Below are 63,997 nucleotides of genomic sequence, written 5' to 3' on the forward strand. Positions count from 1 at the left end.
AAAAGCAATGTTCCTGTGCTCATAGAGAGTATAACACATTCATGGTCATCACTGCATATTTTTCTGCATATGTCGCCTCAATTGGAAATTACCTTTAAATGTCAAGCGAGCTATAACACAGATCTACCGCTGATTGGATCGAATCCCGGCCTTGTATCTGCAGACAAACGGCTGCCTAAGATAAATGCATTGTTTAGACACCTTCTGTGTTGAAGTTATGAGTCACAAAGTCAATATTCCTTATTTCCACCCAGGGGATTGAGACTTTTGTCGGCTTCTTAAAATACAATGATACTTTTTTCAGATTGTTTCAGTTTCTCTGTATCACGGAGGCGCTCCGCACTGCTAAAGCTAACTCTCTCTCCTCTGCTCTCATCCTTCTAGACCTATCGGCTGCCTTCGATACTGTGAACCATCAGATCCTCCTCTCCACCCTCTCCGAGTTGGGCATCTCCGGCGCGGCCCACGCTTGGATTGCATCCTACCTGACAGGTCGCTCCTACCAGGTGGCGTGGCGAGAATCTGTCTCCTCACCACGCGCTCTCACCACTGGTGTCCCCCAGGGCTCTGTTCTAGGCCCTCTCCTATTCTCGCTATACACCAAGTCACTTGGCTCTGTCATAACCTCACATGGTCTCTCCTATCATTGCTATGCAGACGACACACAATTAATCTTCTCCTTTCCCCTTCTGATGACCAGGTGGTGAATCGCATCTCTGCATGTCTGGCAGACATATCAGTGTGGATGACGGATCACCACCTCAAGCTGAACCTCGGCAAGACGGAGCTGCTCTTCCTCCCGGGGAAGGACTGCCCGTTCCATGATCTCGCCATCACGGTTGACAACTCCATTGTGTCCTCCTCCCAGAGCGCTAAGAACCTTGGCGTGATCCTGGACAACACCCTGTCGTTCTCAACTAACATCAAGGCGGTGGCCCGTTCCTGTAGGTTCATGCTCTACAACATCCGCAGAGTACGACCCTGCCTCACACAGGAAGCGGCGCAGGTCCTAATCCAGGCACTTGTCATCTCCCGTCTTGATTACTGCAACTCGCTGTTGGCTGGGCTCCCTGCCTGTGCCATTAAACCCCTACAACTCATCCAGAACGCCGCTGCCCGTCTGGTGTTCAACCTTCCCAAGTTCTCTCACGTCACCCCGCTCCTCCGCTCTCTCCACTGGCTTCCAGTTGAAGCTCGCATCCGCTACAAGACCATGGTGCTTGCCTACGGAGCTGTGAGGGGAACGGCACCTCAGTACCTCCAGGCTCTGATCAGGCCCTACACCCAAACAAGGGCACTGCGTTCATCCACCTCTGGCCTGCTCGCCTCCCTACCACTGAGGAAGTACAGTTCCCGCTCAGCCCAGTAAAAACTGTTCGCTGCTCTGGCCCCCCAATGGTGGAACAAACTCCCTCACGACGCCAGGACAGCGGAGTCAATCACCACCTTCCAGGAGAAACTTGAAACCCAACCTCTTTAAGGAATACCTAGGATAGGATAAAGTAATCCTTCTCACCCCCCTTAAAAGATTTAGATGCACTATTGTAAAGTGGCTGTTCCACTGGATGTCATAAGGTGAATGCACCAATTTGTAAGTCGCTCTGGATAAGAGCGTCTGCTAAATGACTTAAATGTAAATGTTTATGGCATAATCTATAGGTTTATATGTACATACTGCAGGTAGGCATGAGCTATACATCTGAAGAGAAACTTTTGAAAAGTTAGAAAGCAAACAAAGCAAGACATTCTAATAATGTAGCTCTGTAGCTCAGTTGGTAGAGCATGGCGCTTGAAACGCCAGGGTAGTGGGTTCAATTCCCGGGACCACCCATACGTAGAATGTATGCACACATGACTGTAAGTCGCTTTGGATAAAAGCGTCTGCTAAATGGCATATATTATTATTATTATTATTAAAGCCTTGATCAATTTTCAGTACGTCTGTGTTTTTGTTGTTTATCTACAATGTAACACTTATAAAAAAAATATATATATATATATATACACACACACACACACACACACGCACACGCACGCACACACACACACACACAGTGTGGCAAAAAAGTATTTATTCAGCCACCAATTGTGCAAGTTCTCCCACTTAAAAATATGAGAGAGGCCTGTAATTTTCATCATAGGTACACTTTAACCATGACAGACAAAATGAGAAAAAATATCCAGAAAATCACATTGTAGGATTTTTAATGAATTGATTTATTATTCATTATTCAGTCATTATTTATTTATATATATATATTTTTAATTTAAAACATTATTTTGCAAAGTGTTAGTATGACTTCCATAAACATTTCTGTAATGACAATTATTGTTGCATATGGGATGCAAAGCTTGAAAAACGGGTAACACTTTACTTGATACCTAGTACCTTTGGGTTGGACCAACATGCATTAACTCTTAAACTGGGTTAAATCAAGGTTTATCTATTAATTTTGTTGCACCAAATTTTAAACCTAGTTTAAAATTAAATCTAGTTAAATGAAATCCTTCCTCTAATATAAGTAGTTTTCACTTTAAACCTAGATAACTGTTAAGCCTGTAGCTCAATGAATTAAAAAATATAAACTTAGATTAAAGATTAATTCTAAACTGACACTTTAGGTGGTTTAACTGATAAAATGGTAGCATATCTACTGTGGAGAGACCAGAACGAGTTCCTCAGAGAATAATTAGAGACCGGTTGAATCCTGTTGAGTTTTAACTCATTATTAGTAGGCTATTTACGTGCCCATTTTGTACAACAATTGAATTGGGGTTTATGATATGCTCAGCCTTGGTACGAATGATAATGTTATGCAACATGCTGTAAGGGGCCTGATAACGGTAACATTGTAGTGAAGTAGCACTAACGTTCGTTTTAACTTGCATTATAGGCATTGATATTTACCTGTTATTTATGCTTACTAAATATCGGTGAGTCAAGTTGTCCTTTGTCAACATAGGGGTTATGGAGAGGGGCAAACTGCTGAGGAATCATCTCGCATATCTTCTGGGTCATACTGTAGGATCAATTCCCTTGGACGGAGGCTCCGGTCTGAAATAGCACCCGCCTCTCATCTGCAGCATCCTTTTTGGCTTTTATTTTTTTTCCAGCACACTTTCATTCGATGTGGGTCCCTCTTCTCTTTAATCCGTGTTGATCCATTGCACTTGTCGCATAAAATGGCCCAGGTGTCTTTTTGACAGTGGTGTTGTCTGTCTTTTTATCCTTCAGTACGTTACTAAATTCCTCCATCAGCTCCGACAATTGTTTTTTTTTTCATAAACGGAGAAATTTGAACTTCTTTGGCGTGCCATGATCAGGTGGCTAGCGGACAAATAATACATGGCTAAATAACATTAAGTAATGCCAATAATACATAATATTCTATGTGAGCTATCTTACTTTATAAACTAGCTAGCTACAGTAGCTAACATTAGCTAACGAATTCGTTTTCTGTCGAGTATAGTACTGGCAAATAACAGATTTGATTTCAAATCAGCCAACCCATGAGAACCTTTCACGATGGAGTTGCAGTAGTTCTAACATTACATTGTTAATATTTTATCAAGGAACAGCAACTTTGTGGCCTCATTTGTCAAGTAGGCTAGCTACTTCGTTTCAACTCACGAAATACCTCATATATTGGTAACATGTCACTAATAGTTTTAAATCGTTAATCATAGATTCACTGATCCAGATTTTAAATTAAGTGGGGCAACACATCAGAATTATAAACCTTGAATTACAAAACCGAGATTAGCTCTAATCCTGATCAATTTAAACCACGTTGGTGCAACCCACCCATGGTTATAACCATGTCATAATATGTCGCAACAGTTAACAATTTGGCATAACATTGTCATGACACAAACTCAGGGAAAAAAAGAAACGTTCTCTCACTGTCAAATGCGTTTATTTTGAGCAAATTTAACGTGTAAATATTTGTATGAACATAAACAAGATTCAACAACTGAGACATAAACTGAACAAGTTCCACAGACGAGACTAAAATCAATGGAATAATGTGTCCCTGAACAAAGGGGGGGTCAAAATCAAAAGTAACAGTCAGTATCTGGTGTGGCCACCAGCTGCATTAAGTACTGCAGTGCATCTCCTCCTCATGGACTGCACCAGATTTGTCAGTTATTTCTGTGAGATGTTACCCTACTCTTCCACCAAGGCACCTGCAAGTTCCCAGACATTTCTGGGGGGAATGGCCCTAGCCCTCACCCTCCGATCCAACAGGTCCCAGACATGCTCAATGGGATTGAGATCCGGGCTCTTTGCTGGCCATGGCAGAACACTGACATTCCTGTCTTGCAGGAAATCACACACAGAACGAGCAGTATGGCTGGTGGCATTGTCATGCTGAAGGGTCATGTCAGGATGAGCCTGCAGGAAGGGTACCACATGAGGGAGGAGGATGTCTTCCCTGTAACGCACAGCGTTGAAATTGCCTGCAATGACAACAAGCTCAGTCCGATGATGCTTTGACACACTGCCCCAGACCATGATGGACCCTCCACCTCCAAATCGATCCCACTCCAGAGTACAGGCCTCTGTGTAACGCTCATTCCTTCGACGATAAACAGGAATCCGACTATCACCCCTGGTGAGACAAAACCGCGACTCGTCAGTGAAGAGCACTTTTTGCCAGTCCGGTCTGGTCCAGCGGCGCTGGGTTTGTGCCCATAGGGAACGTTGTTTCTGGTGAGGACCTGCCTTACAACAGGCCTACAAGCCCTCAGTCCAGCCTCTCTCAGCCTATTGCGGACAGTCTGAGCGCTGATGGAGGGATTGTGCATTCCAGTTGTTGTTGCCATCCTGTACCTGTCCCGCAGGTGTGACGTTTTGGATGTACCAATTCTGTGCAGGTGTTACACGTGGTCTGCCACTGCAAGGACGATCAGCTGTCCGTCCTGTCTCCCTGTAGCACTGTCTTAGGCGTCTCACAGTATGGACATTGCAATTTATTGCCCTGGCCACATCTGCAGTCCTCATGCCTCTTTGCACCATGCCTAAGGCATGTTCACGCAAATGATCAGGGACCCTGGGCATCGTTCTTTTGGTGTTTCTACCCTTTACAATGAAGATCTGTGAAGTTATTTGGATTTTTACGAATTATCTTTGAAAGACAGGGTCCTGACAAAGGGACGTTTCTTTTTTTGCTGAGTTTATATTGTCAACTCAGCAACAACAAAAAAAGAAACGTCCCTTTGTTCTAGGACACATTCAATTTCTGTTAGTCACATGTCTGTGGAACTTGTTCAGTTTGTCTCAGTTGTTGAATATTATGTTCATACAAATATTTACACGTTAAGTTTGCTGAAAATAAACGCAGTTGACAGTGAGAGGACGTTTGTTTTTTTGCTGAGTTTATGTATGGGGGACAGATGAAGTCATTCAGAAATCATGTCAACCCCTATTATTTTACAGAGTGAGACCATATAACATTTTGTTGTTATTTTACTTCTGAACTAATTTAGGCTTGTCTAAACAAAGGGGGTGAATACTTATGCAACGACTATATTTTAGTTATTTAATTTGTAAAACTGTTGTTTAAAAAAAATGTAACTTTGACATTATGGAGTATTGTGTAGATCAATGAAAAAAAAATGCAATTAAATCTATTTCAATCCCACTTTGTAAACCACCAAAATGTGAAAAAAGTTCCAAGGTGTAGACATTCTATAGGCACTGTATATGTTCAAATAAAGTTAGCCTACCACCCCAAATTAATACATACAATTGTTGTGACTGGAGATTGTGGTCTGTAAGGATGTCAACGTCTGAATAATTGTTGTCAGAACACATACAGCAGAAGGTGCAGTCAGTCAGGTGGTTCTTTATTCTTTAAGCCAGGCAGTTACATCTGATGCACACATCAATTATCTTCAGGTACCGTAGTCAAGTTCTAGTTACACTGCAGCAGCTAGGTCCAAACTCAGTCCTTTTCATCACTATACATCTGCACCTCCATATTCCCTTTTATAAACAACTTTAAAATGGGATGGGGGGAGAAAAGATACTTTTTTTTTACAAGATTCATAGTACGAGGGTATTTCTTCAGTTAATAGCACATTGATTGCCTTGTAAACAGAACGGACAGATACAACTGCGACTGGGCTTGTCAAGAGGCAGGTTGGTACATATAAATATTTATCCTAGCAAGTAACACAGAGCAGTTTTATACAAGCTAGTCATTAGAAGCATTTGTACGACTGTTTCCCCAATATTCTTAGGAGAGGCACAATATCCCTCAAAAACATCAGAAGGTTGAAGCCACTGAACATTTCAACCAGTCTTTTTAGACGTGAAGGGTGGCACACCTTGCCTAAGAAATGGTTGGGAAAACACTGTTGGAGAAGGTCATAAAGAGTAGTGCATTTATGTACAGTAGCACACGAGTGTGCAGTAGGTTTATGTAAGAGATAATCAACAAGGGGCTATGCGTTCTGTGGAAAATAACGCGCTAGCGGAGTGGAACTGACCTTCCAGAGAACGCATAGAGCTCGAGTTTATTATCCCTTTCATACAATGGTTATAATTTAACACATTTGCCGCTGGAAATGTGTTCAACATCCACTGAAGTAGCTTGCAAGTTTACTAGAGAGCTGCAGCAGTTGCCTTGGTAACCAAACAAACATACTCGCTAGTTTAGCACAACAAACCATCAGTCCGAGCTTACAGTTATGAAAATCCAATTCAACAATGCCAATAACGTTTTCAATTAGACTTTTGCTTCCAAAAGCAGCTCAAACATAGAACACGTAAAGAATGAACTATAGCCATTGAATTCTACCGTGCAGATACATGGGGAAATAATGCACGCTCTAGAATGCCCTTCAAGCCAAACAGAAATGAGTATTCAACAACTCCAAACAAGTACAATCACAGCTGGTTTGTGCATGCATGCATCTGGTTGGCTCCCAGACCAACACATTATCACTTCCTCAACCTATATAGGCTACATGATCAGAACAGGTGGTCAGAAATGTATTTCCTACTAAATCAGTGTTTGTTGCTCTTGGTCCTGGAGAGTTGAATACAGTGTGTGGAGGCTTTTGCCCCAACCTAGCACTAACACATCTAATTCAGCTGATCACGGTCTTGTTGATTTGTTGAGTCAGGTGTGTTCGTGCTGGGCTGGAAAGAAAGCCTGCACACACTAAAACTCTCCAGGAGCAAGATTGAATACGGACGGTAGTTAAGTTACTAAATAAATACGTTGTTTTGATTCTTAAAATTGGCTGGAGGTAAAATCGATCATATCTTACAGTTTGTCTTATAAAAAGGTGCATAAAAGAAATCCTTCCCCCTTTTCTTTGTTTAAATGAAAATCCGTCAATAGTTGTTTCACCACATAGATACATTACCCATGTACATACATGGAAATAAGAGAGAATCTGTCCTCGGTTTAACAGATGGATAAATGGATGGATGGAGGATATTTACAAGCAGCAATGAGAGCCTGTACATAGAGAATAGGGCAACACCTCATGATCCTTCAATCATAAAATACATCATAGCATGGATCTTATTTAGGTCTAAACAAATGACTAAATAATTTGCTTGTACAGTTGTTTCCAGATGTTTTGTGCTGTGACCCCCTATTTCTTTTAATGCCTTTAAATGTCAATATGCCTCTCTGGACAAATTAAACAATGCTTTAGGCCACAACCCACATTTAGATATCCAAAACCCAGTACCGCAACGGGCCCCGACCATCTTTTAGGGCCCATGGCTAAGGACATCAGTTATGTCATGCTTATGACAGTCTCAAGTAGCCTTAATGTCAGAGGGTTCCAGTTAAGTGTTGAGATTAGTGACGTGTGTACGTGTGTACGTGTTTGAATGTGTGTGTCTAAAGAGCGCGGGGCCTCTTGGGGTTGATCTGTTTGCTCGCCTGCTCCTCTTCCTGGAGCGTAGAACGGAAACCCTTCACTTTGTCTGAGAGAGGAAGGGAGAGGGAAAGAAAGAAGGGAAGAGAGATGGGAGAAAAGGAGGGAGGAGAGAGGGGCGTAAAGGAGGGAGGAGGGAGGAGAGGAGGGGGAGGAAAGGAGGGAGGAGAGAGGGTAGGAAAGGAGGGGGGAGAGAGGGGAGGAAAGGAGGGGGAAATATGGGAGGATGGAAAGGAAGAGAAGGTAGAGGCTTAGATATAATCAGTAACAAATGCTATGAAATGTCATCTTGTTTCTTACTTCCAAATAACATGACATGAATCACAATTCATTTAATGATTGCTTACTTCTGATCTAGAATCGGTTATTAGAATCCCACATTACCTCTGAGCTCAATGAGGATGTCTATCTTCTGATCCAGGATCTGTTCTAGCTGTGTGGCATAGGAGTCTACGTCATAGTCCACTTCCTCTGTCATCTCCAACAGAACCTTCTCATCCTCCAGCCAGCGGATAGACTCCTGCACCGGACACAGACAGGAACACACACACAGAATGAAACTCCTACTATGAACTAATTTATAACCTCAGCAAAAAAAGAAAACGTCCCTTTTTCAGGACCCTTTCTTTCAAAGATAATTTGTGAAAATCCAAATAACTTCACAGATCTTCATTGTAAAGGGTTTAAACACTGTTTCCCATGCTTGTTCAATGAACCATAAACAATTCATGAACATGCACCTGTGGAACGGTCCTTAAGACACAAACAGCTTACAAACGATAGGCAATTAAGGTCCCAGTTATGAAAACTTAGGACACTAAAGAGGCCTTTCTACTGACTCTGAAAAACACCAAAGAGAGATGACCAGGGTCCCTGCTCATCTGCGTGAACGTGCCTTAGGCATGCTGCAAGGAGGCATGAGGACTGCAGATGTGGCCAGGGTAATAAATTGCAATGTCCGTACTGTGAGACGCCTAAGACAGCGCTACAGGGAGATAGGACGGACAGCTGATCGTCCTCGCAGTGGCAGACCACCTGTAACAACACCTGCACAGAATCGGTACATCCGAATATCACACCTGTGGGACAGGTACAGGATGGCAACAACAACTGCTCAAGTTACACCAGGAACAGCACAATCCCTCCATCAGCGCTCAAACTGTCCGCAATAGGCTGAGAGAGGCTGGACTAAGGGCTTGTAAGGCCTGTTGTAAGGCAGGTCCTCACCAGAAACAACGTTGCCTATGGGCACAAACCCAGCGTCGCTGGACCAGGCAAGACTGGCATAAAGTGCTCTTCACTGAAAAGTTGTGGTTTTGTCTCACCAGGGGTGATGGTCGGATTCGCGTTTATCGTCAAAGGAATGATCGTTACACCGAGGCCTGTACTCTGGAGCGGGATCGATTTGGGTCACAGCATCATCGGACTGAGCTTGTCGTCATTGCAATCTCAACGCTGTGCTTTACAGGGAAGACATCCTCCTCCCTCATGTGGTACCCTTCCTGCAGGCTCATCCTAACATGACCCTCCAGCATGACAATGCCAAAAGCCATACTGCTCGTTCTGTGCATGATTTCCTGCAAGACAGGAATGTCCGTGTTCTGTCATGGCCAGCGAAGAGCCCGGATCTCAATCCCATTGAGCATGTCTGGGACCTGTTGGATCTGTGGGTGAGGGCTAGGGCCATTCCCCCCAGAAATGTTCGGGAACTTGCAGGTGCCTTGGTGGAAGAGTGGGCTAACATCTCACAGCAAGAACTGGTAAATCTGGTGCAGTCCATGAGGAGGAGATGCACTGCAGTACTTAATGCAGCTGGTGGCCACAGCAGATACTGTTACTTTTGACCTCCCCTTTGTTCAGGGACACATTATTCAATTTCTGTTAGTCACATGTCTGTGGAACTTGTTCAGTTTATGTCTCAGTTGTTGAATCTTGTTATGTTCATTCAAATATTTGCACATGTTAAATTTGCTGAAAATAAACACAGTTGACAGTGAGAGGACGTTTCTTTTTTTGCTGAGTTTATTAAGAAGCAAAGTGTAAAGAAGCATCGTTCTTGTTTGGAACAATCTGTTGTCTGCATTTGACCTAAAACAGCATGAAAACTTATAGTGAATCTAACAGCAAGGAGAAGGAACTGTGCTGATCGAGTGACATGTTGCAAGGCTTGTTGTGTGTGGGAAGCAGCCACGAGCAGAAAGGAGACAACAAATGGAATAAACTATAAACACGGACATTACGCAGCTGAATGGCATTTCAACATATTGCATGCAATATGGATCCCTTGCAATATGTTAAAATTGCAATTTCGATGGCAATTTGATTCATTGTGCAGCCCTACTCTGAACTATATGTGTGTGTGTACCTGAAACACAGCTCGGTGGTCTTCCAGCACCTGTTCCTCCATCTCCACCAGGTGAGACACAGCCTCATGAAAGGTAAAGAGCTGGGGGGACACCTCCTCTTCCTGGAGAGGAGGAGGGGAGAGAGAGACAGACGCCGATGGAGGGAGGGGTGAGAGAGGGAAGTGGGGGTTAGAGAGAAGGATAAAGAGAAAGAAAGAGAAGAAAGAGAGATGGAGAAAAAAAAAGAGAACAGAGGAAAAAATACTCTGAAGAACCACACCCTTTTTATTTGACAGTAAATCAGTGTATAAGCCAGTATGTACAGTGCCCTCCACTAATATAACCTTGGTAAATATGAGCAAAACGGGCTATGAAAATAAATTATCCAGCTTTGATGCTTGGGAGTTTTTTTGGGCCACTTTAACCATCCTCCTCAATGTGCGTGGGGTCAATATAGACACACGTCCTCTTCCAGGCCGATTGTTAACATCTCCAGCTGCTTTAAACGTCTTAATTATTGCCCTGATAGTGGAAATGGGCAGTTTCAACCGTTTTATGGTATTTTCTTATAGCCATTTCCTGATTTGTGCAGCTAACAACCTTTTGTCGCTCATCATTACTGTATTCTCGGGTCTTTCCCATAGTGATGGATGACTATGGGAACTTGGCCTGTGTGTCACCTCATATTTATACCCCAGTGAAACAGGAAGTCATGGCTTACCACTTAAGTGTTCCTAATCACTCAGGTGAACTTAAAAACATAACATTTGAATGGGAATATACTTAAGTTAGATTTTACTCATGAGAATTTCTAGGGGTGCCAATAATTGTGGCACATATGTTTCTGAGAAAAATATTTAAAGGTTAGATTTTTGTGAATATTTTGAATGAAAGACCAAGAGGATAAACAGCAAATACCTTTTTTTCACAGGCCTTTTGCTAATATTTGCCAAGGGTGCCAATATTAGTGGAGGGCACTATACAGGGGTAACTGGACAGTAGGTGTATGTGTGTGTTTTCTTACGTTTTGTTCACAGAGCAGTTTGAGGTCATCCCTCTGAGGGGAGCTGCCGACTCCCCACTGAGCCTCCAGGACCTCTAGCTGGGTGACGCTGTGTCCTCCCCGCCCCTCCATCATCACCCCTGGGTCCACCGTCAGCTCCTTCACCCTATCGATGCACACAAACACCACACACAGACACACAAGAACACACATGTGCGCGCACACATACGCAAGCACACACATTAGTAGTTTTCTCTGACCACACGATCTGACCTTTTGATGGGTTAAAAGAGTCAATGAACCAATGGGAATGAATGGAGACATTCTTAGGCCGGAGTGTGAGGGACAAGCTGGGAAAGAAAAACATGAAAAACAAAACTGCTTCTGAAATGAATGTATGAAAGAGTTAAACATATAAGCATGCCACAATTCAGCAATGACAAACTGAAACTGAAGGTTAAAGGTCATGAACAGTCAAAATCATGTTTTTCATGAAATGCATGATATTTGAATAAAATCAGATCAAAGTGTAAAAAATGACTGTCGCTTCTACATTGATAAAGTTTGATCATAAAGTTACTGGTCCCCTCCACCATGTCAAACACTTGGATTCAGACCGCGGGATTAATAAGGGTTTAGGGTGACATCACCCTAACTCTCTCATTTTAATACACCAATGGAAACACGATATTCTCTTATCTAATTTAAATAAGTACCGCCTTGTAACCAACATCGGAGAAGGCGTATTTTAAGAGAGGCGTGATTTATATAGCTAGATAACTACTCAACTGGTGTCAAAATCTGTAGGTTGTCAGCAAACATAATTAAAAGTTTACCATATTAATCTATTGCAATGATACTTTTATTTATGTCTAGTGTTAGCTAGTTACTGGCTAGCTAGGTATTCAGCCAGCATGGAACAAAAGGGGGGGGTCGCAGTTGTTGCAGTTGTCATTTTAACACATCCATCAGTGCTGCTGTGAACCATATTACAAGATACATGCCAAACAGGAGATGTATAGAAATCATTGATGCAATGATTAAATCACTGATGCAAATTCAATGTCGTTTGAGCTGCTTTGTGTATCACCAAATATTCTTGAGATGATTTTACTGCTAAACTGCATCCAAGTTGCTTCAAGAGGTGTTTCAAAGAGCTGTCAGTCAAGGCGAGCTCATGAATATTAGCTCCCCGTCCACTTAGCCTGTCTTTTCAAACTTCCTGGTAGTTAGCCATGAGGAAAAAAAGAAAATGTTCTACAATTTGAAGCATTTCTATTCAAAACAAATATTATGGGTGATATTTTAGTCACTCAAAAGGCTATTTTACATGGGAATCAGAATGACTGTTCGGGACCTTTTAAATAAATTCTATCATCGTAGGTTAAATAAATTATTTAAATGAAGAAGAAAAAAAACGGAAACAAGCTGAAAAACTTGAGGCCGTGCAGGTTTGTAGCCAGCAACACTTAAGTCAATGAAAGGGGTACTTAGGAGTAAAAAATAAAGGCGTAGGTAAAAGTTACCCCTAACCCCTGGTCCAGGATCAGAGCAATATTTTCTTTATGGCCTGATTGGCCTTATAGTTATTATAAGGTCACAGTTCATCTGATCCTAGATCTGCGGTTAGGAGTAACCTCTCACTGGAGTCAAATGACAGGCAGAGGATGGGTTGAAGAAGAAGAAGAAGAAAGTACGGTAGGTAAGAGATTAGTAGAGAGGAGAGACCTGGTGGGAGAGGTGGGAAAGTCATCGTACTCGTAGGTATTAGTGGGGGAGAGCTCAGCACGACTCCCCCCTCCACCACCCTGCTGCTGGGAGAAGGGGATGTCTGATGGGCTGATCCCAAACTCCTTCACTCTGGAGAGGGAGAGAGAGACACACACACACAAAGCGACCGAGAAGATCCCGTCAGGATACGGTCTGATCATACATTAGAGGGTAAATGATTTGTCTCGAATCAAGAAGAGGGAGTGAGACGAGATATAGAGGGGGGGGGAAGGTTATTCTGCAATGACAACTTGAATTAAACTTCTCCCTTATCAACCAACAGTCTTAGTAATTGGTCGTTGGTGAGATGTAGACAGTCAGTCAGCGTGGTCTCACCTGTTGGCGTATCTCAGAGTGTTTAGAGTGTTTTCACAGGAAGCCATTCCAGGAGATATAGTGGCAATCTGTGGGGGGAAATAACAGTTACTACATCGTTAGAAAATAATCATAATCGTTGGTGCTTAATAAATAAACATCGAACCAGGCAGTTCTGAAGACCAGGAAGTGTTGAAGGAACAATCTGCTGTAGCTACATCCATTTTTGGACTTATACATTAATTATATATATAATTATGAATAATATATCTTCACGAGTTTAGTATCCCATCAGAACCCAAAATATAAACTTGTTTTACTCTAAACAAAGTAAATGTAAACAAACACTGTATAACCTCAAAACATGGTTAAAACTCTCATTTTGATATCATGGATGGTCAGTCCTTGCATCAACAGATCTGTCTATGAATTTGAGAGTGGTTACATTTCTCCAGCCCCACCCCTCAGCTTTTTAGCGAAATGGGGCGGAGAAAACGCCATTGTTATTGTTTCAACTGCTGATCGTCACTTTAAAGGACATGTATGTACAGTATTATCTCACCATGCAGGTCCTTGAATTCTCCCCGATGAAGGAGTCTCTGAGAACCTGGGTCAGCTTGCTGGCTCTGAACGGGGTGTGGGGCTTGTTCCGACCCAGGGCTCTGATACACTCCTTGAGCGCCAGCAGGCTCTTGTTGATCTCGGCTCCCTCCAGGCGAGTCTGGCGGTCAGCGCTGGACGTGTCGGCCCCTCTCTCGTTCCCCGCCAGGTCGATCAGCGAGAACTTGCCGTGCATCTTCCCTCGCCGCCTCAGAATGATCTGGAACACAGCGTGGCTACGGGACGAGTGGGCGTTGGCCGAGGTCTGACCTGACGTCCTGGGAGAGAGTGAGAGATGGAGGGTGGAAGAGGAGGAGGAGCGAGAGATGATAGAGAGGGGAGGGAGGGAGAGTAAAGCAGCAGGAAATGACTGGCAGGAATAACATCCATTTCAGATCTTTAAGATAAGTTAACGCCAGTCAATTAAACCATCCCACTCCACCCCTCCGTCCTACTCGCCCTCTGTGGTTTTACCTGCAGCTGTTTCCAACCTCTATGAGTTTGAGAACGTCTTCAGTACATTTGACGTCTCTCTCCTGCAGCCCCACCACCTGCACCTGCTGCTTCCCATCCTCCAGAACCCTCAGCTTGGCTTTCCGGTTCAGCAGGTCAAACACCTAGAGAAGCGCAACACAACCACGCGGCCGGGTTAACACAACCACAACCGTCCTTCGGCCCACGCCGTTTGGCATTGCGGTTCAGCAGGTCAAACACGTACAGAACCACAACCACAACCACGGTCACATAAACACAGTCGCCACCCTCCAGGCTTCACGGTTCAATATAGGGGGGTTGTAGATGCATGTATTGTGGTGACTCCACTTGCCTTCCCACTGTAGATCTCAAAGAAGGTGGCGTAGACATTGAGGTCCAACTTCTTGTAGTTCGGCTTCTTCAGCATGAGAAACACGTCTCTCGCTGCAAAGAGAGAAAGGGCTTCACTGAAGAGACAGCTTCACGCAAACACGCAGAAGGAGCATGTTTTGAACTAAAGAGAGAGAGAGAGACATGGTGTAGTGTTCGTACCAGCCAGTGCGTAGATCCCTTTAGAACAGTCTTGGTTCTTCCCAGAGAAGTCTCCTCCCATTGTCTGAAAGGGAGAGCAGTGAGCTTATCTAGGATTGCTAGATACAGGTTGCTAGGATACAGCATTATCAAGTTAGAGTTCAAGTGTTAGCCGACACGCGCGGGAAGAGATCATCATCGGTGCCACTCACATGCGTTTTCCCACTTCCCGTCTGTCCGTAGGCGAAGCAGGTGGCCATTCCCCTCTCAAAGATGGTCTCCACCAGTGGTCGGGCGGCAAACCTGGGGACAGGGGGAATGAACAGTTGACCACAGTAAAGATACTCTAAATTACAATATTATATTTTCAACTCACACTTTCAAATAAATCGTGTTATGTCAACGGGAGTGTTGACACACAGACACACATCTCCAGTTAGAATTCTTCCCAGTGCACGTGATCATTTGTGTTCTTGACAAACGTACCTCCGCACCACTTGGGAGTTGAGAAGGGAAACTTACCGGTAGACCATGTCGTTGTCTGCGCTGTCGTCAAAGGTGTAATCGAAGCGGAAGGTCTGGTTCTCCAGGTACCTGGTCAGGTCCACCTTCTGCTTGGGCTCATGGACCATCACCACGTCCTTACTGGGGATGGTGATCACATCCAGGTCCTTCATAGTCAACTCTGGAGGGGGGATCGTGTTTCCACGAGAACGTGTGAGGAGTGCGATGCTTATGCTGCTGCTAAACATCTGCATGTAAAAGACCATGTAACCCGAAAGTTGGCGTGCCTGCGTTCGATTGATGAAATGTGTACCTTTTTTATTGAGGGGCCGTGCTCGTACACACACACATATCCTGTGCTCCTCATCGATCTGAAAGTTGAAACAATGCCATACAAGACATGATTTAGTTAGTGGCCAACAAAGACGTGTCACCACTCTATGAAAATAGACCTGCGCCTAAGCAGTTTTAGCAGACAGATATAGATATAAAACGTACCAGATCAGCGGTGGTTAGAGGCCTGTAGTCCAGACTGGCTCTGAAGTCTCTGATCATACACATGATCTCATAGTTAGGCACAGTGACATCTACCTCCTGGGAGAGAACGGCACAGTCAACAGTGTGTGTGTGTGTGTGTGTGTGTGTGTGTGTGTGTGTGTGTGTGTGTGTGTGTGTGTGTGTGTGTGTGTGTGTGTGTGTGTGTGTGTGTGTGTGTGTGTGTGTGTGTGTGTGTGTGTGTGTGTGTGTGTTAATGAGTCGTGGGTTACCGCAGTCCCCGCAGATATATTGTGTGGAGGAGGGGCAGGTTGAATAAAGAAAAAAATATATATCTTTCTTGTGCAATTTATACCTTATATGCTACATTGAGGATTTTCTTTCATTATTTTAGGCTGTCTGGCATTGGTGCACAAGCCTTAGCTTTAGGCCCTAACTGTACACGTGCCAAATAGACTACACTCAAAAACAAAATGCTTTTGGGAACGCACAGAAAAAGTTAACGTCATCTACGGAGGAGAAAGGACACTGTAGGACTTTACTTCAATAAGAGAAAGGCTATGAAATGGAGAGATGAAAATAAAGCGAAGGGAGGGCCAGAAAAGTCATGTTTGGGAAAGATTTAGTGATGTGGTAAAAGAGGATGATAGCAGTGATGATTGTGAGGCGCCAGAGTCACAAGACGGGGTCTTCAAAATGGGCCTGTGGCACGTCAGGGGAACTTAGCCTACTGTTCAGATGGGTTAAATGGAAAGTGAAATCTGGACACTGACTGTAGGTCTATAACCTCTCACATAGCTTTAGTATCAACTCCTTCAGAATCAAGCATTTCCTGCAGTAAAATGATACACCAAATGTAAGCCAAATTTTGACTCTGGAACAAGAGATACGTGATTTATTTCGTTCAGCATCTTGAGAGAATGCAAATGTGCAGTTAGCACCTCTACAGGCGGTATCTATATTTATTAGCATAACATAATAATTGTATTTCAACCACATAAAATATGCATCCAAGTCAAACTGAAATCTTATCAGAAACATGAAACATGATGTCATTTGGAAACCGGTTTAAATTTTTTTTTGCATTTTATCCCGGGCACCTAAACGTCTTTGCTCCACGAAAGAATCCGAAAAGACAGAGAAAATGTTACCGATGTCAACTCGATTGAAGCATTCATTCTATCGATCTATGACATTATTCTAGTGAGCAAGGGTACATTTTGTCTTCTAGGGCAACACATATTGACAGAAGAGTCAACTAACAAATAACCTACCAAATTGTCAGAAATTATAAGCAGAAACATACACAATATTTACAAAACCACCAGGTGTATAAAATCGAGCACACAGCCATGCAATCTCCATAGACAAACATTGGCAGTAGAATGGCCTTCCTGAAAAGCTCACAGACTTTCAACGTGGCACCATCATAGGAGGCCAACTACCTAACAAGTCAGTCGTCAAATGTTGCCCTACCAGAGCTGCCCCAGTCAACTGTAACTGATGTTATTGTGAAGTGGAAATGTCCAGGAGCGGCTGAGCCGCAAATTGGTAGGCCACACAAGCTCACAGAACGGGACCGACAAGTGCTGAAGCGCGTAAAAATAGTCTGTCCTCGGTTGCAACACTCACTATCGAGTTCCAAACTGCCTCTGGAAGCAACAGCAGCACAAGAACTGTTCGTCGGGAGGTTCATGAAATGGTTTCCATGGCCGCACACAAGCCTAAGATCACCATCCGCAATACCAAGCGTCAGCTGGAGTGGTGTAAAGCTTGCCACCACTGGACTCTGGAGCAGTGGAATCATGATCTCTGGAGTGATGAATCACGCTTCACCATCTGGCAGTCTGACGGATGGATCTGGGTTTGTCAGATGGCAGGAGAACGCTACCTGCCCCAATGCATAGTGCCAACTGTAAAGTTTGGTGGATGAGGAATAATGGTCTGGGGCTGTTTTTCATGGTTCGGGCTAGGCCCCTTAGTTCCAGTGAAGGGAAATCTTAACGCTACAGCATACAATGACATTCTAGACGATTCTGTGCTTCCAACTTTGTGGCAACAGTTTGGGGAAGGCCCTTTCCTCAGCCTCCGTGCATGAAGCGAGGTCCATACAGAAATGGTTTGTCGGAGTGGAAGAACTTGACTGGCCTGCACACAACCCTGACATCAACAACCAATGATAATTTGGAATGCCAACTGCGAGCCAGGCCTAATCGCCCAACATCAGTGCCCGAACTCAGTAATGCTCTTGTGGCTGAATGGAAGTAAGTTCCAGCAGCAATTTTCCAATATCGAGTGGAAAGCCTTCCAGAAGAGTGGAGGCTGTCATAGCAACAAAGGGGGTCCAACTCCATATGAATGGCCATGATTCTGGAATGAGATGTTCGACAAGCAGATGTCCACATACTTTTGGTCATGTAGTGTACATACTTGCGAAGGTATTCACCCCCCTTGGCATTTTTCCTAATTTGATGTCTTACAACCTGGAATTAAAATTGATTTTGGGGGGTTTTGTATCATTTAATTTACACAGCATGCATACTACTTTGAAGATGCAAAATATGTTTTATTGTGAAACAAACAATAACACAAAAAAAAAACTTGAGCATGAATAACTATTCACCCCCCCAAAGGCAATACTTTGTAGAGCCACCTTTTGCAGCAATTACTGCTGTAAGTCTCTTGGGGTATGTCTCTATAAGCTTGGCACATCTAGCTACTGGGATTTTTGCCCATTCTTCAAGGCAAAACTGCTCCAGCTCCTTAAAGTTGGATGGGTTCCGCTTGTGTACAGCAATCTTTTAAGTCATACCACAGATTCTCAATTGGATTGAAGTCTGGGCTTTGACTTGGCCATTCCAAGACGTTTAAATGTTTCCCCTTAAACTACTTGAGTGTTGCTTTAGCAGTATGCTTTGGGTCAATGTCCTGCTGGAAGGTGAACCTCCGTCCCAGTCTCAAATCTCTGGAAGACTGAAACAGGTTTTCCCCTGGAATTTCCCTGTATTTAGCGCCATCCATCATTCCTTCAATTCTGACCAGTTTCCCAGTCCCTGCCGATGAAAAACATCCCCACAGCATGATGCTGCCACCACCATGCTTCACTGTGGGGATGATGTTCTCAGGTTGATGAGTGGTGTTGAGTTTGCGCTAGACATTGCGTTTTCCTTGATGGTCAAAAAGCTCAATTTGAGTCTCATCTGACCAGAGTACCTTCTTCCATATGTTTGGGAAGTCTCCGTCATGCCTTTTGGCGAACACCAAACGTGTTTGCTTATTTTTCCAATTAATCAATGGCTTTTTTCTGGCCATTCTTCCATAAAGCCCAGCTCTGTGGAGTGTACGGCTTAAAGTGGTCATATGAACAGATACTCCAATCTCCGCTGTGGAGTTTTGCAGCTCCTTCAGGGTTATCTTTGGTCTCTTTGTTGCCTCTCTGATTAATGCTTTCCTTGCCTGGTCCTTGAGTTTTGATGGGCGGCCCTCTCTTGGCAGGTTTGTTGTGGTGCCATATTCTTTCCATTTTTGAATAACGAATTTAATGGTGCTCCGTGGGATGTTCAAAGTTTCCGATTTTTTTTATAACCCAAGCCTGATCTGTACTTCTCCACAACTTTGTCCCTGACCTGTTTGACCTTGCTTAGTGGTGTTGCAGACTCTGGGGCCTTTCAGAACAGGAGTATATATACTGAGATAATGTGACAGATCATATGACACTTAGATTGCACACAGGTGGACTTTATTTAACTAATTATGTGACTTTTGAAGGCAATTGGTTGCACCAGATCTTATTTAGGGGCTCCATAGCAGAGGGGGTGAATACATATGCATGCACCACTTTTCCGGGGGGCGTTTTGTATAATTTTTTCAACAAAATACAAAAAACGCCAAGGGGGATGAATACTTTTGCAAGACACTGTCAATCAGGCGAAAGAAAATCCTTCACCCCATGTCAAAAGTTTGTTCCACTGTCTCTGCTGACTGTAGCCTACAGGCATTTTCTATATTAGTGGGTTAGGGTTGGGTGCAGGCATCAGATTTATACTTTATCACATATTCAGTAGTCGGGCGGTTGTGGGTGAGCAAACTGTGACCCTACCTGTGCCTTCTTCTCTCTCAGCTCCTGTTGTTGCAGCCTCCTTCTCTCTCGCTTCTCCTGCAGTTTCTCCACCTCCTTCACACAGTTGGATTTCCGCCGCGCTGAACCCGTACAGAGTAGGAAAACCGCAATTATCAAAAAAGAATCTAGCATAAATGTATAATAGTGGTCCATTTTCATTTCTACTGTCCCTATTTCAATATACTTCAAAGCTCTTCAGAGGCAAATACACAACAAAAAGATAAAACCATGAGCGCTAAGCTACACATTCAATAAGCTCATAATAAACCGCCCCGGGCGGCCGGAATAGAGCGCAGCTCAGTGAAAGAGCTATTCTCCGGCTGCCTCTCTGTTCTCTCAGCAGTACAGCTGGGCTAATAGGCCTGTCTGTCTGCCTGGGCGCATTAGATCACTGGTCATGTGTCCCATCATCGTAACCCACCAGACAACAACAAACAAACAAAAACGACTAGTTGTTAACATGGCAAATGTATTTCACAATAAACAGGACTATTTGAGCGACACAAAGCTGCAGTGTGTCTGTGTGTATTACCGTTCTGCTGCTGTTGTAGTGTCATTTGCTGTGTCTGTAGGGCTGTGAGTGCTGCAGGTGGGGGTGGTTCTGGTTGGCTCTGCTGGTGCTGTATCTGACTGGGTCTGGCCCGCGTAGTCCCCACCGCTGCAGCTGGAAAGACACAACATACAGGACATTTTAGTCACGCATGTACATTCTGTTTAGTACATTTACATGTAGTACATGCCATATTGTCTTTGGGCATCTCATCTTCTTATTGATGGCTTTTTAAATTCAGAACAGAAGTAATGACAGTCCCATATCGGTCGTCCTCATGGGGTTTTGTCAGTAAATGATCTTGACATGAATCTCTCCCCAGACCCTCTCTCTCCTTTCCACCTGTGTATTTATCTATTTTCGACTGTTGCTACAGATCTCTCTCTCTCTCTCTCTACAAATACCAAGGTCTCGCTCTTCCTCTCTCGTCTCTCTTTATCTCTCTACTGATCTCTCTGTCTCTCTCCCTCCAGATATCACAGTGTCCGCGGGGTTTTTTCCACCTCGTATTCACAGATTGCACACCTGTTGCTTCTATTGAAACAGAAATAGAGATCTATTACTCTCGTGGTACAGTGGGTCAGTAGGATGTTATGGAGCAAGCCTGGTTAAACCAAGTGTACACCCAACATGGCACCCTATTCCATGCATAGTGCACTGCAGTTGACCAGAGCCCTATGGGCCCTGTTGAAATGCAGTGCACCATAAAGGGAATAGGGTGCCATTTTGGGACACCGACGTAGTCTCGCGTTGACAGACTTCAAAAGTCTTGTCTTTGCTCAGGAACGTGAGGAGACTTGGAGATCAAAGTTCTGTTGAAGCTGCCTTGCCTCTGTTTTCTCTTGCTGGCGTTTCAGTCTTGGGGGGTGCTATTGTTCGTCGGTTCTACAAGAGACAAAAGAATACCATATGAACGTAAAGAAGCAAATGGGACACATGAAAATAGCCAACACTTTCCCATGATTAAAGTATACTGTACAGACGTATGGCTTTTGGCCACAGCACAGTACACTATAAGAGAATGACCTTGGGTGGCTTGATTTGTTTGGCAGCAGAGGCGATAGAGGTGGCAGGAGGGGGGGTCTCAGGACTCTGTACTGCCTCCTCTTCAGGGGCCACATCTGGGTTCAGAGCAAATATGCTCTCCAGGTCAATCTGCATGGGAAGAGGGTGCAACATACATTCCAGCCTCTCCAACCTATTGTGTGTATGTATATACACTGAGTGTACAAAACATTAGGAACACCTTCCTAATATTGAGTTTACATCCCCGTTTACCCTCAGAACAGACTCAATTCTTCGGGGCAAGGACTCTACAAGGTGTCGAAATTGTTCCACAGGGATGCTGGCCCATGTTGACTCCAATGCTTCCCACATTTGTGTCAAGTTGGCTGGATGTACTTTGAATGGTGGACCATTCTTATTACACACAGGAAACTGTTGAATGTGGAAAAACCCAGCAGCGTTGCAGTTCTTCCCACACTCAAACCAATGTGCCTGGCACCTACTACCATAACATGTTCAAAGGTGTGCCATTCACCCTCTGAATGGCACACCTACACAATCCATGTCTCAAGGCTTAAAAATACTTCTTTGACCGGTCTCCTCCCCTTCATCTACACCGATTGAAGTGGATTCAAGAAGTGACATCAATAAGGGATCATAGCGTTCTCCTGGATTCACCTGGTCAGTCTATGTCATGGAAAGTGCAGGTGTTCCTAATGTTTTGTCCGCTCAGTGTATATCGGAGGGGTTGGGTGAAGAAAAAAAACAGAAGACAAATGAACATCTCGTATGGAATAATAAAGTAATCTCTTAACTCAGGAAAAGACAAGAATGTCACACATGTGCAGTGAGATTGATTAACAATTTACCAGTGACATTTAGAAGTGAAATAGGCTACCATGTTAAAACGTGTAATCCGAAAGGAGGGCACGCACGCACAAACACACACACACACAAACTACTTAAAGGCATCCGTAGTCAAGCTGATTTGCTTTGTGTCCTAAAACTTTCACCCCTCCATCTGGTACAAGCTGATAGAGTGTCAGACATGACTGATTAACACACATAAACACACACACACACACACACACACACACACACACACACACACACACACACACACACACACACACACACACACACACACACACACACACACACACACACACAGTACCTCTTTCCCTTTCGTATCTCCATTCTCTATCCATTCCACCGTGACACTCTCGTTGTCTTCATTCAGTGATGTGACCATTGCCTGGTGGATTCGACCTGCAAGAAACATGTTATAAACATATACCAGTTTCAGTGTAGACTCCTGCAGGTTAGAGAACCATGACATGATGGATTTGTGACCACATGACATGATGGATTTGTCCTGGCTGCCATAGATGGGAGAAAACAGTTGTAGACCCATACAGTCATACACTCTGGCTATTGAAATTCAGCCAATGACCACGACACACTAGATCACACTGACCAAAGAGGATGGCGATGAGACCAGCCAAAATTGGCCAGTATGGGCAGAGGCCTCCAGTAGCAGATGTGTCAATAACCCTGGATCTGATTGGTTGACATTTAAAAAAGCTTCACATGCATGTCAACATTTGACTGCTTCATGGCATTTTGTTATGTTACCATACATGCTAAATGGTTTGTTTCCATAATGTTTCTAGTGTCATGTCTCATTCTAAATAGCTAAAGCTCTTTTCTTATGGAGGAGCCCAAATTACTACAAACATTTAAAAAATACAGTCACACAGTTGGTTGAGCAGATAATTTAATTAAATCAAACAAGACAGGTTCATTGCTGCAGAATCACTCAGCGTGTGTCTTTTGCTAGTCCTTCCCTGGAGATAGAGCAGATGAGAATTAAATAAATAGCAACTGAACACTACTCACTTTAGACTAGCAAGGACTACTATGTAAAGAAGTAGCTAGTAGGCTATGGTTAGTCAGTGGCTAGCCGACTAAAACTCAACAATTTACGATGGGGTTAAGCGGCGACTAGTGTGGGAGAACTGGACTTCCGATGTCACATAAAAATATGTTTTTTATCAAAAACTATGGATTTCAGCACCCAAAGAATAGCCCGCAATTACACATGACAGGAAATGGGGGGAAACTGATAAGGGATTAACAACATTGTAGTTACTCAACAATACTAACGTAATTGACAGAGTGAAAAGAAGGAACCCTGTACAGAATTAAAATATTCCAAAACATGCATCCTGTTTGCAACAAAGCACCTAAGTAATACTGCAGGACATGTGGCAAAGCAATACACCTTTGTCCTGAAGACAAAGTGTTATATTTTGGGCAAATCCAATACAACACATTACTGAGTACCACTCTCCATATTTTCAAGCATAGTGGTGGCTGCATCATGTTATGGGGAAGCTTGAAATTGTTAAGGACTGGGGAGTTTTTCAGGATTTAAAAAAATAACAGAATGGAGCTAAACACATGGAAAATTCTAGAGGAAACCCTGGTTCAGTCTGCTTTCCACCAGACACTGGGAGATCTTTCAACAGGACAATAAACTAAAAGTCAAGGCCAAATCTACACTGGAGTTGCTTACCATGAAGACAGTAAATGTTCCTGAGTGGCAGAGTTACAGTCTTCACTTAAATCAGCTTAAAAATCTATGGCCTGAAAGTCTAAGTACTGAAAATGGTTGTCTAGCAATGATCAACAACCAATTGTTTTCATATTTTTTCACAAATGTTAGAATTTTTATTCCACTTTGACATTACAGAGTATTCTTTGTAGATTTTTGACAAACAAAATCTTAATTAAATCAATTTTAATCCCACTTTGTAATGCTTCAAAATGTGGAAAAATGAAGGAGTATGAATACTTTCTGAAGGCACTGTAGTACGTGTAACATAATGTAACTCAGAGCCATGATCAAGGACTGGCTTAAAGGAGAATCGCCATATTCAACGTTTCCTGTAAACCCAGATCCTGGTTCAGAGCTGAACGGTCTTCTGTGACTATTCCCATTAAGACAGTTCACTAAACGATATATATGGCTGAATCCAGTATCATTACCAGGCAACCAGCACGGCCTATAACCGCACAGGTGGATGCATCCCTGCCAATATAAATCATTAATCCCTGTTAGCCAGCCGGCTAGCTTTCACCCAGTAATTGAGTAAAGGCTACAACTAGCTGGCTATAGCTACGCCATTCAATGTAATAATAACCGATTTGATTGACTGCCGCTGTGTCAGACAGGGAGCATGACAGTAGGATGAGAATGGGTCTAGTACCGGGTACAGATCTCTATGCCATTGCTAGGCTAGGTATCCAACTCAGCACCCTGCCTGACTGGCTAGGCGCTGCCTTGAAGCAACAAAGATGATGTAGCTAACGCGACAGCGCCTCAATGAAAAATGCATCTTTATCTAGCTAGCTAGCGGACGAGCAGGAGAGAAATATCTCTCTGTCTTACCATCACTCCGTTTGATTTCCACGTAAATTCCGATGAGGATCTTTCCGAAGACAGCGACAGCCATCCCTCATGTGTGTAGTATGTGTGTGTATGGCTGTAGTATGGGGTGTGTATTTGTTTAATTGGTGGGGGACCAAGTCGCGCCGCAGAAAAGAGAAACCGGGAGGAGGTCAGGATGATAGAAGGAAGCAGTGCGCATGCGCATTGACTACCTCGCTCCATCAGAGTGGAGACGCATCCAAGAAGCGAGTTGGATTTTATTTTTGCTTAGTCTTCGAGCTAGCTTTATTTGCTATATTTATGCGATTTTCTGTTGATGTGCCATTGGGTGAAAAAGCAGCACGCTTAAATGTGTTCATTGTAAAATAAGAGGCTTATCGGGACTAATTCTCTAAATGCGTTTAATTCACGATGTGTAACCAATGATTGAGTAATAGTCGATAAGTATAACATGTTTTATTATAAATGTTTATAATTCTAATAATTATTATATGTATTCATAAATATGATAATAATTCATACATTTTTTAAAAATGTTAACACATGGTTGAATGCTCTGTTTTGATCCAAAACTCTTGAGTGTGCCGTCCTTGGCCAGCTCTACCGCTATCTCTCTCAGAATGACCTTCTTGATCCAAATCAGTCAGGTTTCAAGACTAGTCATTCAACTGAGACTGCTCTTCTCTGTATCACGGAGGCGCTCCGCACTGCTAAAGCTAACTCTCTCTCCTCTGCTCTCATCCTTCTAGACCTATCGGCTGCCTTCGATACTGTGAACCATCAGATCCTCCTCTCCACCCTCTCCGAGTTGGGCATCTCCGGCGCGGCCCACGCTTGGATTGCGTCCTACCTGACAGGTCGCTCCTACCAGGTGGCGTGGCGAGAATCTGTCTCCTCACCACGCGCTCTCACCACTGGTGTCCCCCAGGGCTCTGTTCTAGGCCCTCTCTTATTCTCGCTATACACCAAGTCACTTGGCTCTGTCATAACCTCACATGGTCTCTCCTATCATTGCTATGCAGACGACACACAATTAATCTTCTCCTTTCCCCCTTCTGATGACCAGGTGGCGAATCGCATCTCTGCATGTCTGGCAGACATATCAGTGTGGATGACGGATCACCACCTCAAGCTGAACCTCAGCAAGACGGAGCTCCTCTTCCTCCCGGGGAAGGACTGCCCGTTCCATGATCTCGCCATCACGGTTGACAACTCCATTGTGTCCTCCTCCCAGAGCGCTAAGAACCTTGGCGTGATCCTGGACAACACCCTGTCGTTCTCAACTAACATCAAGGCGGTGTCCCGTTCCTGTAGGTTCATGCTCTACAACATCCGCAGAGTACGACCCTGCCTCACACAGGAAGCGGCGCAGGTCCTAATCCAGGCACTTGTCATCTCCCGTCTTGATTACTGCAACTCGCTGTTGGCTGGGCTCCCTGCCTGTGCCATTAAACCCCTACAACTCATCCAGAACGCCGCAGCCCGTCTGGTGTTCAACCTTCCCAAGTTCTCTCATGTCACCCCGCTCCTCCGCTCTCTCCACTGGCTTCCAGTTGAAGCTCGCATCCGCTACAAGACCATGGTGCTTGCCTAAGGAGCTGTGAGGGGAACGGCACCTCAGTACCTCCAGGCTCTGATCAGGCCCTACACCCAAACAAGGGCACTGCGTTCATCCACCTCTGGCCTGCTCGCCTCCCTACCACTGAGGAAGTACAGTTCCCGCTCAGCCCAGTCAAAACTGTTCGCTGCTCTGGCCCCCCAATGGTGGAACAAACTCCCTCACGACGCCAGGACAGCGGAGTCAATCACCACCTTCCGGAGACACCTGAAACCCCACCTCTTCAAGGAATACCTAGGATAGGGTAAGTAATCCTTCTCACCCCCCTAAAAAGATTTAGATGCACTATTGTAAAGTGGCTGTTCCACTGGATGTCATAAGGTGTATGCACCAATTTGTAAGTCGCTCTGGATAAGAGCGTCTGCTAAATGACTTAAATGTAAATGTAAATGTAAATGGTAAAGGCCCAATGCAGCCATTTAAAAAAAAGCTATATCAAATAATTTCTAGGTTTTAATTAAGTACCTTACTGTAATAGATTTACATTAAGCAAGAATTTTGCTAAGACTGTCTGGGAGTAGTCTGAGTTGGGAGGGGAAAACTGAAAACTAGATGTTATTGGCAGAGAGGTTTAGAACTCTCTTTGTATTGGTATATTAACCAATTTACCGCCTGGTGATGTCACCATAGAAAGCCGAAACTCCCACCCTTGCAAGCCTGCTGATTAGAAAATTTTAATTTTAACCATCAAGATTGTAGATTGTATTTTCAAGCAGCAACTATCAGGAAATGGCATTGATAAACCATGTTCACACGTCATCAGCTGTTGTACAATATGATATAAAACACAGGAAACATAATTTTTACTGCACTGGGCCTTTAATCCCCTCTTGTGTTCACCTGCACTTTATTGTTCTGAAAGCCAAATCCAGAACACCCACTAAACACGGACTGACACAACGTCTTTTTTTGGTGCAGTCCGGATCGGCCTTGATTTCAACATCCATGATTGTTGGTCCAGACAGGAACCAATCATAGACATCTATGTTTCACAAGTTTGGATAGCACAGTACAGGCTAGCCGGCTGCCCAAGCTAGTCATCGTAGTATAGTAGATTACATTACAGTCCTGTAAAGAAAAGAAAAATAGAGTATCGTACAGCACAATGCAGTAGAGCACAGTAGAGAAAAGTAAAGTATAGTTCAGTACAGTATAACGTACTCTACTGAACTAAACTGTACTGTACTCGACTGAATTAAAATATACTTTACTGCAATGTACACTACTATACTCTACTCTAGTTAATAAAACTCTACTGACCTGTACCGTACTTTACTGTGCCGTACTGTACTGTGCTACTCAAACTTGTGAAACATTTCTGTAACCGTCACTGAGAACATTATTGTAGTTGAAGTGGTCTGTTGCTTTATTCTGTCGGTTGGACTACTTTGAACATCATCGCTGCCAGTTTTGAAGCTTTTGAAAAAGCTAACATAAGTGTATGTGACAGATAACAGCAATAATAAATATTATATTTTGCAATTTTTACTTGGCCCCTCTTTCCTACATTAAATGGATAAAAAATAATATTAGTGTGACACAATGCTTACTTCATTGAGAATGTTTGTGCAGTTGAAATTTGGCCATAGAATCAATTACCAAAACAAGACGTATTTTCAACACCTGTAAATTATGTCTTTTCACCTTTCATTCAGAACCTACAATGAATCTAACGTCAATGTCTGGAAAATATGTATTTTAGATCCATATTGTGTGCCTCGCAATAGCTGCATGGGAGGAACAATGTGTCTGCATCTCAATCAGTGATGCAGTCATCATTACACACATGGTGGTCTCAGAATGCACCATTGTTACTCCGTATGAGGGGCTACAAAGAATCACATTGTAGCGTAAGCAACAAAAAAACAATACCACAACTGTCATTATTAAGTAGCCTGGTCAGCCGCTATAGTGGGCGCAATGAATCTCCACTATCATCTGGGCATAATGTGACCAGCTGGTAATATAACGTTACATTCGAGCGGTCTGTACAAACACATCCTCAATTCAGGCTGCAAAGACATCGGTGTCCTCCATATCTAGCTTTAATGGCGTGCCGCCGAAAATAAAACAGGGGAAATATGCGTACTGTTTTAATAAAAACAATTTTCCAACGACATTCTCGGATTTTCACACAACTTCCGGATGTTGCACACCGCGTCTAGCCAATCAGGTTACAGCAGCCGGTTGTTTACCCCTGGCTAAACATGGGGCGCAACATCGGGAAGTAGCATTAGGAAATCGCATTTAGCCACCATGCCTTTGAAGCCTGAATGGAGGATGTTTTATAACAAACCGGTCATCGGGGGACCGGCAGGGTATGTTACCGGCAGGGTGATTTAAGCCCTGACGATAGTGGAGATCCATAGCGGCCACTAGTGGCTGCGCAGGCTAGTCAACATTTTCGTAAAAACAGCTTTTTCTAGATCAAGTTGTTTTCCACAGACAATTAAAATCTTTTCACATTGACTGTTGGAATGGATAATTACCTCTACTTATTTTCATCAAGTTAAGATCAACAAAAGAGAACGTTGAATGGGGCTACTTTAAAGTATGTGCAGGGTTTTGTGAGCAGTGCAGTCAGATCATGTCATTCCCACGTTGGACCACACCACAGCAGCAGAGGGCCATCTAGGAACCATCTCTCTCCTGGGTCATGTTTAAATAGTTTACAAATGCATCCTATTCTCACATGTATCTGATTGGGAGATTCCGCCCAGAAAGTGAGAACAGAGGGATGCATTTTTGAAAGTATATAAACAGGTCCATTACTTGTATTTCACATTACTTGTATTTCACGTTTCACGTTTTGTTGCTGAAGAAAACTATAGTTTGGTGAGTTGCTGGATAGTTTTGAGCTGTTGTAAATCTAATACCACTCATTAATATAGGTCAAACAGTCACAACCGAACACACTGTTAGTCACTCTGTGGATGATGATGGTGCATTTACAGTGACTCCCAGCCTAGCGGTTAGAGTGTTGACAGTAACTGAATGGGTCTGGTTCAAATACCTGAGCCAACCAGATGAAACATCTGTCTACAGTATGTACGCTTGAGCAAGGCACTTAACCCTAATTTGCTCCTGACCCTGTAAAACAACACATTTATCTGGTGTATGTGACAATATATTTTATATATATAAATAAGACATCTGTTCGGGAAGCAAGCAGCAGTAACACAGTCCCTCTTATAACCAGCCCTGAGCGGCAGCTGTCACTTCTACACGGACAGAACCACCATCCTTTCCAAAAGATGAATTAAGCTGCCTCCCCCTCTCTCTGTCTCTCACTCTTCCTCTCTCACGCTCTCTCTCTCTCTCTCTCTCTCTCTCTCTCTCTCTCTCTCTCTCTCTCTCTCTCTCTCTCTCTCTCTCTCACACCCTGCCTCTCTCTCTCCCTCTGCCCGTCAGTCCAGAGGGCACATCCATTCCCCAAGGTGTCGGCCAACGTGGTCCGGGCTATCTGTTTCCCCAGCAACCACGTCCCTTGCTGTCAGCAGTGAGGGACTAATTTCTGTCTGTTTGCTTTGGATCCCATAGGACCAATGAGGACACAGTACAGCTTAATGGTGTTTGATGATTGTTCTTTGTGTGTTTATAGGAGGGATGTGTGTGTGTGTGTGTGTGTGTGTGTGTGTGTGTGTGTGTGTGTGTGTGTGTGTGTGTGTGTGTGTGTGTGTGTGTGTGTGTGTGTGTGTGTGTGTGTGTGTGTGTGTGTGTGTGTGTGTGTGTGTGTGTGTGTGTGTGTGTGTGTGTGTGTGTGTGTGTACAATATCATAAATGGACATGCATTTCCTTATGATCAAAGGAAGTACTTAACAAATACACCATTGCTACCAAGTCATATTCATGACATTATCATCCCTGTTCCCCAAGCTGATTCGTCAGTCGGGCTGTAAACCCATCTGTAAGCTGTAAGCCCATCAGCTCACAGCATCCTGCCATGCATAGGTAATTTGGAGATCATTCACATTATTGTACATACCAATGTTTCATGTACTGCTGGGAGGGATCGCTGGGAGTCTCTATTTTGCAGTCATGGATCATTTGTGATGCAAGCAGACAGTGCATATGGAGATCCCTTGAAGGGGGTCTGAGAAGGATTTGGGGATCGCTCAATTCCCCCTCAACCAGCCTCCTCTCTACTCTTCACTTGAACAGCACAAGCCTCACTCTCAGGCTGTAATAGCCTCGCTCTTTATTTTTTTATTTTTTTATTTTACCTTTATTTAACTAGGCAAGTCAGTTAAGAACATTTATTTTTCAATGACGGCCTAGGAACAGTGGGTTAACTGCCTTGCTCTCAGGCTCCATCCAGGGCAGCAGTCATGTCTTAGTCTATGTCAGGTCCCAAGTGGCTGTGTTGGTAGAGCATGGTGCTTCTAACAGCAAGGTTGTGGGTTTGATTCCATATGCATTCACTACTGTAAATTGCTCTGAATAAGAGCATCTGCTAAATTATGTAAATGTATAGTCAGTAACTCTGGCATGTATATGAAATGTACACAAGTGACAATAGCCATTTCCACTGTGCAGCCAGGACTGAGTGTGTACTCTCTCACACAAGTGTCAGCAATGCTCTCCCAGAATGCCCATCTAAATTAAGGTATATCAGGCCTTTTTCTAGCTAGCTATTTGTGTAGGTAGCTATCAAGTAAACGCAATTAGCGCAATAGCACGAATGATACCTCATTGTTAGTTTCCTTAGAGCCTGCTTTTCAACCTGGTTGCTACTGTAGAGAGGCCTGCCATACGTACCATTCCACTGTCTGGACATGCAGTTAACTGGCACCAAGATGACCCGAGAATGGCTTCCTCAGTGTGTGTGTGTGTGTGTGTGTGTGTGTGTGTGTGTGTGTGTGTGTGTGTGTGTGTGTGTGTGTGTGTGTGTGTGTGTGTGTGTGTGTGTGTGTGTGTGTGTGTGTGTGTGTGTGTGTGTGTGTGTGTGTGTGTGTGTGTGTGTGTGTGTGTGTGTGTGTGTGTGTGTGTGTGTGTGTGTGTGTGTGTGTGTGCTGTGACATGGCAGACATCCCCGTGCTAATTACTATTGTAGTACTATTGTATGACTGTAGATCTGAGCTGGAAAGAATAGTCAGGAGGGAGGAGCATTCTGACCAGAGTTCCATTTTTTTCTTAGTGGACAGTGGGAGCCATAGAAATATAATAACTAGCATGCATGTACGTACACACCACAGAACTTTGATTACAATGGGAATGTCCATTCTGGTAATTGTAGTTCTATGTGGGGAGCAGAGGCAGGGGAACAGATTCTGTGTCTAATGGTTTCTGGCAGAGATGGGCCCTTAGTACTGTTCACTGGAGCTGCAACATCCCCCCTAGGGATACACTGGCTGTTAGTGCTATCTCTCCTCTATTTTATATCACTCTATCCCTCCTCTCCTCCCTTTGTTATACATGTCATTAAAGACATTTTTTTATGCATGTCGTTATCTCATGTACTCTTAAATCTAGGCTACATATCCTCTATATCCCCACATATCCTATACGCATCCATCTTTTTAAAAGGAAATGTCTTTTCAACCAAACAATTTATACTGTGTAGAGTCAACATTTCAGGATAGATGGTAGATAATGGTTAGTAATCTGAGGTTCTAAATTGGTATTTATACAGTACCAGTTAAACGTTTGGACACACTTACTAATTTCAGGGTTTTTCTTTATTTTTACTCTTTTCTACATTTCATATTTGAGATTTTTCAAAGTAGTCACCCTTTGCTTTGATGACAACTTTGCACACTCTTGGCATTCTCTCAACAAGCTTCTTGAGGTAGTCACCTGGAATGCATTTCAATTAACAGGTGTGCCTTGTTAAAAGTGAATTTGCGGAATTTCTTTGCTTAATGGTGTTTGAGCCAATCACTTGTGTTGTGACAAGGTAGGGGTGGTATACAGAAGATAGCCCTATTTGGTAAAAGTCCAAGTCCATATTATGGCAAGAACAGCTCAAATAAGCAAAGAGAAACGACAGTCCATCATTACTTTAAGACATGTAGGTCAGTCAATCCGGAAAATGTCAACAACTTTGAAAGTTTCAAGTGCAGTCGCAAAAAGCATCAAGCACTATGATGAAACTGGCTCTCATGAGGACCGCCACAAGAAAGGAATACTCAGAGTTACCTCTGCTGCAGAGGATAAGTTCATTAGAGTTAACAAGACCTCAGAAATTGCAGCCCAAATAAATGTTTCACAAAGTTCAACAGACACATCTCAACATCAACCATTCAGAGGATACTGTGTGAATCAGGCCTACATGGTCAAATTGCTGCAAAGAAACCTGTAGCTCAGTTGGTAGAGCATGGTGCTTGTAACGCCAGGGTAGTGGGTTCGATTCCCGGGACCACCCATACGTAGAATGTATGCACACATGACTGTAAGTCGCTTTGGATAAAAGCGTCTGCTAAAATGGCATATATACTAAAGGATGCCAATAATAAGAAGAGACTTGCTTGGGCCAAGAAACACAAGCAATAGACATTAGACAGGTGGAAATCTGCCTTTTAACCGCTGTGTCTTTGTGAGACGCAGAGTAGTTGAAAGGATGATCTTTCAACAGGACAATGACCCAAAAACACACCTTCAGGCTGTGTAAGGGATATTTGACTAAGGAGAGTGATGGAGTGCTGCATCAGATGATGCATCCAAAATCACCCGACCTCAACCCAATTAAAATGGTTTGAGATGAGTTGGACTGCAGAATGAAGGAAAAGCAGCCAACAAATGCTCAGCATATGTGGGAAAAGTGTTGAGACTGTTGGTAAAGCATTCCTCATTATGCTGGATGAGCGAAATGCCAAGAGAGAATCTGAAACATAACATATATTTTGATTTATTTAACAATTATTTGGTTACTACATGATTCCATATCTGTTATTTCATAGTTTTGATGACTTCACTATTATTCTACAATGTAGAAAATAGTACAAATAAAGAAAAACCCTTGAATGAGTAGGTGTGTCTAAACTTTTGACTGGTACTGTATGTTTTCAGTATTCATGTCTTGCCTTGGGCAAAGTTTAGGGTAAGGGTTTTTGATATGAAGCTAAGTTTAGGGTTAGGAGTCTATTAGAACACTCCCCGAGGCATAAAGAGGATGGGAAAAGGAGGAATAAGAGTGAAACGTGAGAGGGAGGAGGAGAGAGGAGGAGGGGAAGAGGAAAGGAGGTGGTGGATGAAAGGGGAGACGGGTGAGGAGACCTCTCGGGACAGGGTGCATGACTTTGAAGTGCATTCTAGGAGAGCTTCTCCCACCACTATGATGTTTTCTCATTATGTTTTCATAGGCTCTCCTTCCTGAGGCCTGTGTGAAATCTAAAGGTCCAGGAGAATCCAATCTAAAGGGGAAATTATAGGAGAGTGGCAGAAATAGACTTTTCTTGTCTACAGTTTTTTTTCAGATTGGAGCTACCATTATCAAATCCACTCTTTAATATGGTTTGATATTGTCGTTATACTGATACTCTTGACTTAGTTTACTAGTCATTAAGGACAATAACATATTGCCTATTCAATCCATGAATGACCTTATAGCCTGAGATTTATGTATGCTTCTTCTCCCTGTCCATCCAAACATATGTCTATGAATTGGGTTTGACAGACGACACTTCCCTATTTCTTGAATTATTTTCACGCTCGTCATGATTTCCTCATGTTAATGGCAATAAAGATGTATTTTAAGTCAAACTCTTTATAATGATAATACGCAGATGATCCTTGGCTTCCTAACGACCGTGTGAGGCCTAGTTGTGTCAGTCCGAGGGTTTGTTTACGGTTGTGAAGATGACGCTTGTTACATGTTCCTCAAATTTATGGCAAATGCAATTCTAACTCTTTATAATGACAATAAGCAGATGCTCCTTTTTCTCGTAATGACTGTATGAGGCCTAGTTGTGTCAGTCAGAGAGGCTGTCTATGGTTATGGTGCTCTCCTTATTTTGAATATAGTCAGTAGAGAAATGAGAATCATTCAAGTTAGCTCGGGATCGGCATGCCTGACGTGAACTACATTTTAGATGATCTCCTTGAGCTCTATAATGATCCAATACATGACCTCAAACAGAAGCTACTGTATCTAAACTAGCTCTCAAGATAGGAGTGGAACAGAAATCCAATACAGCCAGACAGACCCCGGCGCCAGGATAAAGTGACTAAGGGGGCTGTTGAAATCGGCGAGGGGAAACACTTTTGGAGGGTTCTTGCATTGGAATTGTATTGAATTCTGCTTATATCATGTTATACCACAATAAACATAAAGTTCACATGTTGAGATTCTGAGACCACTGATTGAGTGCTTTTGAAGTGACAGGTTGGCATGAAATCTGTAGCCTGTCTCGGATATGCTTGTAATCAGCAGAATGGACAGTGGCCTACACACTAAAGCAAGGCCGTTTTGTTAATGAATATAGGCTACAAGATAGATAGGGTAATTCACCTATTTTACAAACAGCCTATGTGAATGCATCTGTACAAACAGCTGTCTTACCAAAATAATGCAAACTAAATGCTGAAGTAGTAGCCTAGTTATTCATGAATGGGGAAAAAAATACTGAATAGCAGAATACTGACACAACTGTGAATGCGAACAAATGAATGTGAACAGAACAAAACAGCGGTACCAGGTAGGCAACGTAAACAAAATATCAGATCGATAAAGGTATGACACAATCTACACGGAACAAAAATATGAACGCAACATGTGACAATTTCGAAGATCTTACTGAGTTACAGTTCATATGAGGAAATCAGTCAATTGAAATAAATTCATTAGACCCTAATCTATGGATTTCACATGACTGGGAATACAGATATGCATCTGTTGGTCACAGATACCTTTTAAAAAAGGTAGGGGCGTGGGGGATCAGAAAACCAGTCAGTGTCTGGTGTGACCACCATTTGCTTCATGCAGCGCGACACATCTCCTTCGCATAGAGTTGATCAGGCTGTTGAATGTGGCCTGTGGAATGTTGTTCCACCCCTCTTAAATGGCTGTGTGAAGTTGCTGGATATTGGCGGGAACTGGAACACACTGTTGTACACATTGATCCAGAGCATCCCAAACATGCTCAATGGGTGACATGTCTGGGGAGTATGCAGGCCATGGAAGGACTAGGACATTTTGATCTTCCAGGAATTGTTTACAGATCCTTGGGAAATTGGGCCGTGCATTTAAAAATATATATATTTATTTTACCTTTATTTTACTATGCAAGTCAGTTAAGAACAAATTCTTATTTTTAATTATGGGCTAGGAACAGTAGGTTAACTGAACAGAATGACAGATTTTTACCTTGTCAGCTCAGGGATTCGATCTAGTAACCTTTCAGTTACTAGTCCAATGCTCTAACCACTAAGCTACCTGCCTAGTAGTCAGTAGTAATAGTGGATGATTGGCATGACAATGAACATCAGGATCTCTTCACGGTATCTCTGTGCATTCAAATTGCCATTGATAAAATGCAACTGTGTTCGTTGTCCGTAGATTATGCCTGCCCATACCATAACCCCACCGCCACCATATGAGGCACTCTGTTCACAACGTTGACATCAGCAAACTGCATGCCCACACAACGCCATCTGCCCCGGTACAGTTGAAACAGGGATTCATCTGTGAAGGGCACACTTCTCAAGCGTGCCAGTGGCCATTGAAAGTTAACATTTGCCCACTGAAGTCGATTACAATGTCGAACTGCAGTCAGGTCAAGACTCTGGTGAGGATGACGAGTAATGTAGATGAGCTTCCCTGAGACGGTTTCTGACAGTTTGGGCAGAAATACTTTCGTTGTGCAAAACCTACAGTTTCATCAGCTGTCCGGGCGGCTGTTCTCAGACGATCCAGCAGGTGAAGAAGCTGGATGTGGAGGTCCTGGCCTGGCGTGGTTACATGTGGTCTGCGGTTGTGAGGCCAGTTGGACGTACTAACAAATTCTCTAGAACAACGTTGGAGGCAGCTTTTGGTAGAGAAATGAACATTCAATTCTACGGCAACAGCTCTGATGGATTCCTGCAGTCAACATGTCAATTGCAAGCTCCCTCAACTTGAGACATCTGCGGCATTGTGTTGTGTGACAAAACTGCACATTTTAGAGTGGCCTTTTGTTGTCCCTAGCATAAGGTGCAACTGTGTAATGATCATGCTGTTTAATCAGCTTCTTGATATTCCACCTGTTAGGTGGATAGATTATCCTGGCAAAGGAGAAATGGTCACTAACACGGATGTAAACAAATGTGTGCACAACATTTGAGAGGGATAAGCTTTTTTACACATGGACCATTTCTGGGATATTTCGTCTGTCCTCGGTCGCTTCCAGAGGCAGTTTGGAACTCAGTAGTAATGTCAACACAATATTTTTTTTGTCAGAAGCTTCATGAAATGGGTTAACACGGCCGACCAGCCACACACAAGCCTAAGATCACCATGCGCAATGCCAAGCTTCAGCTGGAGTGGTGTAAAGCTCGCCGCCATTGTACTCTGGAGCAGTGGAAATGCATTCTCTGGAGTGATGAATCACACTTCGCCATCTGGCAGTCCGACGGACAAATCTGGGTTTAGCGGATGCCAGGAAAAAGCTACATGGCCCAATGCATATTGTCAACTGTAACATTTGGTGGAGGAGAAATAATGGTCTGGGGATGTTTTTCATGGTTCGGGCTAGCTCTATTAGTTCTAGTGAAAGGAAATATTAACGCAGCAGCATACAATGACATTCTAGACGATTCTGAGCTTCCAACTTTGTGGCAACAGTTTGGGGATTTTATTTTTTAATTTTTTATTTCACCTTTATTTAACCAGGTAGGCTAGTTGAGAACAAGTTCTCATTTGCAACTGCGACCTGGCCAAGATAAAGCATAGCAGTGTGAACAGACAACACAGAGTTACACACGGAGTAAACAATTAACAAGTCAATAACACAGTAGAAAAAAAAGAGAGTCTATATACATTGTGTCCAAAAGGCATGAGGAGGTAGGCGGATAATTACAATTTTGCAGATTAACACTGGAGTGATAAATGATCAGATGGTCATGTACAGGTAGAGATATTGGTGTGCAAAAGAGGAGAAAAGTAAATAAATATAAACAGTATGGGGATGAGGTAGGTAAAAATGGATGGGCTGTTTACCGATAGACTATGTACAGCTGCAGCGATCGGTTAGCTGCTCAGATAGCAGATGTTTGAAGTTGGTGAGGGAGATAAAAGTCTCCAACTTCAGCGATTTTTGCAATTCGTTCCAGTCACAGGCAGCAGAGAACTGGAACGAAATGCGGCCAAATGAGGTGTTGGCTTTAGGGATGATCAGTGAGATACACCTGCTGGAGCGCTTGCTACGGGTGGGTGTTGCCATCGTGACCAGTGAACTGAGATAATATATATAATAATAATATATGCCATTTAGCAGACGCTTTTATCCAAAGCGACTTACAGTCATGTGTGCATACATTCTACGTATGGGTGGTTCCGGGGATCGAACCCACTACCCTGGCGTTACAAGCGCCATGCTCTACCAACTGAGCTACAGAAGGACCAGATAAGGCGGAGCTTTACCTAGCATGGACTTGTAGATGACCTGGAGCCAGTGGGTCTGGCGACGAACATGTAGCGAGGGCCAGCCGACTAGAGCATACAGGTCGCAGTGGTGGGTGGTATAAGGTGCTTCAGTAACAAAACGGATGGCACTGTGATAAACTGCATCCAGTTTGCTGAGTAGAATATTGGAAGCTATTTTGTAGATGACATCGCCGAAGTCGAGGATCGGTAGGATAGTCAGTTTTACTAGGGTAAGTTTGGCAGCGTGAGTGAAGGAGGCTTTGTTGCGGAATAGAAAGCAGACTAGATTTGATTTTAGATTGGAGATGTTTGATATGAGTCTGGAAGGAGAGTTTACAGTCTAGCCAGACACCTAGGTACTTATAGATGTCCACATATTCTAGATCGGAACCATCCAGGGTGGTGATGCTCGTCGGGCGTGCGGGTGCAGACAGCAAACGGTTGAAAAGCATGCATTTGGTTTTACTAGCGTTTAAGAGCAGTTGGATGCCACGGAAGGAGTGTTGTATGGCATTGAAGCTCGTTTAGAGGTTAGATAGCACAGTGTCCAAGGACGGGCCGGAAGTATACAGAATGGTGTCGTCTGCGTAGAGGTGGATCAGGGAATCGCCCGCAGCAAGAGCAACATCATTGATATATACAGAGAAAAGAGTCGGCCCGAGATTTGAACCCTGTGGCACCCCCATAGAGACTGCCAGAGGACCGGACAGCATGCCCTCCGATTTGACACACTGAACTCTGTCTGCAAAGTGGTTGGTGAACCAGGCAAGGCAGTCATCAGAAAAACCGAGGCTACTGAGTCTGCCGATAAGAATATGGTGATTGACAGAGTCGAAAGCCTTGGCAAGGTTGATGAAGACGGCTGCACAGTACTGTCTTTTATCGATGGCGGTTATGATATCGTTTAGTACCTTGAGCGTGGCTGAGGTGCACCCGTGACCGGCTCGGAAACCAGATTGCACAGCGGAGAAGGTATGGTGGGATTCGAGATGGTCAGTGACCTGTTTGTTGACTTGGCTTTCGAAGACCTTAGATAGGCAGGGCAGGATAGATATAGGTCTGTAACAGTTTGGGTCCAGGGTGTTTCCCCCTTTGAAGAGGGGGATCAGCAGCTTTCCAATCCTTGGGGATCTCAGACGATATGAAAGAGAGGTTGAACAGGCTGGTAATAGGGGTTGCGACAATGGCGGCGGATAGTTTCAGAAATAGAGGGTCCAGATTGTCAAGCCCAGCTGATTTGTACGGGTCCAGGTTTTGCAGCTCTTTCAGAACATCTGCTATCTGGATTTGGGTAAAGGAGAACCTGGAGAGGCTTGGGCGAGTAGCTGCAGGGGGGGGCGGAGCTGTTGGACGAGGTTGGAGTAGCCAGGGGGAAGGCATGGCCAGCCGTTGAGAAATGCTTGTTGAAGTTTTCGATAATCATGGATTTATCGGTGGTGACCATGTTACCTAGCCTCAGTGCAGTGGGCAGCTGGGAGGAGGTGCTCTTGTTCTCCATGGACTTCACAGTGTCCCAGAACTTTTTGGATGCAAATTTCTGCCTGAAGAAGCTGGCCTTTGCTTTCCTGACTGACTGCGTGTATTGGTTCCTGAATTCCCTGTACAGTTGCATATCGTGGGGACTATTCGATGCTATTCCAGTCCGCCACAGGATGTTTTTGTGCTGGTCGAGGGCAGTCAGGTCTGGAGTGAACTAAGGGCTGTATCTGTTCTTAGTTCTGCATTTTTTGAACGGAGCATGCTTATCTAAAATGGTGAGGAAGTTACTTTTAAAGAATGACCAGGCATCCTCAACTGACGGGATGAGGTCAATATCCTTCCAGGATACCCGGGCCAGGTCGATTAGAAAGGCCTGCTCACAGAAGTGTTTTAGGGAGCGTTTGACAGTGATGAGGGGTGGTCGTTTGACTGCGGATCCATAGCGGATACAGGCAATGAGGCAGTGATCGCTGAGATCCTGGTTGAAGACAGCAGAGGTGTATTTGGAGGGCCAGTTGGTCAGGATGACGTCTATGAGGGTGCCCTTGTTTACAGATTTAGGGTTGTACCTGGTGGGTTCCTTTGATGCTGACTAGTCTCCCAGTCCCTGCCGCTGAAAAACATCCCCACAGCATTATGCTGCCACCACCATGCTTAACTGTAGAGATGGTGCCAGGTTTTCTCCAGATGTGACGCTGCGTCCAGATGTGACGCAGCAAAGCTGTCATCATGGCAAAGGGTGGCTACTTTGAAGAATCTAAAATATTACATATTTAGATTTGTTTAACACTTTCTTGATTACCACATGATTCCATATCTGTTAATTCATAGCTGTGATGTCTTCAATATTATTCTACAATGTAGAAAATAGTAAAAATAAGGAAAATCCCTGGAATGAGTTGGTGTGTCCACACTTTTGACTGATACTGTTTGTAAAGAAGGTATTTCTGTTTTTTATATATACATTTTCTAAAAAATAAAAACACAACTGTTTTTGCTTTGTCATTATGGGGTAATGTGTGTAGATTGATGAAGAAACACATTTATTTAATCCATTTTAGAAAAGGCTGTAACGTAACAAAATGTGGAAAAAGTCAAGGGTTCTGAATACTTTCCGAATGCACGGCACATTGAATTCTGCTTATATCAAGCTATACCCTGCTTGGGTGAAAGCCTTGTCTGTGTCAGTATTGGATCCAACACAGAACTTTTGACATGGGAAACAAAATGCTGCATCTACAGTAACCTAGTATTCCAGCCACTCTCTTTCTATGAACTAGTTGCTATTAAAATAACGTTTTTGACATGAAACCTGGTAGGATTCTAGGCTAACCTGGGCTGGCTCCTCTGTTCCAAGATCGTCAGGAACAGTAGGAGGTGGAGGGGGCTGTGAAGCCATTATCCTGGTGGAAGGGTGGGTAGGCTCCATACGTGGAAATAGCTGGAACTCGACAGCATCATCGTTGCTGGGCTTGGCGGTGGCCTCTGTGGTTTGATGCTGCTGGTCATCACTCTCCTTCTCTTTGGCTTTGTTTGGGTACTTTGGCGAAGCCAATTTCTGATATCCATCATGGCATGGGCAGATTACCTGCTTCGACCTACCTAAGTAGGCTAAGGCTAATAACGATAACGCTTTTTACAGCTAGGTAAGAAGCTAACGAAACTCTTTAGTGGTGGGGCGTAAGGAAGAGTTGAGTGAAACAGCTTCAATGACAAACTTGTAAATCGAAATCAAATATTATAGGCGGAGGCGTATCGCGTTATTCACTTAGTCTACTACTGATGAGAAGCATTTTTCCCCACTTTTTATGGGAACCCAAAGGCATGAGAGAGAGAAAGACACTGGGGTGATTACCATTACCAATTGGTGAGGTGAAATGAAAAAAATTACTTGTTTAAACATTTTAAAAAATATATAAAACGCTAAACTGGTGCGTGAATATGTATTCACCCCCTTTGCTACGAAGCCCCTAAATAAGATCTGGTGCAATCAATTACCGTCAGAAGCCACATAATTAGTTAAATAAAGTTCACCTGTATGCAATCTAAGTGTCACATGATCTCAGTATATATAAACCTGTTCTGAAAGGCCACAGAGTCTGCAACACCACCACCAACAAACATGTCAGGGACAAAGTTGTGGAGAAGTACAGATCAGGGTTGGGTTATAAAAAAAATCAGAAGCTTTGAACATCCCACGGCGCACCATTAAATCCATTATTAAAAAATGGAAAGAATATGGCACCACAACAAACCTGCCAAGAGAGGGCCGCCCACCAAAACTCACGGACCAGGCAAGGATGGCATTAATCAGAGAGGAAACAAAGAGACCAAAGATAACCCTGAAGGAGCTGCAAAGCTCCACAGCAAAGATTGGAGTATCTGTCCATAGGACCACTTTAAGCCATACACTCCACAGAGATGGGCTTTATGGAAGAATGGCCAGAAAAAAAGCCATTGCTTAAAGAAAAAAATTATCAAACACGTTTGGTGTTCGCCAAAAGGCACGAGGGAGACTCCCTAAACATATGGAAGAAGTTACTCTGGTCAGATGAGACTAAAATTGAGCTTTTTGGCCAAAGGTTATGTATGGCGCAAACCAACACCTCACATCACCCTGAGAACACCATCCCCAGTGAAGCATGGTGGTGGCAGCATCATGCTGTTGGTGATGTTTTTCATCGGCAGGGACTGGGAAACTGGTCAGAATTGAAGGATTGATGGATGGCGCTAAATACAGGGAAATTCTTGAGGGAAACCTGTTTCAGTCTTCCAGAGATTTGAGACTGGGACGGAGGTTCACCTTCCAGCAGGATATTGACCCTAAGCATACTGCTAAAGCAACACTCAAGTGGTTTAAGGGGAAACATTTAAATGTCTTGGAATGGCCTAGTCAAATCCCAGACCTCAAGCCAATTGATAATCTGTGGTATGACTTAAAGGTTGCTGTATACAAGTGGAACCCATCCAACTTGAAGGAGCTGGAGCAGTTTTGCCTTGAAGAATGGTCAAAAATCCCAATGGCTAAATGTGCCATAGCTTATGAGCCCAAGAGACTTGCAGCAGTAATTGTTGCAAAAGGTGGCTCTACAAAGTATTTGTCACACCCTGACCGTAGATTGCTTTGTATGTTTCTATTTTTGTTTGGTCAGGGTGTGATTTGGGTGGGCATTCTATGTTTTTGTATTTCTATGTTTCGGCCGGGTATGGTTCTCAATCAGGGGCAGCTGTCTATCGTTGTCTCTGATTGGGAATCATACTTAGGTAGCCTGTTCACTTTTAGAGGTGGGTAGTTGTATTTCTGTTTAGTGTTTGTTTCACCTTGCAGGACTGTTTCGGTTCTTCCTTTTGTTATTTTTGCATTCAGTTTTCAGTTCCTTAAAATAAAGATGAACACGTATCCCGCTGCATTTTGGTCTGACAATTCCTCTTCTTCCGATGAAAGCCATTACAAGTATTGACTTTGGGGTGGTGAATAGTTATGCACGCTCAAGTTTTCAGTTTTTTGTTTTGTTATTTCTTGTTTGTTTCACAATGAAAAAATATTTGGCATCTTCAAAGTGGTAGGCATGTTGTGTAACTCAAATGATTCAAACCCCCTAAAAATAATTTAAATTACAGGCTGTAAGGCAACAAAATAGGAAAAATGCCAAGGGGGGTGAATACTTTCGCAAACATCCTTCATCTTTCATCCAGTGGGCTTCTGTGTTCATCCTGCTCGGTCTGCATAGCTGCTTCTTGCCATTTATTTCAGTATGGCCGCTTCATGGTTTCATGATAATTATCTGAACTCTTCCAGATCTGTCACACACTCTCAACATGAGGGTAGCAATTCATTTTCTCCTCTGACGACGCGTGAGCCATCCCCTGGACCCAGATTACATTTCTTTGTCAATTTTACTTGAAAATGTATATTTCACCAAACGGGGGGTGCCTTCAGTTTGTCACGTGGGGCCGCGCTCAGAATCCATCTGATTCTCTGTCAGTGGAGCACAGAGCTGTCACAATAGAAATCAATGATGTGGTGCGGACAACCTGCTGTGGATGACAGGGAAAAGAGGAGGAGGAATGAAATTATGTCCGGAGTGTGAATGCTATTATTATTAGATAGGCTTTGTCATTCAGAGATATTGCCACACGAATCAACATTTAATAGATACAGGAACATTTATTAAGGTAATTATAAAACATTCATTCTATACCACCACAAACAGCTTATGAAAGTATAAGTGGGATGAAGAACTGATATTGAGTTCAGTCAGCCTATGAAAGGGTTTCCAACCAGGTTCAGATTTGACCTTTTGACACCGCTGGTCTAGTGACTGTTAAACTAAAGGATACTCTTCTCTTGGGAAACACTTACTTTCCTCTCTTTTTTTTTTTGCGACGCAGCAGGCCTACAGAACAAGTGGGCCAAGGTATACCGTGCTGTAGTAAATGGTCTCCGCAGATGAGCAAGCTCACAGCTTGCAGTGGGAGAACATTTCTTGATCTCTCCTCTGGATCCTCTGAGAACATGCGTAGACAAAGCTGCTGGGGAGATGACGGCTTTCTTGATGAAATATGCATGGTGTATTAAGCGCAAAAAATGTCACCACCATCTTACTCCAAACAGCATTCGCATGATCTGCCGTTATGAAAGATTGATGTTGTTGTTGTGTTCGGAAACTTCAGCACAGCAAACGTCAGACGGATTAAGAAGAAATCAAAGAGCAGATCAGTCACCGAGGAATAATTAATTCTCTTTTCAAGTGCGGTTGGTCGCCACAAACCTACACAACACTGAGAGAAGCCTCCCTTACTGGAGTGTGGAAGAATCTGTGCTTGCATAAACAACTTCGCACACACGTCCCACAGCTCTGTGCTGCAGCACAAGAATCAGGACTCAAACAAAGTTACACTCCTAAGACAAGTCATGATTTTTTTTTAAAACACACTGAACTAAAAAACTATTGCGCTGGGTATGAAAATACATGAATAAAATAATGATGTGGGGAGAAGAGAGACGACAGCGGATCCAAAATGAGGTCTATGGGAGGTCAGCAGTTACACAACAGAGTTATAGAGACCAATGTGTTGATGAAAAAAATGATACGCCTGCAACTTCATGTTAAACGATGATCTTCGAAGTATGTCCAGACACAGAGAGCCTTTAACCCCTGTCCTGTCTGTTTCTTTCTTTGAGGTATGTGGATTTATTTATGGCTGATGGGCTTCTCAGGGCCTTGTCCTCGGAGTCAGAAAATATTCACCCATGAATCACCTATACCCAGATTAAAGATGGCTGCCTACTGTAATTAATAACCAACCAGCTCCTCACCTCTCAGCACGACCAGGAATTGAAGAAGGGCACTCAACCATAGGGTGCTACTGGCTTCCTGCAGTTGCAGTGCATGACCTATAGAGGATGCTCCTAGCCACACTGACTGAACAACACTGATGCACTCATTCCCCCCATGCACACACTCACTCACGCACACATACAGACATGCACATAGCTCCTCAAAGGGTTTCTACACTAGAGAGGGGCCTTTATGCCATCTGATAAAGTGCTGACCACAGATGTATACGCATCACCATATGGTGAGAAAACAGTTGAATTTAATTGTGAGCCAAGTGATCAGGGTTTTCAATCTGCTGCCAATGGCTTGTCAGTTGGCACTGAAATGTTCAATTCCAGACAACGCTAGACTAAATATGGTTGCACAACAGAAAACCCTCCTTTCCTCGGGTAGGCTATAGACAAGCTATTTTAACTCAAGTTTATTTTCAGTGTCTCTCTGTCTCTGTCCCTCATTCCCTTCCTCCTGCCCTCTCTGCCTACCCCATCTGTCTAACTCTTGCCCAGTCCGCTGTGAATATGCACAGATATTAAATGAGATCCATCTATCTCCTGTCATACAGCTGTCCCCCCATTCATCTCCTCAGCAGAGTAAAGAGAACGGAATACCAATCTACCCTGACCACCCTAATTCTATGAATCCACCCATCTCTTCCCAACTGTGTATAATGCAGAGAAATATCATTCTAATTATGTGCTAGTTTGTATGGAAATTCGGGGAATCTCTCCCATATGTAATACCAGCATGTTTCAAGCAGACCACCATAGTGCCTGTGCCCAAGAACACTAAGGTAACCTGCCCAAATGACTACCAACCAGTAGCACTCACGTCCGTAGCCATGAAGTGTCATGGCTCATATCAACACCATTATCCCAGAAACCCTAGACCCACTCCAATTTGCATACCTCCCCAACAGATCCACAGATAATGCAATCTTTACTGCACTCAACACTGCCCTTTCCCACCTGGACAAAATAAACATGTGAGTATACTATTCATTGACTACAGCTCAGTGTTCAACACCATAGTGCCCTCAAAGCTCATCACTAAGCCAAGGACCCTGGGACTAAACACCTCCCTCTGCAACTGGATCCTGGACTTCCTGACGGGCTGACCCCAGGTGGTAAGGATAGGCAACATCACCAAACTATCATGGCCCAAACACACTAAGACTGTCATGAAGAGGGCACGACAAAGCCTATTCCCCCTCAGGAGACTGAAAAGATTTGGCATGGGTCCTCAGATCCTCAAAAGGTTCTACAGCTGCACCATCGAGAGCATCCTGGCTGGTTGCATCACTGCCTGGTATGGGAACTGCTCGGCCTCCGACCGCAAGGCACTACAGAGGGTAGTGCGTACGGCTCAGTACATCACTTGGGGTCAAGCTTCCTGCCATTCAAGACCTCTATACCAGGCGGTGTCAGAGGAAGGCCCTGAAAGTTTATTTTTTACTTAACACTTTTTTTTCCTTAAAATTTCTTAAAGCATTGTTGGTTAAGGGCTTGTAAGTAAGCATTTCACTGTAGGGTGAATACCTGTTGTATTTGGCGATTTGATTTTACATGTAGGGTAAATTCGGAAAACAGTGGAACATCAGCAGTGTGACAGCTTAATCCCGAAGTGTTTATTTCTTGTTCTGACAAGAGAAAATCAAAAGTATTGTTACGAAGCTCTTGCAGAGAAACCACAAAATCACAACAAGTCAATGGGGTAATATCATAGAGGGGGGCAGAGCAAGCTTCAGACAGGAAGCTCACCTCACGAAGCTTATAAGGTTATAAAACTGTCAAAAATAATGCACTGTGCCAAATTCTCATGTAAATGTGCATACTATATGCTGGTGCATCAAAATAAATAAAAAAACGTCCCCAATATTATGCTGAAATGTTGAAATTCAGTCATTTTTTGTTGTCTCGCTTTACCAACCATAGCTAGCTAAAGTAGGACGGCATGGAGTAGCTATAGTGGGTCAGTCTTATAGGATTTTCCAATGGAGGAAAGACATCCTGTACTATACAGGTCTCTGGTTCTTATGTTTATTATTTATTGTAGTACTGTTATTAGTACTGTTATTTGAGTGAACTCGGAAAGAGTGGGACACTTTTAGCATCTCCGTCTTCTGTAACCTCTTCAGACATTGTAAAGGGAATTTTTATCTATAATGACTAATTATGTATACATTTCAATCAGGATGTACTAATCAGAATACTATTATGTTACTGTATATGTACTAATCAGAATACTATTATGTTACTGTATATGTATGAATTTTCTTTCTTGATCCCAGTACTGAATATAATGTGTGTGAATGTGGTCAAGAGTTAGAACAATGACTGTCTGTTCCTTGGTACAAATGAATCAGACTGGCTAGAATGCTTATCTCCACGAGAAAACCTTGACTCGTAAATTATATTAAATTGGTAGGGAGATGGATGTGGGAAGGCTTGAGATACAGCCTTTGTACTGGAACGGAGATGGCACGGGTTGGTGCTGGAACTAATGACGTCATTTTCAGTTTATAACCTGTGGTAACCTGTATCGTGTTCAGTACTCTCGTGAATAAAGTCTGCTATTTGACTTTAGATCGGGCTCTGTCTATTTCTATAAAATAAGGGTCATACAAATTCTTATGAATTGACAGAGTGTTTAATTTTAATTGGGAATTAAAACAGAGGAATTAAATTCCTTCAATCAACATCTATCCAACATCTTAGCCCGGCAGGTGATCCATTTCTGAAATCCTCAGATGTTTCCTAATCCCACACATTTGAATTGAATTGTCACTGGGTACAATTAGGACTGTAATAACGGTGTCCCTGTTAATCTAACCTGCTGCCCCAGTCTACCAAATTCAAACTGAAAATATGGTTTTGACACAGTGTACAGAAATGGATGTGTCATGCCTCCTATGAATATGATTCATTTTTCATTATTATTTTGGATTAGGAAACATATTTAAGGTTTTCAGAAATGTATCCCGTGTTGGGCTCATATGTTGGATAGATGTTGAAAGAGGTTACAGAAGATGGAAAGGGACAAAAGTGTCCCACTTATTCTCGAATTCACCACACATGGAGCTCCACGGTTGATAAGATGGCAGAAGACTGACACAGTGAATAGAGCCAAGGCCAGTGTGCTAGTAGGAATTAACATGTGTGTTTCACCCTGACAGCACCACCCAATATGGATATATACAGATAGGGAGGAGAGATGGATTTTATTCTACTGAGGATCTCGATTGAGAAAATATAAGGAATCTCTGACTGAACAAATGTCTTTGAACCAGATAGACTCCACAGTTGGCATGAAAGTTTCCCCTTCTAAATGATTTATCATTTTAAGTGGAAGGAAGAGACCTGTTCAAGTTAAGTTTACAGGACACAGAGAATGTTCTGGCTTTTATTGTAAATGACAGCTTGGCGTGGGAAGGGTTGTAAGAGGACAGCTTTAAGATATTGCTAACTGCCAGCGTTTTTAAATGATTCAACATTTTTTTTTATACAGAAAGGCTACTAGAGGTATCTACCATTTAGAGTTTTCTGGTGATTCACTAGGTAAACAAAAGCAACAGTATGTTACCAGGTATTACGTAGGCATTCATATAAATCCTGTTGGAGAAATTGCCACAATATGCTACTTCATGCAGAAACCGATGATCTTAGAGAAAATCAATGTGCTATTGTCTTCCATATGTACTGTATGTGTTGCCACAGCACAACCTCCTCTCAGTCTCCAGTCTCCCGGTGTATCCACTCTGTAGGTGAAAAGGTGTCTGATGTGCTGTTCACTCTGTGTTCATCTATTCTGGTCACGTTTGGGCCCAGGCTCAGCTCAGCAAACCCCCCGAAATGTAATCGCTGGCTGGGGCAGGCAGCGCGGTTGTCATGGAAACCCAGCACCCATCCGCCATCTTTGATTTGGATTGAAGCCAAGGTTGTGATTAGCTTCCTCTCCTCTCTTTTCTCCTTTCTTTCCCCCATATTTTTGGTACTATGGCTGCTCTAAGTGGTGAAGTGGTGTTAAATGAGGACAAAGAGGGGTCCGGTCTTGAAATAGGCTGAGATGCAACAAACCTCAATTACAATAACAGCATCAAGAGTGTACACACACACACACACACACACACAACATAACAACATACTGGCCATTGCTACAGTATGAACCGTGGTGTGTCTAGATGTCTATTACCAGCCAGGGCCTGAAACACACGATCAATACCATCCCAGGGACTCATAATGACCCAATTACCGTCTGGAGGTTTGTCAATGCCACCTCTCTGAGGACGCTGTGTGTGTGTGTGTGTGTGTGTGTGTGTGTGTGTGTGTGTGTGTGTGTGTGTGTGTGTGTGTGTGTGTGTGTGTGTGTGTGTGTTGGAGGGGGGGGGGGTGTTTACTGCCGCGTCTCTGAGGGAGGCTGAGAAATGCCAATGCCACAGACACATACAGCCAGCACAGGAGTAACCCCATACATTTTGAGTGTATGAGTGTGTGCGAGAGTGTGTGTGCATTCACCTTTTCTCATTCCCCACCCACACAATGACATTTGAGAGGAAATGGAGGACTGGCAGGATCGTATGTACACAATCCTGTTCATGTTGTTGTGTCCTTATGGTTCACACTCGATGTTGATGTTGGGAAGTCCTACAGTGATATTTATGTGGGCTTCTCAAGATGCTTCTAAAGGTTAGTGAGCGACGGACGATCTACAGAAGACTCTCTGCATATTGTCAAAGGCAACAATAATCAGAGGACTAATCTAAATCCCACACAGACCCAGGTTACAACACCAGTGGTTAACAGGAAACGAACATCCAGTAGGCCTGCAAAGGCAGTGACAGGGCCAAAATGGAGACTTCATTTAGTCAATACTACATCTGTTCTTCTGGGATTGTTCTATTGTCGTGATGGATTTCATCAATACATTTTGTTCCTCTCGACCGGCGGATATTCATATGAAGAAGAGTTATAGACCCTCAGACCCTCTAGTTCTGCAGTCCTGCTGGTTTCTGTCTCTCCCTGGTACTTACTCCCAAAATGTTTTGCTTGTCAGCAATCAAGTTTTCAAGATATGTAGCTTTCAAAATACAGAAATCATCCCCCTTTGATGCATTTATATCCCCCTTTGATGCAATATATAAAAACGGGATTGCTGACAAGCAAAAACGTTTGGGACAAATGAAACAATTACCAAAACATGGTTTTTGGGTGGAGTTTTCCTTTAATTGGCTGGCCCAGCAGGTAGAAGGCAGTTATGGCTGTTAAGAAATGGACCCTTACAGAACACATCCATCAACACCCAGAGATTTTGTTCGAGGGACGGAGTGAGTGAGTGGGAGAGAGAACGAGAGAGAGATTTTGAAAAAGCAATCCCATCTCTTTTATTAGTCATAATGCTACAGTGCCTATCTCTGCATCACTCTCTCTCTCTCTCTCTCGTACAGGGTAAGAGTTGCCTAGCCAGGCAGATTTAATAAGCAGGCAGTAAGAGGGTTGTTTTATGACCTTTAGCATTTGAACTGAACAAAAATATAAATGCAACATGTAACAATTTCAATGATTTTACTGAGTTACAGTTCATATAAGGAAATTAGTCAATTGAAATAAATTCATTAGGACCTAATCTATGGATTTCACATGACTGGCAGGGGCGCAGCAATGGGTTGGCCTGGAAGGGCATAGGCCCACCCACTTGGGAGCCAGGCCCACACACTGAGAAACCAGGCCCAGCTAAACATAATTTGTTTTTCCCCACAAAAGGGTTTTATTACAGACAGAAATACTCCTGTTTCATTAGCTGCCCAGGTGGCTAGTCTCAGACAATCCCGCAGGTGAAGAAGCCGGATGTGGAGGTCTTGGTCTGGCATAGTTACACGTGGTCTGAGGTGCTGGCAAATTATCTAAAACGACATTGAGGCAGCATATGGTAGAGAAATGAACATTCAATTATCTGGCAACAACTCTGGTGGACATTCCTGCAGTCAACATGCCAATTTCACGCTCCCTCAAAACTTGAGACATCTATTGCATTGTGTTGTGTGACAAAACTGCACATTTTAGAGGGGCCTTTAATTGTCCCCCAGCACAAGGTGCACCTGTGTAATGACCATGCTGTTTAATCAGCTACTTGATATGCCACAACTGTGGAGGTGGATGGATTATCTTGGCAAAGGAGAAATGCTCACCAACAGGGATGTAAAGAAATTTGTGCACAAAATTTGAAAGAACATTTTGAGGTTATTTTATTTCAGCTCATAACACATGGAGCCAGCACTTTACATGTTGTGTTTATATCTTTGTTCAGTAGAGTATTTTTAAGGATCCCTCTGCTAAGAAAGCCGATACCCTTCCTGAGGTTCAAACAGGAATAAAACTATTACATCACAATAAAACAGCAGCCTACATCATAAATAAAACAATACACCACACAAGGCATTATTACATTATTATTTACATTTACAATAGTACAATGTGTGTGTGTGTGTGTGTGTGTGTGTGTGTGTGTGTGTGTGTGTGTGTGTGTGTGTGTGTGTGTGTGTGTGTGTGTGTGTGTGTGTGTGTGAGAGAGAGGGAGAGAGAGAGAGAGTGTCTCTTCACAGTCCGCGTTGTGCCTTGAGGTGTTGCTTTACCTGTTCTTGAAATCTGATTTTACTGCACCCTCGAGTTACTTGATGTGGAAGCGAGTTTCATGTAGTCATGGCTCTATGTAGCACTGTGTGTTTCCCCAGAGTATGTTCTGGAAAAACACACAGCGGTGTCATGTCTAGTGGGGTATGTGCGGGGCGTTTGACCTGTATATGAGCTGTTTGTACAGACAGTTTGGCGCTTTTAATCCCTCTCACAAAGACAAGTAGTGATGCAGTCAATCTGTTCGCTACTTTGAGCCAGGAGAGATGGGACTTAAAGGCCAGCCGTGCTGCTCTGTTCTGGGCCAACTGTAATTTGCCTTATGTCCTTCTTTATGGCACTTGACCATATAACTGGGCAGTAGTCCAGGTGTATTAAAACGTGGAGGACTTGTTCGGTTGATTGTGTGTCAAGAAAGCAGAGCGGCGCTTTATCACGGACAGACCTCTCTCCGTCTTAACATTTTGCCATCACTAGGACTAGTAAGACCAGCAATGGTATGACGAATGAGACATGTTAGGTAAATTAGGATTTTACTGAAATGGAGGCCACAAATGCTAAGGTCCTTTAAAATAATTGACTAAAGTGATATGATTCATTATTTTGCTCACAGTGTTATTTCCCTTCATTTAAATTGCGTGACACCAATTGACACATTGGATTGAGAAACACCACAGTATCAATAGAATCCTAAAATGCATGACGTACTAAAAAGGGTGGGATTAGCTATAATCATTTATTTTAATATACACACATCCCACAAGGACAGTTTGCCACTGGAGAGAATGCTCAAGGTCCTTAAAAAATACATTTAAAAAAGTTGATTTATTTCACCTTTATTTAACCAGGTAGGCAAGTTGAGAACAAGTTCTCATTTACAACTGCGACCTGGCCAAGATAAAGCAAAGCAGTGCGACAGATACAACGACACAGAGTACAGTCAATAACACAAAATAAAATAAAAAAAATTGAAAATTCTATGTACAGTGTGTGCAAATTTGATATCTTTGTACTGAAGGATTTAAGGCTGTAACACCAATTCCATAAAACTGAGGGACATACATTATCCTCGCAAAAAAAAAAACATGTCACTACAACTCTCCACATTACTACTGGGACAAGCCAATTTGCATACCCTACGTGCTTTAGACCATATGCATAAACATAAAGTGTTGCAGAATAGACTTTTTGCATTATGTTTAATCATTGATAAACAGTTCAATATAAAGAAAAGCATATATTTTGTCATTTGAAAGTGTTTTTCATGGTTGCAAAGACAAGGGTCGCACTCAAGAACGACCAATTCATATTCAAGCTGCAAGAACATACATGTACAAGAGATCATTAGCCAGACTGAACCTCATACAGTAGCTACATGTGTGTGTGGTTCATTCCTGTTGTCTGGTATGCAGGAGACATTAACATATGCATGATATGTACATGACGGATGCCTGAACCCTACAGTGCCTTGCCTGGCGCTGAATTAGTATACATTATGTGTCACACCCCTCATTGACTTCACAAATTGGATTCTGTGGGGTGGCGTTGTCGAGCTGTGGCCGCTGTACACACACACACACACACACACATTCCTCTGTCTCGCAGAAGACATTTTCAGCTGAGATAAAAGCAATCTTTGGTAAATGTGTATATAGTATATTATAATGACTTGGCTGGAGGTGGCTCAGTGACTTTGAATAGCGGAGGAGAGGAAGCGAGGAACGAAAGGGAGGAGAGGATAAAGGAGAGGAGAGCGGAGAGAGCAGAGAGCTTGTTTTGCAGAATGAAAAGTAAAAGCTGAGACATTAAGCCTTAGGTTTTGTGTGTGTGTGTGTGTGTGTGTGTGTGTGTGAGTGTGAGTGTGAGTGTGAGTGTGAGTGTGTGTGTGAGTGAGTGAGTGAGTGAGTGAGTGAGTGAGCGAGCGAGTCAGTGAGCGAGTGAGACAGAGATAAAGAAAGAGAAAGAGAGAGAAAGTGAGAGAGACACCCACAAAGAGAAAGTCCAGGATTGATCTATTCTAAAGGACAAGGTAAAGAGGTCACAAGGATTAGAGTGAATTTACACCAGTCAGTGTGACAGTGGCTCTGTATATCTCTGTGTGCACAGTGTCACTGTGTGTGTATATCACGGTACTGAATATATCACTGTGTGTGTATATCTCTGTGTGCACAGTGTCAATGTGTGTGTATATCACGTTCCCGAATATATCACTGTGTGTGTATATCACAGTACTGAATATAGCACTGTATGTGTATATCACGGTGCTGAATATTATTATTATTAATTATATCCGCAGTAAAATAACGGACGGACGGACGGACGGCAAAATAAATCACTCGAGGGCCTGTTCAGGTTAGGTGGTCAGGTGGGGGCTTGGATACGAACACTGTTTAGGACGGACGGACGGGGGGCAAAATAAATCACTCGAGGGCCTGTTCAGGTTAGGTGGTCAGGTGGGGGCTTGGATACGAACACTGTTTAGGATTGTACGGACTCCGATTTGAATGAGGGTTAGGTCAGGTGTCCAGTAAGGTCTCTCTTTCTTCTCTTTAATACCCTCTCTCTCTCTTGCTCCACCTCTTCTTTTTCACATCCCCTTTCTCTAACACGGAACCCATACCAGCTGCTTGCGTGCTCCATCGTGCATACATTTATTTTGCCCCCCCACACCAAACACGATCACGACACGCAGGTTAAAATATCAAAACAGACTCTGAACCAATTACATTAATTTGGGGACAGGTCGAAAAGTATTAAACCTTTATGGCAATTTAGCTAGCTAGCTGCACTTGCTCGCTAATTTGTCCTATTTAGCTAGCTTGCTGTTGCTAGCTAATTTGTCCTGGGATATAAACATTGAGTTGATATTTTACCTGAAATGCACAAGGTCCTCTACTCCAACAATTAATCCACACATAAAACGGTCAACCAAATCGTTTCTAGTCATCTCTCCTTCTAGGCTTTTTCTTCTATTGACTTTATATTGCGATTGGCAACTTCCATAAATTAGGTGCATTACTGCCACCGACCTCGTTCGTCTTTCAGTCACCCACGTGTGTATAACCAATGAGGAGATGGCACGTGGGCACCTGCTTCTATAAACCAATGAGGAGATGGGAGAGAAAGGACTTGCAGCGCGATCTGCGTCAGAAATAGAACTGATTTCTATTTTAGCCCTTGCCAACGTAGACGCTCGTTGGCGCACGCAAGCAATGTGGGTGCAATAATTGAAATAACATAGATTTCAAAATGTATTTTGTAGTCAGCCTGTAACACTCCTCCCTCTTTCTCCTTCACCTCCCTCTTCTCTTCCCTCTGTGTGTTTTCCAGTTCTGACATTCAGGTTGCTGGACCCTGGTCGGCCCCTCCCTGCAGGCCCTAACGTGTTTGTATGTGCGTGTGTGTGTCAAATCAAATCCAATTTTATTAGTCACATGCGCAGAATACAACAGGATTCACCTTACAGTGAAATGCTTACTTACAAGCCCCTAACCGAAAGTGCAGTTTCAAAAAATACAGATAAGAATAAGAGAAAAGTAACAAGTAATTAAAGAGGAACAGTAAAAAAGAACAAAATATACAGGGGGGTGCCGGTACAGAGTAAATGTGCGGGGGCACCGGTTAGTTGAGCTAGTATGTACATGTAGGTAGAGTTCATTAAAGTGACTATGCATAGATGACAACAGAGAGTGGCAGTGGTGTGGAGATGGGAGGGTTGGACAATGTGAATAGTCTGGGTAGCCATTTGACTAGATGTTCAGGAGTCTCATGGCTTGGGGGTAGAAGCTGTTTAGAAGCCTCTTGGACCTAGACTTGGTGCTCCAGTACCGCTTGCTATGTGGTAGCAGAGAGAACAGTCTATGACTATTGTGGCTGGAGTCTTTGACCATTTTCGGGCTTTCCTCTGACACCGCCTGTTATAGAGGTCCTGGATGGCAGGAAGCTTGTCCCCAGGGATTTACTGACACCAAGGAACTTGAAGCTCTGAGCCTACTTCACTGCAGTCCCGTCGATGAGAATGGGGGCATGCTCGGTCCTCCTTTTCCTGTAGTCCACAATCACCTCCTTTGTCTTGATCACGTTGAGGGAGAGGTTGTTGTCCTGGCACCACATGACCAGATCTCTGACCTCCTCCCTATAGGCTGTCTTGCTGTTGTCGGTGACACTGTTGTGTCATCTGCAAATTTAATGGTGATGTTGGAGTTGTGCCTGGCCGTGCAGTCATGAGTGAACAGGGAGTACAGGAGGGGGCTGAGCACGCACCCCTGAGGGGCCCCTGTGTTGAGGATTAGCATGGCGAATGTGTTGTTACCTACCCTTACCACCTGGGGGCGGCCCGTCAGGAAGTCCAGGATCCAGTTGCAGAGGGAGGTGTTTAGTCCCAGGGTCCTTAGCTTATTGATGAACTTTGAGGGCACTATGGTGTTGAATGCTGAGCTGTAGTCAATGAACAGCATTCTCACATAGGTGTTCCTTCTATCCATGTGGGAAAGGGCAGTGTTGAGTGCAATAGAGACTGCATCATCTGTGGATCTGTTGGGGAGGTGTGCAAATTGGAGTGGGTCTATGGTTTCTGGGATGATGGTGTTGATGTGAGCCATGACCAGCCTTTGAAAGCACTTCATGGCTACAGACATGAGTACTACAGGTCAGTAGTCATTTGGGCAGGTTACCTTAGTGTTCTTGGGCACAGGCACTATGGTGGTCTGCTTAAAACGTATTACAGACTCAGACAGGGAGAGGTTGAAAATGTCAGTGAAGATACTTGCTAGTTGGTCAGCGCATGCTTGCAGTACACGCCCTTGTAATCCGTCTGGCACTGCGGCCTTGTGAATGTTGACCTGTCTAAAGGTCTTACTCACATTGGCTGCGGAGAGCGTGATCACACAGTCTTCCGGTACAGCTGGTGCTCTCATGCATGTTTTCATATTTGCCTCGAAGCGAGCATAGAAGTAGTTTAGCTCATCCGGTAGGCTCGTGTCACTGGGTAGCTCTCGGCTGTGCTTCCCTTTGTAGTCTGTAATGGTTTGCAGGCCCTGCCACATCTGAGAGCGTCAGAGCCGGTGTAGTACGACTCGATCTCAGTCCTGAATTGACGCTTTGCCTGTTTAATGGTTCGTCAGAGGGCATAGCGGGATTTCTTATAAGTTTCTGGGTTAGAGTCCCGCTCCTTGAAAGCGGCAGCTCTACCCTTTAGCTCAGTGCGGATGCTGCCTGTAATCCATGGTTTCTGGTTGGGGCATGTACGTACGGTCATTGTGGGGACGAAGTCTATGTGTGTGTATATGTATGCGTGTGTGTGTGTGTGTGTATATATTGTTACCAAACCTGCTAGAGATGGAGAGGGGATTAAGGTCTGGAGTCCCAAGTGATTCAAAGTAATAATGTGGAGAAAGTAGATGGCCCATCAGAGAAAGGACAGGGGGGAAGAGAGAGAGAGAGAATAGTGTGTATTTACTTCTGAAGAACTGTTCCTCCAGGTCTTCCAAACATTTGCTGTTTTAACTAAAGACCAAACCACAATCCATTAGACATTATTACTTCCATGTTTCTAATCAGCTCATTCTGTCAGGATAGTTTAGTGGTGGTCTAATCTGGTCCAGAGACATTCATTATCTCTCCTTAAGATACAATCAAATGTTAATGGCTCCCCTCTGGTGAAACGCCTCTGCTTTAACTAAGGCTTTAAAATGAACTTATCAATGTATTAATGTCTCCCCCTCCATCTGTCATAAATCTTACAGGGGATGTGTTTTACCGAGCGGTCAGGCCGAACGGAGAGGAGGTCTTACGGTGATCTGTTAATCGTGGAGGTGAGGTGCCTATAGGCTCGTTAGGTTACATCATCAATGGGGATCATTAATCATGGGACTGGAGAGACGCGTAAAAGAGCGCACTGCAACCCGGCTCTGAAGCTATTAATTAGTAATTCATTATAAACCCTCCTCCATAAAGAAGAATAAAAGTAGGGAATTCAGCAGGCTTTCACTATAATACACTGGGGAGGAGAGAGAGATGGAGCAGAAAGGGAGAGAGAGGGAGAGAGTGGAAGAGGGAGAGGGTGAGAGAGAGGGTGAGAGAGTGGAGGAAAAAGAGGGAGAGAGTGGAAGAGAGAGGGAGAGAGAGAGAGGAAGAGAGTGGAGAGGGAGAAAGATCAAGAGAGAGGGAGGGAGAGAGAAAGAGGGAGAGAGTGGAAGAGAGAGATAGCGAGAGAAAAGAGCACATTATAGGAAAAATAAATGATAGTTTGTTAAATGGTTTGCAACTTTTGTTTTATAGTAGTGAAAGGTTTTCTAGTAAAAGCACACTCATAGAGTACAGTCAGTTTGAAAATCCTTTGTGTCTTTGAGCTAAACAAATATAGACGAAGGCTGTATCTCACCTAGGCTACTAACCTGGATAGGTCTCCACCATATTGCTTTCACCCATCACGTTCTCTAAAATCAGTGATTATAAAAGAGAAAGACGGTAAGCTGCTGATATTTTCTCTCCTAGGGAGGCAGTAGCCAAAGGTAGCCTACACCACAATCACCACCACACCCATCAACAATCTAGGAGGCCCTCTTTGTTGCTAGGTAACAGCAGAGGAGAGTTTCCTGCCTCACCCCCATCGAGGACTCTGATTGGACTGCAATTAGTGTTCCGCTAGGGTGTGCTGATTGGAATCCATTTTGGTTCAAGACACTTTTGTACCATAATCAAAGAAAATTCACATTCAATAAACGCCAAAAAATTGTATATTCCATTTAAAAGGAAAAGTGAAAACATTTAAAGAAAAAAAGTTGACTGTCGTTACTTTACAGTCCTAGTTAAAGGGAAGAGCATCTTTATTAAGGACTTCGAGCTATGCAATTAAATAAAACATTTCAAAAAACATATTTTGCTTTTGAAGACAAAGTTCTGCAAAAATAAAACAATTGCTATTTTTGTCGTGGTGACATTTCTGAACATTTTATTGACAGCTCTTGTTCCAGATAGTGACATTTTAGATTCCCTTTTATAGCTGTGAAATGTAAGGTTACTGACTTGACAGGCCAAGGACCCCAAAATGAACATGACGGTGGCCCCATCCCTCCGAGCCCTGTTGGTTCAGATCAAAGAAAGTGATGAGTGAAGAAAGACAAGAACAGGAGAGGGTTGTGAATAAAAAAGAAAAGAAAAAAAGAGAGGGATGGGTCTTTCATCTTTAAGAAGAAAGCTGATAGGCTACAGATGGATGTTTAGAATGTGGCAGCTTGTAACACCAGCCGTGTTACAAGCTGATCTGTGGAAAGGTTCGAGACGGAAAGATTGACACGTTTTTAAAATCCTTGGGGGGAAAAAGGTTTTGCTTGAAGCTTTTTTGCTTGAAACATGTTTTTTCTATTTTAAACCTTTCCCTCCCCCGCTTTCAAGTCATATTCAATCAACCAAACTGATAAAGACATTTCTTCATGTTAGACATCTGTCTTTCTCCATCTTTAGGAAGAGATTTGAGGTCTGATTTTGAAGCCTTTTGAGGAGCTTGGGGAGATGACATTTCAGATTGCAGGTTGATGGGTGAGTTCCATGTGTACTTGAGATGCATAACTTGAGCTGCATCCAAAATGGCACCCTATTCCCTTTAAAGGAGACTGTGTGTGTGTGTGTGTGTGGTGTGGTGTGGTGTGGTGTGGTGTGGTGTGTGTGTGTGTGTGTGTGTGTGTGTGTGTGTGTGTGTGTGTGTGTGTGTGTGCTAGTGTGTGTGCTAGTGTGTGTGCTAGTGTGTTAATTCATTGCTATCCCACCAACCCAGGGGAGCCGCAGGGATTAAGTAGGCCTATCTCCCAAGGACACCCTTTCAGGTGTGTCACTCTCTCTATTCCCCTCTGCCTCCTTTAATCCTGTCTCAACACCCCCTGCAAACCTCTTCAAAACACACAATTCAGCTTCTTCTCTGTACAACCCTTTGAATTTACCATCAGATGTCCTCCATTTCCCCCAGCCCAGTATGTTGTGTCAGCTACCTAAGAGATACCTAAGCTATGCTGCGTTTTTAAAAACTCTCTCTCTTCTCTATCTGCTGGGGGGAGGTTCTGCCGCAGGATGGATCTATTGTAATATCATATAAGTACCACAGAGGCCATAAAGGACATGGAGGGTCGGTCTGTAAAATGCCACTGAAGCTGGACTCTGTATGTGAAGCTCTCGACCACAACAATGAGCCTTTCTGTCGTGCAGCAACCAAACGCAAGGTGGATGAGACGGTTTACTCCAACTACATCAAACAGTGTGTGGTAGTGAGGAAAGATGCCACGTGACTTTGATTCAATGCCATAATCATTATCAATTTTCATCTGTCAAGAGAAGTCTCAGATACTGGGGCATATCCGCACCAACTGGTTGATGGACTGATGAATGGGTTTTTTTCCTCTCTTCCTTTGTTTGTTCTTTTTCATGTTATGTCTATCTCTGATAAGCTAAAGCTACTCAGGAAAGGGCTAAAAAATAGCCCATAATACTACACTGAGTGTACAAAACAATCAAAACACTAGCGCTTTCCATGACATAGACTGACGAATCCAGGTAAAAGCTATGATTCCTTATTGATGGCACTTGTTATATCCACTTCAGTCAGTGGAGAAGGGAGGAGACAGGTCAAAAAAAAATTGAAGTCTTGAGACAATTGAGACGTGGATAGTGTATGTGTGCCATTCGAAGGTTGAATTGGCAAGTCAAAAGATTTAAGTGCCTTTGAACGCGGTATGGTAGAAGGTGCCAAGCGCACCGGTTTGTGTGAAGAACTGCAACACTGCTGGGTTTTTCCACGCTCAACAGTTTTCCGTGTGTATCAAGGCAACTTGACACAACTGCAGTGGCGTGTATTCATGGATGCCGAGGGAAGCCAGGCTTCCCCAAAATATTTACCAATTAAAAAAAATTAAAAACATATAAAAATAATGTATCTTTTGTTTCTCTGTGTTTCATAATTTCCCTACAATTTGCAAGAGGCTGAACGTATCTCACGGGAGAAAGCATCCGAACAAGAAAAACAGTACCCCTCTGTCTCTGTATGTGTAAGCCATCTATCTGGTGTTGTCTGCTCAAAAAGAGAATGACACTGTTGCTGCCCATAGCATTGAATTCAAGGGAAGCCAGTGAGAATTTGGCCTCCCTTGCAGTTCTCATTTACAATTGCGGCCTGGCCAAGAAAAAGCCAAGCAGTTCGACACATACAACGACACAGAGTTACACATGGAGTAAAACAAACATACGGTCAATAATACAGTAGAAACAGGTCTATATACGATGTGAGCAAATGAGGTGAGATAAGGGAGGTAAAGGCAAAAAAAGGCCATGGTGGCAAAGTAAATACCATATAGCAAGTAAAACACTGGAATGGTAGATTTGAAAAGAGAGGAGGATGGCATTGGTGTTTCCCAACATGTAGAGTGTTTTTTCTATTTGCACACACACAGAGAAATCCAAATCATGGAAAGCCACATCATATTTAGTTCATGTTGATTGGACGAAATTGTTTTAATTATCTTTTCGTTGTCACTGTATTAAAGTAAGCATCGGTGATTTGATGATGTTGAAGTTGAAATGGTGCAGCAATGGTGGAGGCAGCTCCTGCTTTCATTGCGACTCTCTATGGTTCTAAATCAATATTTATTTAGTAGTCCGAAAATGTATGAAACATTAACTTGCTTGACCATGCTGTAGGTCATGTAACTGTTTGCTACATGCAATATGTTTTGTGGACTCCACCGGACGGAGGTTGCTCTCAGGGTTTTGTGGACTCCACCGGACGGAGGTTGCTCTCAGGGTTTTGTGGACTCCACCGGACGGAGGTTGCTCTCAGGGTTTTGTGGACTCCACCAGACGGAGGTTGCTCTCAGGGTTTTGTGGACTCCACCGGACGGAGGTTGCTCTCAGGGTTTTGTGGACTCCACCGGACGGAGGTTGCTCTCAGGGTTTTGTGGACTCCACCAGACGGAGGTTGCTCTCAGGGTTTTGTGGACTCCACCGGACGGAGGTTGCTCTCAGGGTTATGTGGACTCCACCAGACGGAGGTTGCTCTCAGGGTTTTGTGGACTCCACCAGACGGAGGTTGATCTCAGGGTTTTGTGGACTCCACCGGACGGAGGTTGCTCTCAGGGTTTTGTGGACTCCACCAGACGGAGGTTGCTCTCAGGGTTTTGTGGACTCCACCAGACGGAGGTTGCTCTCAGGGTTTTGTGGACTCCACCGGACGGAGGTTGCTCTCAGGGTTATGTGGACTCCACCAGACGGAGGTTGCTCTCAGGGTTTTGTGGACTCCACCAGACGGAGGTTGCTCTCAGGGTTTTGTGGACTCCACCGGACGGAGGTTGCTCTCAGGGTTTTGTGATAAAACCAAGGTGTGGTGGAATGTATTCTGCCACTGTGTCTTCTTATTGTCTCGGCCTCAGGCCTATATATCACGGTCGGTATGCATATGAAATAACAGGCTATAGAGCAGAGCAAACAATGCAATTATCACAACACATACACGAAAGAATGTGGACACCTGCTCATCGAATATCTCATTCCAGAAATGATGGGCATTAATATGGAGTTGTGTGGCCTACCACTTCACGGCTGAGCCGCTGTTGCTCCTAGATGTTTCCACTTCACAATAATAGCACTTACAGTTGACCGGGGCAGCTCTAGCAGGGCATACATTTGACAAACAGTTGTTAGAAAGGTGCCATTCTATAACGGTGCCACGTTGAAAGTCACTGAGCTCTTCAGTAAGGCCATTCTACTACCAATGTTTGTCTATGGAGATTGCATGTCAGTGTGCTCAATTGTATACACCTGTCAGCAATGTGTGTGGCTGAAATAGACAAATCCACTAATTTGAAGGGGTGTCCACATGCTTTTGTATACAGTGCATTTGAAAAGTATTCAGACCCCTTGACCTTCTCCACATTTTGTTACGTCACAGCCTTATTCTAAAATGTATTACAAAAAAAATCCTCATCAATCTACACACAACACCCCATAATGACAAAGTAAAAACAGGTTTTTAGAGATTTTTGCAAATGTACAGTACCAGTCAAAAGTTTGAACACACCTACTCATTCCATGTTTTTTCTTTATTTTTACTATTTTCTACATTGTAGAATAATAGTGAAGACTTCAAAATTATGAAATAAAATATGGAATCATGTAGTAACCAAAAAAGTGTTAACCAGTTGAAGCTATGGGGGCGCTATTTCATTATTGGACAAAAAAACGTTCCCGTTTTAAGCGCAATATTTTGTCACGAAAAGATGCTCGACTATGCATATAATTGGCAGCTTTGGAAAGAAAACACTCTGATGTTTTCAAAACAGCAAAGATATAATAATAATAATATAATAATATAATAATAATATATGCCATTTAGCAGACGCTTTTATCCAAAGCGACTTACAGTCATGTGTGCATACATTCTACGTATGGGTGGTCCCGGGAATCGAACCCACTACCCTGGCGTTACAAGCGCCATGCTCTACCAACTGAGCTACAGAAGGACCACAAGATATTATCTGTGAGTGCCACAGAACTCATGCTACAGGTGAAACCAAGATGAAACATCAAACAGGAAATGAGCAGAATTTTTGAGGCTCTGTTTTTCTATCGTCCCCTTATATGGCTGTGAATGTGCCATGAACGAGCTTATGCTCTCTGCCGTTCGTCCAAGATGTCTGCAGCATTGTGACGTATTTGTAGGCATATCCTTGGAAGATTGGCCATAAGAGACTACATTTGCCAGGGGTCCGCCCGGAGTCTAAATTGGTGCGTAATTCTCAGCTGCATGCATTTTCACATGGGATACAGAGGTGAAAGCACACTTCCACGAACGATATATCTTTGAAGAGATATGTAGAAAAACACCTTGAGGATTGATTCTAAACAACGTTTGCCATGTTTCAGTCGATATTATGGAGCTATTTTGGAAAAAGTTCGGCGTTTTTATAACTGAATTTTCGTTTTTTTTTGGTAGCCAAACATGACGCAGAAAACGGACCGATTTCTCCTGCACAAATAATCTTTCAGGAAAAACTGAACATTTGCTATCTAACTGAGAGTCTCCTCATTGAAAATATCCGAAGCTCTTCAAAGGTAAATTATTTATTTGAATGTTTTTCTGGGTTTTGTGAAAATGTTGCCTGCTGATGCTGATGCTAATGCTAAATGCTAATGCTAAATGCTAACGCTAAATGCTAACGCTAAATGCTACATGCTAGTTTTGCTATGTTTGAGAAGCATATTTTTGAAAATCTGAGATGACAGTGTTGTTAACAAAAGGCTAAGCTTGAGAGCTAGCATACTG

General features: G+C 43.4%; 1 protein-coding gene across 2 annotated transcripts; it reads right to left on the bottom strand.

Moving 5' to 3' along the window:
* Positions 1-5,829: 5,829 nt before the first annotated feature.
* LOC118387826 (kinesin-like protein KIF2A) lies at positions 5,830-25,241 on the bottom strand. Of its 2 annotated transcripts, XM_035776583.1 has the most exons (20): positions 25,072-25,241; positions 22,792-22,886; positions 21,639-21,767; positions 21,443-21,497; positions 20,595-20,726; positions 20,042-20,142; positions 15,946-16,041; positions 15,761-15,818; positions 15,466-15,628; positions 15,156-15,246; positions 14,965-15,028; positions 14,765-14,856; positions 14,413-14,555; positions 13,901-14,216; positions 13,360-13,427; positions 12,982-13,113; positions 11,275-11,419; positions 10,271-10,372; positions 8,290-8,425; positions 5,830-7,954 (listed from the first exon to the last, which is right to left on the bottom strand). In XM_035776583.1, exons 1-20 carry the CDS (start codon positions 25,133-25,135, stop codon positions 7,869-7,871), a joined length of 2,268 nt encoding a protein of 755 aa, XP_035632476.1. In that variant the 5' UTR covers positions 25,136-25,241; the 3' UTR covers positions 5,830-7,868. The 2 variants fall into 2 exon arrangements, with proteins under 2 accessions (XP_035632476.1, XP_035632477.1); XM_035776584.1 differs by lacking the exon at positions 12,982-13,113.
* Between the last annotated feature and the right edge of the window lie 38,756 nt (positions 25,242-63,997).

The sequence above is a fragment of the Oncorhynchus keta genome, chromosome 9 (assembly GCF_023373465.1).
Source record: "Oncorhynchus keta strain PuntledgeMale-10-30-2019 chromosome 9, Oket_V2, whole genome shotgun sequence".
NCBI classification, from domain to species: Eukaryota; Metazoa; Chordata; class Actinopteri; order Salmoniformes; family Salmonidae; genus Oncorhynchus; species Oncorhynchus keta.

Bases quoted from the DNA above. Each gene is read 5' to 3' on its own strand.
- LOC118387826 (XM_035776583.1), bottom strand. From the start codon at position 25,135: ATGGCTGTCGCTGTCTTCGGAAAGATCCTCATCGGAATTTACGTGGAA. The intron at 13,428-13,900 runs GTGAGATAATAC...TTCCCCCCACAG, and splicing joins AGAATTCAAGGACCTGCATG to ATTGCCACTATATCTCCTGG. The intron at 11,420-12,981 runs GTCTCTCCTCTC...GTGCATCGATAG, and splicing joins TTTCCCACCTCTCCCACCAG to GGTGAAGGAGCTGACGGTGG.